At 58.0% G+C, this 60,948-nt stretch overlaps 1 protein-coding gene and 2 long non-coding RNA genes across 3 annotated transcripts; all 3 read right to left on the reverse strand.

Moving 5' to 3' along the window:
- Positions 1–595: 595 nt before the first annotated feature.
- LOC309845252 lies at positions 596–5,828 on the reverse strand. Its single transcript, XR_014301166.1, has 3 exons — positions 5,621–5,828; positions 1,562–1,785; positions 596–1,018 (listed from the first exon to the last, which is right to left on the reverse strand). It is a non-coding gene; the product is annotated as an uncharacterized lncRNA (long non-coding RNA).
- An 8,783-nt stretch (positions 5,829–14,611) lies between these two features.
- On the reverse strand, positions 14,612–24,951 carry INSIG1 (insulin induced gene 1). Its single transcript, XM_082693665.1, has 6 exons — positions 24,824–24,951; positions 23,892–24,320; positions 21,589–21,713; positions 20,204–20,370; positions 19,920–20,019; positions 14,612–16,557 (listed from the first exon to the last, which is right to left on the reverse strand). The coding sequence occupies exons 2-6, from the start codon at positions 24,292–24,294 to the stop codon at positions 16,528–16,530; spliced, it is 825 nt and encodes a 274-aa protein (XP_082549791.1). The 5' UTR covers positions 24,295–24,320; positions 24,824–24,951; the 3' UTR covers positions 14,612–16,527.
- A 17,910-nt stretch (positions 24,952–42,861) lies between these two features.
- LOC309845246 lies at positions 42,862–51,807 on the reverse strand. The gene is made up of 2 exons (XR_014301158.1): positions 46,265–51,807; positions 42,862–43,421 (listed from the first exon to the last, which is right to left on the reverse strand). It is a non-coding gene; the product is annotated as an uncharacterized lncRNA (long non-coding RNA).
- Positions 51,808–60,948: the final 9,141 nt, after the last annotated feature.

The following is a 60,948-nucleotide window of genomic DNA, read 5'->3' on the forward strand; positions in this document are numbered from 1 at the left end:
TCCAGTGATGTTAGTTCAGGTAAACGGAGCTGGGATGGTGGTCGGGATGGGGGTCCTGGGGCCGGTGGGGGCAGGACAACTGGCCACATGGAGGACACCTGTGGTTGGCTCTCCTCGTGGCTGAGTAGCGGTGAGCGCCTCGCGGAGTCATTATACACAGGGAATGAATTTTAAAAATTCATGCTTCCCCGTGTTCTTCTCTTCATCACATGGTTCTTTAAAAATATCATCCTCAAAAGGCGATCTTAAATATTTAACAGGATCATTCTTGATTAAAATCTAATAAAAGGTGGGGGTTGCCTTCCCCATTAAACACACACATTCAGCCTAAGGGGCCCCTCCAGGGGAGTCCACGCGCTCCCGGGCCGGGTCCTGCTCCTGCGCGAGTTCCCTGCATGTCCCGCCTCTGCTTCCATCCCAGGAGTGCAGGACACCTGGTGTCTCCCTTCACCTGGGAGGTCTACACCCAGCTCCAAGGATGGGGGGTCCCACTCCTGGGGACCCGCAGTTTCTGCCCCTTGTCCCCCGTGAGCAGCTAATGAGATGGAATTTCACCCAATGGTTCAGTTAGGACAAGGGGTGCAAACAGTCATCGTCTGAGGTTTTATTGTGCAGCCCTGAGCTGGCCCAGTGCCTAGCCGGCCAAGCAGAGACCCTGCAGGGGTGTCCTGGGGGATGAGACTGGGGGACGAGCATGCTGCCTGACTCCTGGTCACTTCCAAAGGCGAGGACTCATTTACACCTGAACATCTTCTGTGCGTCTCTGGGCAAGACTGCATTTGCCCTGGAGAAAATCCTTCTCAGAGCAGCGTTCTTTTGAGACCGAATCTGCGTTTGAGGGTAGAGGAGGCACCATCGAAGTGACGTTCCGTGATGTCCCGTCCCGTGGGGGGAACATGTGCCTGTGTTAGCGGGGGAGTGTTTCTGCTAGTTTCGTCGCCTTTAAACTGTTAAAACCATGGAAGCTACTGGTCGCCCAGATGCTTGAAACCAGTTCCTCTCAGGGCCCAGGAGCATCCTTGCAATCTGAAAAATGGAGGAGAGGAAAATTAAATGATAATATCGCACCTGCTCTGATCTGTAATTTAGACTCTTGTAAAAACAGTGCACGGCTGGGGCGCCTGGGTGGCTCAGTGGGTTAAAGCCTCTGCCTTCGGCTCAGGTCATGATCTCAGGGTCCTGGGATCGAGCCCCGCATCGGGCTCTCGGCTCCGTGGGGAGCCTGCTTCCTCCTCTCTCTCTGCCTGCCTCTCTGTCTACTTGTGATCTCTGTCTGTCAGATAAATAAATAAAATCTTTAAAACAACAACAACAACAGTGCACGGCTTTGCCTTTCTGCTGCAAGCTTTCGTCACAGTTGTTCAGGTTACAAATAAAGAGCCGCCGGCACCATCCCCACAAGCAGAGAATGTCCTCCTTCCCCCAGGGCCGCCAGGGCTGGACACGGGATGCACTTTCCGAGCCGGAAGCCCCCGTTCTCCCCGGCAAGTTCGAAGGGCTCCCGCTTCCCTTCGAGAGGCTCCGTCCACGGTTCAGGATGGCAATGTTGTCTCGTGCTCACCGGGGTCTGGCCTGCACGGAGAGCCCCCCCATCACGTCTGTGTCCCTGCAGAGGGCAGGGCGCCCAAGGCTGGAGGACTTCCCATAAACAAGCTGGTCCGGACGCTTCGCCTGTCACCCTGCGGGCCCACGTTCGTGCTCAGGGCTCCACCTGCTGCAGGGGAGGCTGGGAAGTGAGGTCTTCCGCAGGGTGTCCTGGGGGCAGCTCAGGTGTTCTGGAAGGGTCTGAAAGTAAAAGCAGTGTCTGGGGCCAAAGAGTGCTCACTGACATAGCCACTGAGGCACTGGGCAGCTGCACGGAGCCAAGCTGTTTGTCCACTAGTCACGCGTGGCCACACCTAAGGGGCTTAAACCACACAGGTGCGCGGCCTCTCACCCAGGACTCACCACGGGCCCACCACACCGGCACCCGGCACCCGGCAGGTGCCCGGGAAGGGCATGTTCTTGGCCTCTCCCTCTGTGTCGGGGGTCCCCGAGCAGGACTCCAGTCCGTCCACAGCGTCCCCCGCCCGCCCCTGCACCTGCCAGCGTCCACACTCCCCCCTTCGCGACAACACCCGTCCCACTGGATTAGGGCTGCCCTGCCCCGTGCGACCTTGTCTGCATCCAACTAGGGGGACACAATTCAGCGCATAGGAAAGGTTCTGTCCAAGTTGAGGGGAGGGGGGAGGGTGAGCAGCGGGGTCCACGGCCGGGGGTCACTGTGCTATGAGGCTCTATCCCTTTGAAGAGTGGGGACAATGTGTGACGTCTTAGCCTTCTTCATAATTCTCATCTGTGCCCATGAGGCCCACAGTAGAAGAGACACAGACGCACAAGGACAGGACAGAAGGGGACATGGCCATCGAGCTGGGTACCCCAGAGCCGCTGGGAGTGCAGGCACTCAGATCAGTGCTTGGCCCGGGCGCGGCGGGCGGCGAGGAGGGCACAGCCCGGGATGGGGGCGGTACCCAGAGGAGAAACCACCCTGGGCTGGTTCGGGGGGTCCGTGCCGTGGAGGCGAACGAGTGAGGGGCCCAGGTGGAAGGTCAGTTTGGGCAGAAAGGTGACCATGAACATCAGGAAAGGCAAAAAGCTGCACAAGAAAATAAGCATCTCACCACGTAAGGCGGGGAGCTGTGAGCGGTATTTACAGCACCGAACTGCTGCACACGCCCGACGCTAGTTAGGAAACATGATTGTGGAAGGAAGGGGCAGAGCACCAGTGTGGGGGGAGGAACCACTGCTCCCCACGGGAGGAAGCAACCGGGCAGCTCTTCACGGTACTTATGCACGTGAGGAAGGTTCTAGAAACAACAGGTAGGACAGGAGAATGGCTGCCCTGAACGGGGGGTACCCCCTGCTGGGGGGTGCTGTTCTGCGTCATCGATTGGCCAAATCCTGTTCCTTTTCAAACATATTATCTTGATGAACTAGAGGACTAAGGTCCTTGACTGCTTTGGCAGCTTTAAAAAGGTGTGTGGGGCACGTAGGTGGCTCAGAGGGTGAAGCCGGTGCCTGGTCTCAGGGTCCTGGGATCGAGCCCCCTGTCGGGCTCTCTCTCAGCGGGGAGCCTGCTTCCCCCCCACCCCCGCCTGCTTGTCTGCCTACTTGTGATCTCTGTCAAATAAATACATAAAATCTTAAAAAAAATACAAAATGTGTAGGTCAGACCCCGGTGGATGGCTCAGCGTGGAAGCCCTGGGGACGCAGGTGCAGAGGGCAGGAGCAGCTCCCCACCTCCTGGTAGCGACAGCTGGGGACGATCCGATGCCGGTGGCCTCAAGGCGGGGGCAGATCCTGTGCCTCCAGATGCCAGCAGCACATCCCCAGGCAGGACAGTCGGGGACAGCTGTCCAAGGCGCCACACCCGAGACCCTGGCTGGATGCTGGGCTCGGCAGGCAGCGAGATCCCGATGGAAGAAGACGGGGTCGGTGGCCCGGCGGGGCTGGGTGGGGACATGTCGCAACGGGGGGTGGCCTGAAAACACACCCTGGGGTCATCTTTCCCCTCTTCTGCGTCTGCACTCCGGTGCTCACTCCGCCCCACACCGTGGGGCTCTGGGCCTTGAGGGGCGGCCCTCACCGCCGTACCTCTGGCTGGGAACCCACTCTGGACACTTGAAGATGAACGTCTAGAGCTCTGGTCTCTCTGGTGCCCAGTGATGCCTGCGGCAAGGGACACAGGGGACAGCAGGGCCGGCCCGAGGTGATGTGGCTTGCCCAGACCTCAGCCTGCCTCTGTGGCAGGGGGGCCTGGGGGCAGCCTTTGGGGACACTTGTTCCTCCCATCAGAGAGGACTTTCTGTCCTCGGCCATCGCTGTGGTCCCCAAACGGCTCCGAGCCTCCCTTCTGAGTGGGGCTGGGCTGGGCGCGGTCAGGCTCTCCAGCCCACCGGTCTGCCCTTGGCTACGAAGGACAAGGCTGTGAAGTGACACGCCAGCCTCTTGTCTGCAGGGGCTGAGCAGTGTCTCCGTGTCCCTCAGGTGCTGACGGATGCCCACCCTCCGCCCCCAGCCCCCGGCGGTTTATGTGGAAAGAATTCTCTGGCTTTTCTCTGTGATTTCCTCCTTCCTAACAGGACTTCCAGCGGCTGGCCCCCACGAGTGAGGGAAAAGGAGTGTGTTTTTCTTCCTGAACGTGCTTGCTACCTAAAGTGACTCATTTGAAAATTCATTTTGGCAGAGGCCACGGCATCTGTTACGGTTTTCCGGGGCCCCCAGGGCCCAGGAGCTCCCCTTGCCGCCTCAGCCGGCCCGTGCCAGCATCTTCGCCGCCTTCCCAGGTTTTGACAGCCGCGGGGGTCAGCTGGGAGGGCACGGCCCCGCTTCCCCGGCGGGACAGACAGACGGGTTTGACAGCCAGACCCCAGCAGGCAGGTGTGCGCGGCTGGCCGCCCTTCCTCTCGCGCCCGAGCCCGAAGGATGCCCCGCGGGGAGGCCTCCCGGTCGACCCCTCCGGGCGGCAGAGGCCGGAATCCACTGTCCTCCTGGAGCGCTGCGAGGCGGCTGAGGGCTGTTGTCACAGGGGTCCCTGGAAACCCGCGGCAAGAGAGCCCCTTGATGAAGCAGGCGTGAGCCGCAGCCTGAGCACCCCCGACGGTGAGGGGCTGGGCTGGGGTCTGGGTGGACCCAGCGCGGCTTCTCCCGCGCCGTGGATCGGACCTTCTGTCCTTCCCAAACCGTGGTTTGCTGCAATCTGGAGACCCAGCCCCGTGACCTCCACGAATAAACTGCCTAACACTCCGGCCCGTTTGTCTGCTTAGGAAGAGGACAGATCATCTGCACCGGGATCCCCACCGGCTCCCCGTGTGAGGACGCGGCGGCTGCAGTGGCCACCAGGGGGCGCGGGCGCCACTTGGAGAAAGGGACAAAACGCCCGCTCCCCTGCGGGGTGGGAAGGGGAAGGACTGCGGCACACGGCGGGGGAGGGGGCACCGGGGGAGGGGAGGGGGCTCCCTCCGGCCCAGCTCCAGCGGGAACCCGTGCCCCGCACGGCCGGGGAGCCTGTGTCCCTGGCAGATGTGGGCCTGGGTGGCAGCGGCTCGTTCTAGAAGCCTGAGGCGGGCAGTGAGGCAGAGCTCCAGGACCGCGGCCGCCCTGTCCTCCAGCGCCGCCGCAGCTCCTGTCCCGGGAAGCACACTGGCCACGGCCCACATCTGGGGGAGCTTCCGGCCACCACGGGAGTGTGTGAGAGCCACGATGGGGGTCTCCTCGGGTGGGGGTCCCCACAGCAGTGAGAAGTGGTGTCCAGAAGGCTGATGCGATTCCAGGGTGGCCCTGAACCGTCCCAGACGGAGCAGGACAGGCTCCCGTGGGGTGGATCTTTCTGGAACGCTGGGTCTGAGGACCTTTTGGTCAGCAGGCTCCCCTCCCCGTCCCCAGGTGTGTGGGTGGGGGGCGGGCAGCCAAGGCCCAGGGCTAGGCTTGCCTGACAGAAGCTGGCGCTCTGTGCTCCCAGGCCTACGCCCCCCATGTCTGAGGACATTTTTGGGACTGGGGAGAGGAGATGCTGCCAGCGGTGAGTGAGGAGGTGCCTCTGTGTCCAGTTTCACCATCTTGCGATGGCAATAATCCGTACCTTGTCAGTCAGTAGGGTTAGGGGAGGTATTCCAGACGGAGCGCTGGAACAGCGGCCTCATGCACCAGGCTGCGGGGGAGGGCGGCTGGCCGGCCCACCAGCACCTTCTGGGCCGCAAGAAGAGTTGTAGGAACACCTGGGCGGCCCTGGGTGGCTCCGTCACCTGCTAAGCCGCTGAGGGCCTGCTGGCTGAGCGGTCATCACCAGGCCCTTCAGAATGTATCTGTTGGGTTCTAGAGTGCTGGGCTCACTGTGGGGCCCTGGCGACCCAGTCCCAGACCCTTCCCTTCCTCCGTGACATCTTCCCTCTCTGGGATTGCGGATTCTGCCGCGGAGCACGTGGCAGAGGTCACACAGCACAGCACATGGCATCGGGTCCTGTCTTTCAGAGCGCTGGGGAGAAGGGGCACCGGGAGAGCTATGAGGCACCCTGTGCCGGTTGATTCCAGGCTCTTGGCCCAGATCTCATTTTTCTTTAGTCGGTTTCCACCATTTTGCCTTCGACAAAAAGGTTAATCCAACAGAAGCATCTGACTGACTGCTTCTTCCACTCATGGGAGCATTGATTCAGTAAATAGTCGCTGATCTCTATGCTGGGTGTTGTATCTGTAGGGCTGAAGGGTCCGTCCAAGTGATTCTTTAAAAACTAAGCCCAGTCTCCTCCAGTGGACAATGGAAACGCTCACCTCCAGACACAGGCAGTTTCATGCAAATTGCAGATAATCAGTTCTGGGTTATCTTTACTGTACCTGGCCTTTGTAAGATGCGGGAACCCAGCGCGAGCCCTCTGTAACCGGGTGCTACACGGGATTACCCCCATAGCTCCAACCCAGTCCTGCGGAGTGAAGGGGGCCATTGCCGATGACGCTGACAGGCATGAACGGCACAGGAAAGACCAAGACCTAACTTTCCTGATACACAAATTGGGCCCCAGAAGTGAGAAAACAGCAACAGTTAGAAAACAAACCACCTTGCAGGAACTGATCAGAAAACTCACAAGAGAAATACAGACAGCTGATCAGTGCAGTAAAAACCACCAGTCTCACCAGCGATCCGAGAAGCGCCAGGTAAAAATGAGCGAGCATTTCCACTTGCAGAGCCGCAAAACGCGTGAGACTCAGTGCGAGAGTGGGAATGGGCACAGCAGAGCCAAAGGGAACGTCACGGGACCGATCTGAAGGCTAGATCCACGTGTGCCGGAAGTCCAAGAGTTTCGTTGTTAGAGCTCTGGCAGTAGACATACTCAGGCAGAGTCACCAGGACAAACGGACAAGTGTGTCTGCCTGACTGTGTGGTCATGACGATGAAAAGTTGGAGATGACCTTACATTGCACAGGCGGCAGAACTTACGTAGCTGGAAATCTGTTCTTTCTCCTTCTTTTTTCTTTAAGACTTTATTTATTTATTTTAAAGATTTATTTCTTCATTTTAGAGAGAGAGCATGGAGCTCCAGGTCAAGTGTTCTCCAGAAAATATTTTCAAATTATATATCTAATCACGGGGTGATACTGAGACTATATGATGAACTTCCACAGTTCAACAATAAAAATAAACCCGATTAAAGAACAGGCAAAGGAACCAAGGCCACATTTCTCCAAATGTGGACTACAAATGGCCCAACGAGCAGGTGAGAGACGCTTAGCACCACTAAAATCAGAGAAATGCACATCAGAGCCATAGCGAGGTGTCACTTCACGTCTGTTCAGGATCACGTCCACCAAACAAACAGAAAATAACAAGCGTTGGCAAGGATATGAGAAGTTGGAACGTGGTGTGGCATTGGTAGGGTGGAAACACGGTCCAGCTGCGATGGAAAACAGTGTGGAAGTGCCACAAAATAAGAAGTAGAACTACCTTGTGATCCGGCAATCCTACTTCTGGGTATAGACCCAAAAGAAGGGAAAGCCTGGCCTCATTGAGATATTTACATGCCACGCCCACAGCAGCATCGTTCTCCATAGCCAAGAGTTGGAAGCAACCCAAACGTCCATCGGTGGGTGAATGGATACACAAAATGTGGTCTGGACAAACGATGCTATTTAGCCTTAAAAAGGAAGGAAATCCCGACACGTGCTACGACACGGATGGACCTTGAGGACAGTATGCTGAGTGAAACACAAGCCAACCACAGGGCAAATACTGTGTGATTACCCTTATATGAGGACCCTAGTGGAATCAGATTTAAGAGACAAAGTAGGATGGTGGGCGCCAGGGTCTGGGGGGGTGTTGAGAGTTAGTTAATGGGGACAGAGTTACAGTTGGGAAGATGGAAAAGCTCTGGAGATGGACAGTGGCAATCGTGCATGTTTCTATCACATTACTTTATGTTTTATTCTTACTATTTGTAGGTACTAAAATAGACCTAGAAGTATACAGATCACATTGTATTTACTCCTGGAAGTAAAAGTTGGAGGAGAGACTTCTTTGACTTCTCCATTTCTACACCGTTTGGCACTTTCAGAAGGAAAGGATATTACTAGTACAGTTTTTTAAACCAGAAAAATCAGTTTTAATATTGTTATAGCTTAGACGGGTAGTTAGGGAGAGAGATGATAAGTTGGTTACGTAACTACTTAAGTGCTTGCTTATGAATGCTGAAACTCAGTCCTCTACTCTATCTAAGAATGATTATTATTTTTACTTCTCCAGGTAGAATTTGTTCTTTTTACTTTTGTGCACTTACACTTCAGGATTGTAATCCTGGAAACCAAGGTAAGGTCCTGTAAAGTGGGTTGTAAAATTCTCCTGGTGGGCTCCTCCGTAGAGTGCCATCGTAGCAACCCAAAGTGGTTTAGAGCAAATAAAAGAGTAAAGACATCATTATGATGGTGACAATGATGGTGGTGATGATGATGGTGGTGGTAATGGTGATGGTGATGATGGTGGTGATGGTGGTGATGGTAATGATGGTGGTGTAGGTAGAGTGATGGTGATGATGGTTATAGTGATGGTGATGGTGGTGGTGATGGTTGTGATAGTGGTGATGATGATGGTGGTGTTGGTGATGATGATGGTTGTGATGGTGATGGTGGTAATGGTGGTGATGGTAGTGATGGTGGTAATGGTAGTGGTGGTGATGATTGTAATAGTGATGATGATGGTACTGATGATGATGATGGTGTTGGTAGTGATGATGATGATGGTAATAGTGACGATGACGATGATGCTGATGATGATGGTGGTGATGGTGGTGATGGTGTTGATGGTCATGGTGGTGGTTGTGATGGTGGTGGTAATGGTAGTGATGATGGTCATGGTGATGGTGATGTTAGTGATGATGGTGATGATGATGATGGTGATGGTGGTGATGGTAATGATGGTGGTGTAGGTAGAGTGATGGTGATGATGGTAATAGTGATGATGATGATGGTGGTGGTGGTGATGGTGGTGATGGTCATGGTGGTGGTTGTGATGGTGGTGGTAATGGTAGTGATGATGGTCATGGTGACGGTGATGTTAGTGATGATGGTGATGATGATGATGGTGATGGTGATGATGGTGGTGATGGTAATGATGGTGGTGTAGGAAGAGTGATAGTGATGATGGTAATAGTGACGATGAGGATGATGATGGTGGTGATGGTGGTGATGGTCATAGTGGTGATGGTGATAGTGGTGGTGATGGTAGTGATGGTGATGATGATGTTGATGGTTGTGATAGTGGTGATGATGGTGGTCATAGTGATGATGATGGTGATGCTGATGATGGTGGTCATGGTGATGACAGCATTCATTGAGCTCATATGCTTCCAAGGGTATCACAACCCCATGAGACAGGTACTGTTACTGTGCCCCTTCTACAGATAAGGAGAAGGAGATACCAAAAGTCATCAGCCAAGCATGTGTAGCTAGGAATGGGTGAGGCCCTGGACTTGAGCCTGATTTGGGAACCACTGTCCTGTTCTGCCTTTCCTCATCTCCACTGCAGAAGAGGGCAGAAGTCATCTGGGCACAGCAGAGTAGAGACCATGGGACAGGGATGCCTTCGGGAAGAGGGCGCAGATCCCATGGTCTGTACAAAGGGATGGGCTCAGGCTCACTGCACCAGGAAGCTCCAGGAGGGTGGTGGGAAGACCATGAACCTCCCTGTAATCCCAGGTTTCTGCCATCAGTGAGGCAGAGCTTCCGCTCCTGGGGTGGGGGACAGGCCTGGGGAGAGGAGCAGGGCTCCACTCCAGGAGGCCATGGGCTGCTCGTGGGGCGGGCGGTGATGTAAGGGGATCACGTGGTGTTCACAACGGGAGCGCAAGTGTAGCCCACACCCCACGGTTTTTATGACAACAGGGGAAGGAAAACAACGGGGAGTCCTGGGGACAGTGCAGCCCTGCGTGTTTGGTCACATCGGCGGCTGGCTGTCACCGGGAGCAGTGCCCGGCCCAGAGGTCAGCACAGGGGCTCACCAGCGGGAGGAAGAGCTTGGGCACCTGGAGCGTCTTGGGCTGGACAGAGGAGCTGGGAGGGGCCAGAGGGGAGGACCTGAGGCCGCCGTGGCCGCGGGTGTGGACACAGTGTGCTCAGTGTCCTCCTGGGCGTTCAGCTCCTCACCCGTGAAGTGGACGTGGGCGGGAGGCAGGTGCACACGATTCCGCAGGCGTTGCCCGGCTCTCCTGCAGTTGCATTCCCAGTAACAGAAGAGGAGTCCAGCCGGCGGCTCATTTTCATGGCCCAGCAGCTTCGGGCTCCCTGGGGAGGGGAAGCTGCAGCTGTAGGACTGAGGGTCTGGCTCTGATCCGGGGCTGAGCTGTGGTGAGTTTGCCCCAGGGGAGGGCGTCCTGCCTAGGCTCTCACGATTTAGTTTTCTGGAGTCAGTTGCCCCAGGGGCCAGCCGCTGAGAGGGAAGACTGACTCATCTCAGCGGGAGAATTTGACCTGGGGATTAGAAACTCTACCTGGTTAGTGCTGACTTCCGTCTGGGCCAGTTACGTTTGCCCAGACCCGCAAACTTCCTTGTTGACTAATAGAGCCTTTCAGGGTTTGGCTTCCAGGTCCTGGCTCCTAGTTTCCCACTCAGTTTGCAGTTTCTCTGCCCATTTCTCCCTCTCACCGCCTGGGAAATGGAGTGGTTCCACTTAAGAGGGTTTTCCAAATGACAGAAATCTGGAGAAATGAATTCTCTGGCAAATGTTCCCTGTCATTTCCAACTACAACACAGTATGAATGAATACCCCACCTCGGGATGGTGTGGGTGATTTGGAAGAGGTTTCAATATACTTGTACTGGGGAATAAAGGAGTTTGGGCAAAGCTCTAGAAACTCCCGGAATTCTGGGGACAGCAGGCCAGGCAACAGGGACCTGCCGGTGTTTTGCTGTGCTTCTGGAAAAGCAAACACTGTAGGAAACAAAAAGCCGACAGAGATGTCGGCATCTGCCAGATCTTCAGGCAAGAGTCTAGGCCAAGGTGTCATGGGACAGGGTCCCCCCGAAGGCAGGAGGGCGGGCGATCCTTGGGCACTGCTTGGGGCGTTCCTTGGCTCTGCAGTCCCAGGCTTCACCAGGGCCTCCCTGGGTCTTCCCGTCCGTTTCCTCTTGACAAGAACCCAGCCCTGCTGCACCAGAGCCACCCCAGTGACCGAGTCTTTGTCTGGTTAAGACTGCAATGACCCTCTTTCCAAACAAGGTCACATTCTGAGGTGTCCTGGCTGGGCTTCCTCCTATCTTGGGGTGGGGAGCGTAGGTGAGCCCGTCACCCACAGGTTAAAGACCAGGGAGAGATCCAGAGAGAAGGTTCCACGCGGAAGGACTGGGAAAGGCAGTGGTCGCCAACTTGTCTTCGCTGTGACCTCGAGGGGAGCCAGGGTGCCCGGACAGCAGACGACCAGGTACCAAGTTCACGTGCTGGATTTAAAATGAGAGGCTAGGGGCGTCTGGGGGGCTCAGTGGGTTAAGCCTCTGCTTCCAGCTCAGGTCATGATCTCAGGGTCCTGGGATCGAGTCCCGCATCGGGCTCTCTGCTCGGCAGGGAGCCTGCTTCCCTCTCTCTCTGCCTGCCTCTGCCTACTTGTGATCTCTGTCCGTCAAATAAATAAATAAAATCTTAAAAAATAATAAAACAAGAGGTTATTTTACGTTAAACATTGGCTCATGACAGCGGGTACCGGGGGGTTCACGGCTGCCCTCCGGCCTTCCCTCAGTCTTTCATTTCTGCTGAACTCCTACTAGAATTCTTGTTCCCAGTGGTTTTAAGTGACCAACTGTACAACTGCAAATTCCTCTATGTGCATCTTAGGAAATGCAACAATTTCATTTATGAGAATCCTTCGAGCGGGGGCTTCTCTGGGTGCCCAGATTTCTAAAAGGACTCGGAGCTCGTTGCAAGTCCTATAATGTAAAATAAAGTGCAGACTCCCTCCTCCCAGACCTGTGAAACTTTGGAATGATCTTTCCAGTGACTTGTTGGCGTCGTGACCTTTCACTGGCCAGCTTGGCTGGCTGGCGGGGTGTCCGGGGGAGACGCGGATAGTGATGTGTGGTGGGGCGGGGGCAGGGAAGCCCCAGACCTGGCTGGGCAGGCCGCTCCTGTGGAGGCCTACTGACTCCCGCAATGTGAGAGCGCCGGCTCGCACCCCTCCCTAGGGCCTGTGACGGGAACTGGAGTCCGGAGGCGGCTCACCAGGGGCATGGCCACTCTCCTCAGCCCGCCATCCTGCTCAGAGCTTAGCCGTGCACCTGCCCTGCCCTCGTTGGGTCTTTGCAACTAAGGTGATTAACAGGAAGCGAGGGGTCGGGGGATGCCAGCTGCTCGGACTGGTGGGGGGCAGTAGGCCCTGAGCGGGGGAGAATGAGGACAGGTATGGAAGCAGGCAGGAGGCCAGCGAGGTCCAAGGTGAAGGGTGGTGCAGGGCACCCAGCACTGTGCCTCGAAAAGGCGGGTTCTGAGGGCATCCGTGTGGGGCAGCAGCTCCAGGATCTTGGGACTTTCCGAGTCAGCAGCCAGTGTCCCTCCAGGGTGGGTCCCCACAGCCCCGCTGGCCTCGGCTGGTGGAGGCTGGCACCGGAGGCAGGAGGTGTGGATGGCCCAGTGAAGCCCAGCCCGACGTCATGGTGCCACGATGCTCGCTGACACTGTGCATGGGGGACAGGACGACCCAGGGCAGTCAGTATCTCGCTGGGGGGCAGGGGGCCCAATAAGGAGCCAACCGCCTCTCGTTGGTAAGAAGCCTGCGCGAACAGGTGACTTCACTTCGAGGCCCCGCTGATGAGAGACCCTAACAACCGTGCGTGGGTTCTCGTTCGCAGACTGGAGCGGACGCGGGGCAGAGGGCCGCAGATACGCCGGCCGACGGTGGCGGGCAGCGCTAAGCCCGACCGAGGCGGGGCAGCGAGCGGGGCGCTCACAGCCGGAGGAGGAGGAGGGCGCGCAGCCACAGCTCCAGGGGCCTTGGGGACAGGGCCCTGTGGCCTGGGGAGCTCTGGGGAGACGGATGTGCCGTGGAAAGGGAGAGGGACGCTGGCTGAGGTCTGAAGGACGAGAACTGAGCAGCACAGCTGTGACTGGGACAACTTGCCAGAGACGGGACCCAAGGAGGAACTCCAGCGGCCTGAGCTGTCTTGTCTTCCTGAGCTTGAGAAGGCGCGTCCCAGCAACAACAGAGCCGTAGCGAACTCGTCACGCATGTGCCCCACGCCAAAATCCAGTGTCTGAGAAATGGAAGAGTGTGGTGTGGGGCCAAGGTTTGATCTGGGCTGGCCTGGCCCCCACGGTCCTGCCACAGCGCCCCCCGGCTCCCCAGCCCCCTGGCACACGGCGGTTTCTATAAATGCCCGGGTGAGGAACTCCTCAGGTGTGAACCTGATGAAGAAACCATCAGAGCACCAAGGGCGGGTGTCGGCTGTGGGTAGACTTCATCCTGACCATATTCAGGGCCTGACGCGAATTACTCCTCAACAGCCCACAACCCGTCGAGAGCAGGCCTGACGGCAGATGAGCGGAGCATGGGCGAGAACCTTACCACACGGCATGTGCTGAAGCAGACTTGTAGCGTCTGTACTAATCTTTTACAATATAATGCTTTTCAGAGTAGACCCCAACTCTCGGTCTCTACCTGCCGGCCACATTATTACAGAGACCGCGGAAACTCTCACCAAGTGAGCATTGCTAGCAAACCTGAGTTTGAACCTTTAATAAAAGAAATGAATGCCAAAGGTCTCTTTCAACACATGAAATAGAAAGACAAGGTTTTTTTTTTTTGTTATTATATTTCAGAGAGAGGGAGAGCGAATCTCAAGCAGGTTTCATACTCTGTGCCAAGCCCGACGTGGGGCTCGATCCCACGACCCTGAGATCCTGACTTGAGCCGCCCCAGCGCCCCAGGAAAGGCAGGTTCCCTCCCTCATCTTGTCACCAGCATGGAGGGAAAGCCTGTAATGCGAGGGTGGGACGTCCCTGGAGCAGCGGCTGACCAGCAGGCCGACCGGCACCAGTGTGTCTCTCATCTCCAGAAGCTCTGCTGCTGAGGTGGGGGGTACTCAGGACCCGCGGAGTCCCTGCGCTCAGCCCGGCCACCAACAGAGGGACAAGGAGGAACCTCTGAGTGGTGAGTCTCGCCCCTGAGGCAGCCGGATCCCTGTCCCACCTACCCGCCGCAGGCCAGGAAGCGCAGGCCTCGCGGATTTACTCTCAGACCCGGGCTGGGAGGGTCTGAGCCCCTGGGCTGGACACACAGGGGACCCCTCTGACAGGACTTGTTCCTGGGCTCTTTGCGGGGAGACACCTATCTGGGATGGGGAGAAGGGGCCTTCACCTGGACAGAGCACAGAACTCCTGGGGGGCGGGGCCAGGCTCAGGCAGAGGCCCCGCCCCCGGCGCAGGGAGGGGTACCCTGCCGCCCCACTTCCCACCCGAAGTAAAAATACTCTCCGGCAGCGTTTCCCCAAGAGGTTCTCTCAACATTTAGTCACGTTTGAAGAGCTGTGACGCCGTTTCCCATTCCGAACCCTAACATCCCAGAGAACCCCCTCCATCCCCTTAAAGAAAACCTCGTAAACACAAGCGTTGGTTTTGAACCTTTAATAAAAGTAAAAAATGAATGCAAAAAGAACACAGTGCTGAAAACTTAGTATGACTGTGAATCTCACTAGATGTCTGTATCCGGTATAGTGCAAATTTTGTTCGTAATATTTTACATTTTTACAAACGCAAATCACTTTGGTTCATATACTTGCTATAAAGTATTGGCAAAAAAATTCTTCAGATTCACATTTTTTGGCTACATTATTTCTAAGAGATAGAGATTTACTTCCAGTTTCAGAGAAAAAAATACTTACTGTTTGTACATGATCAAGTATACTTTAAAGATTCAATTACTGCTTTCACCTAATAACTTCTGGTTTTTCATAAAATGCTGACCTCTTCCTTGAAAAATCTTTTCACACGGCTAATCATCCAACTGCACTTTCAGAAAACGTGCAGGGGTCAGTGCCAAGTTCGAAACGATCCTGTTTTCTTTTACACAAAGTTCCTCTAAGACAGATCAGCTACACAGTCACCTACAATTTGCTCCGAGGTGTTTTTCTTGGAACAAAACTGAACAACCATATCAAGATCGTTGCACCAGCGGAGCCGAGGGGGCACGTTCCCAGCCGCGGGCGCCCGGCCCTCCGACCCCCCGTCCTGCCCACTGCCCGTTTCTTGTCAAAAGGAGTCTCGTAATGAAGTCACTTTCACAGAATTTGAAACAAAAACATTTAAACTGCAAAGTACAAAAAGGTAAATTTGTAAGTAAAAATGCCAGGTCTATCTACCCATCCCACACGTCTGGAGTATTTGGAAAGGACCGGGGCTCAGTGGAGGGCACAACAGAGTAACTTCCTAACTGAAAGAAATTATTGCTGAGTTCCGCCTCCGCGCAGCACTGAAATGAATGGAGAACCCTCTTCAACCTCTCATACGTTAAAAAAAAATAAATATTTAAGAGAATACAAGGCTCAGATTGGTTTCATATACATTGCACTTAATGTTTGAGACCCAGTCCTTGCGAAGCGGGTCCGGGATGGTCTATGCCAGTCCGTGAAGACGTTGTGCTCACCGATATCTCCGAGTGTTTAGAGACGCGCGGCGCTCCAGGCGGCGGCGTGCGCACGCGGCGCTCACGAGGCAATCACGGATTGCAGATTCCAGAGGGCCGTGGGCGCATCGCTGTGTCCGTTCCGGTGCACGGAGGGAACCGCACGCGACTCCGGGTCCCTAAGCCCGACGGGGACGCCCTCTCAGATTACGGATCTGGGATGAAACTCCCCAGGTGTCGCGGTGAGGCCCTCAGACGACCGCAGTGTGGACCCGCGGCCTTCCTTGCCCTCTGCGCTCGGGGAGATTGTCTGCACAAAGCTCCGCGGCAGGGAGGAGCGCGGCTGTGCGCTGCGGGGCACACGCGTGTGAGGCGTGGGGGCGTGAGCATCTCAGCACTGGGGCCTCCCCATGCAGCCTCCCTGCGCTCACCGCCACTTCTCTTCTTACCAACCCTATTTTTTAAAACTTTTGGATAAATATTCCTATTTTTCCACACCTCACCTTTGTTAAGCACCATCGGGCTCTATCCCCTGTGGGCAGCGATACAAAACCAACAGCTGGTAATTAGGCTTCAGTTCAAGGCTTTGAAATATGGCAACCTGCTTTTAATAACGTAAGGAGATCAAATACTCGGGAAGCCGTGCCTGCCAGCACTCCCTTGCCCGCCTGGGGGCGCGTCTCCGGAGCGGACTCGGGCACGGGCGCATCAAGCAAGTGCCCTTTCGAGAGAAGCAGCTCTTCTCCGCGTGCTACTCTAGGACAGGTGAGTTATTTTTCCGGGAGTCAGGGGACAGTCAGCCCCATCTAAATGGATCACTGAGGAAAAAAGACAAATCTTTGTCACAATCCAATGTCACAGACTTTCTTCCCAAATCGCGCTCTTCTCCGGTGGGTCTGAAGACTCAGTCGCTATGCGGCTTTTCGGGAACCCCCTGCACGGAAAGAGAGCGAGAAGGTGAGGCCTGCGTGCGTGCGAAGGAGAAGCTCTTCGGCTAGAGGGGCCGGGGCAGGAGGGGAGCCACCCGCGCAGCAGACAGCCCCCCCCCCCAACAACCTCCGTGCTGCCCTCGGCCGGGAGGCTCCGCCCTGCCAGGTCACGCGCCTGCACGACAGGGTAAGCTCTCCCAGTCTGTCCGGTGGGCGGCCTCAGGGCTGCTCCAAGACAGGGCCTGGGCCTCACTCCCCAGCCCTGCCTCCCAGGGCCCTTAGGGCCTGCTCGCAGCCCCCCCAGGGCTGGGCCGTGGGCACCTGCAGACCCTCCCGCTCTCCAGCCCCTCATGGCCCTCTGCCACCTTGGGGTCAGCAGCACTTAGGCCGTACCAGCAGGGAGGCAGGGAACCTTCATCAGGCCTGCGTATTTCATTCTTGGGTCCTGGCGTAGTCAGAGACAAGTGTCATTTCCCACACCCCCACCTTATCGGCAGGCGCCCCGCTCTGCTGGCCGCTGCAGGGCACAGAGGACTCTCTCGGGGCGCAGGCGGCCCGCGCCGCACTGGGTGTGCCGTCACGGAGCGAGAGGGCTGCCCTCCTGAGACTGGCGTGCGCAGGTGCGGGGGTGGGAGCCGGGACAGTCAGAGAGGCGGGCACCAGCTGCCCACTGCGGTCGTGGCGGGAGGACGGGGTCTAAGGCCGGGGTTGCGCCCAGGAAGGCGGCGGCGCTCAGAAGCTCAGTTGGGGTCTTGGCTGCAAGTGGAGGCAGGCGTGGGCAGCCACCCGCAGGGACCCCACATGCACGGGCTCCGAGAGGGCCCAGCAAGCCTCCCTCCTCCCCCATCCACACCCTCCACCGACTACGAGTCCCTACGCACATCACTTCTGGTTTCTGATCCTAAAAGTAATGCTTTTGCTATAACTTTTTAAAAGATTTTTAAAAATTTACTTATTTGATAGAAAGAGATCCCAAGTAGGCAGCGAGGCAGGCAGAGAGAGGGGGAAGCAGGCTCCCCGCTGAGCAGAGAGCCCAATGCGGGGCTCGATCCCAGGACCCTGGGATCATGTCCTGAGCGGAAGGCAGAGGTTCTAAAGCACAGAGCCCCTTGCTGTAACTTTTTAAATGAAGACTAAAAAAATCTAACGTACACTAAACCATGCAGCAGCTTTCTACTTTCCGGAAGCAGCAGCTTCTAACCTGTTCCAGATCCCACCTCCCTGCCGCCTCCCCAAGAGGCTGGTCTCCTCGAGTGCTGCCCGCCAAGTCCGAGGGTCCGTGCTGTGGAACAGGAATTCAAGCTGGCTCCCGCCCACAGGCATCCGTAGCTCCCTGAAGCCATGGCGCCAGAAGCTGCCGGAAACCGCGCTCCACCGCGGAGCCCTCTCCAGCATCAACACAGCCAGGAGCACAACTGAACACCGCTTCCCACATGCTCACCCGTCCTGGCTCTCCAGCCAGACAATGGGGACCTTGCCGTGTCCCTTGCCTGGAGCCACCAGGAGTGGCCACCTGCCACCAGCAGCTCCCCTCCTGGCCCACAGCTCCGCGGGCGGACGGCCCAGAGGAAGAAGCCCCCGCTTCTGACTCTGCTAACTGTCCCTGCGGCTGGGACCCGGGGGAGGACCCGCACCCTCTCACGGATGGAAACAGAGGCGGGTGGGCACAGAGCCTTGACAAGTCCCTCGTTCTCACCACCTGGGCGGGAGGGGGATGGTCACACCCCGCATTTCAAGACACGATAGGAACATCCTTAGGGAAGTTCCCCGCTTCTAAACACTAAAGAGGAAGAACGAGCTTCAGTAAGGAGGATCACAGCCCTGCAGTTAGCTAGTTTTATCTCTACAACTTAGCGGTTCAATTTTTAATTTTAAGCTTTCTACCATAATGACCTACGGGGCACAGCAAGGATCATTCACGAACACAATCTTCAAGCGGTATTTTCGAAGGTACAATTTGCATGACTTTTAGAAGATGTTTCCTCCCACCATTTCTAGACGCTTACAACTCGTGCCCGTGGGAGGCCCGTCACGACCGGAAGACACGTGTACGGGCTGAGCCTGGGTCGAACCTTCTCCGAGAACACAGAGCAGCACCCCCAGCAGCCCGAAGCCACCACCTCTGACGTGCCGAATGTCATACAAATGTTCGTCTTATGAAGTCACCCTGGCTGACGACAGCTTTATCCCGAAAGCTGTATTAGGAGTTCTCCACTGAAGTTACTGAAACAGGAGCGTGACAGCAGCCAAGCACTGGCGGACGGACGGCGGAGAGACGGTGGGTCTGCCAGGTTCTACTCAGAAAACCAGTCAGTGGGCTGGCTGGGGGCAGGAAGCCAGCCTGAGGGGCATCCCCCGTGAGGCTGCGTGGGCCTACAGAAGTCAGCCAAGTCCTCTGACCCTCATCAGGGCTGCGAGAAACCGTATTTTCACCAACCCCCCATCGAGGCACTGGCTGCACAGAACTCTAAGGGCTGTGGGGGTCGATGGGGGACGAGCAACTCCAGAACCAATGGGACAAGCTACACGTTCTGTCTTTCTGAAATCAGCTCTATTTCTGGGAACCAGCCCAAAGCAGCCTTCAAATTCGACCCCCACCAGCGAGTATCAGCTGGCACACACGAACTCTGTAAGTAGCCGGAGGGACCGAGATAAGTTTTCTGACTCAGCCCCTGGCTGCTCTTTGAGGGCAGCGGCCTCCTAGGGCCTCAGTTCTCTTCAGTTCACTTTTCTGAAGGCCTAGAGTCCAAGTCAACTCGAGAAGAAGTTTAATGTCCACGTCCACTAAAGTGTTTAGACATGAGTGTTTACTTCTGACCAGAACCACCGAAGCGACCCCGACTTCCTCTGCCTTCCGGCTTTCGGAAAATGGCTCTGCGCCCCGGAAGCCGGGCTCCCTGACCACGGCGGGGTTTCCAGCGCTGCTGAGCCAGGCCCATGGGTCCCGGGAAGGGCAGGGCCGGCCTCCCCAGGCCCGGACCCTGGCGCAGGGTCTCCTGGCACCTGCTGCCCCGCAGGATGGGGGGGCCCGTGACCCCCCATCAGCCACTCTGGCCACTGCGCTCTGCTGGTTCCTGGAGCAGCAGAGAGCGCAGAAAAGTCACCACTTGCGTCTGTTCCGTGACGGGTGGCCCTACTACTCTGCTTGTTTCCTAGCTCCCCATGTGTTTACAGATCCCTGAATCTTTACAGTTTAGCAAAGAGCTGCCTTGGTGTTGTTACTCTTTTTTTTAAAAGTCTGCTTTTCTCAATAATCGTTCTTGGGTCTCAACTAGACATCGAGCAGCACACGTCACAGCGACTCTCGTCAAGCGCTTCTACGGGGCTAAGCCCCGCCGTACCAGGAGCTGCCCGCGTCAGGACGTACCATGGCCAGCTGCCGCCCGATGTTGCCCACGGTGACACCTCCGGAGAAGAAGATACACGGCAGCCAGGAGCGAATGTACAGAAAGTCTGGGGACGTGTACCTGCGGAGACAACAGAGCAAACTGTGCCGTCAATCCACGACCAGCAGCACTTCTGAGACTTTCCTGCCTAAATTGACCTCATGTTTATGTAAGTAAAACAGGGCATCTCAGCTTCGTGGGTATTTCTAACAAAAGTGGAGGAATGGCTGGCAGACGCAGTCGCTGCCTGGGGGCGCAGACTTACTGATAGACACCATTGTACACCAGCAGCTGGGTGATCAGCGTGGCCAGGAAGGCGATGGTGATCCCAAGACCAAGGCCACTTCTTGAACGGTCGAATGTCCACCAGAGGCCCAAAGACAGGGCCGCTAATGTCAGGGAGAGCTGGACATTATTGGCAAAATCCAACTTCTAGTGATGCAAGGTTAAAGAAAAGTTCAGTAATTTTCAAGATGATCAAAACAAGCCAAGGAAAAAACCAACCAGACAAGCAAACAAAATGCCCCAGAGCCTACACGTGTGCTTTCATTATTCCACAGCCCATAATTCTCCATCCAAAGAACCCGCCCAGACTGCAGCAAAAAAGGTCTGCTGGGTACAAGGCTGCCATGACCCCGAGGACTCCGCTGGGTCACTCGGTGAGACACGATCTACAAGGAAACGCTCCAGAAACCTCCAGCTGCTGGTATCTGACCACGGAACAGCACATTTTGTTGCTGAGTCATCCGCAGTCCCCGTCCTATTTCTTGTTTTGACTATTAACTTGAGCCGAGGAAACACACTTCTCTCCCCATGTCTCCTCGGGTGCCTCATCCGTTGTCATTCGACAGTACGCGCTCCCACAGTCCGTGGACACACGCCTGCCTCTCATCACAGCGCTACCGACTGGCAGGTGAAAACACAAATGTTGTCAGAGCTAAGGTATACTATCCCGTCTTGACGCTTCCTGTTAAGATACAGGTAGAGTAGGACATAGTAACTCTAAAAAGACCTTCCCCTAAGATTTTGAAATAGAATCTAGTTGTGTTAAAGAAACCCCAAGTCTTTTGAGACCTGGGAAACTACGACCCGTTTTCCTGACAAACGCACTGACGTACAGCGCGGATGTACTCTGTGCAATACCTTCCACCCGAGGGCTCAGGAAGTTTAGGGACCTTTGGTTAAGAACCCCCTGCAGAGGACACCACCTTTGCTGGCCCTGAGACTTCACAGCTGGCACAGCCAGGGAGGGGCAGAGAAGCAGAGACCTGTCTCTCTTCAACCTCTAGAAGCAGCGGCCCATGAACAGGGACCCCCCCAGCCGCTGCTCCCCAGGCCAGAGCAACCAAGTCCTCACAGCAGAGGAGGTGGGAAGGTGGGAAGGTGAGAGGGAATTCACAAAACCCACTCCAAGGGGCCGGAAGACTATCGCACAACAGAGAAAGTCCTCTCCACTTCTGGGATTACTTTAAGTTTCCTGAACCACTTTGAAAACTCTTGCCAAGTAGACACCAAGCCAAGGTCTTTAAAGGTCTGGAAGAAGGCCATTCAACTGACCTAGGAGACAATACATACTGATTAAAAGGCACAGAACACTTCAACATGTAAGCTAAGGAAATGCTCTGGACCGAGCACATCTGCGAAGGATACGGCGCTGGCGTGGTTGATGCCAACGAAGACGGCCACGCAGCGCATCACGCTGGCCCACTCCCGCTTGAACTTGTGCGGCTCGCCGAGGTGACTGTCAATGCAGGGGTACAGCAAGCCCACGACAGCTAGGAAAACAACACAGTGTTAGAGTATGCTGGCTCACAAGGAAAGGATCTCAATGCGCCAATCATTAACACATTACTCAAATCAGTTCTTGTCCTAGAAAAACGTACAAGCTATAATATGACAGCCGAAGACGGATTTTGTATTTCTGTTTTCCTTGAGTACAAACAAAAGGATCACACTGTTTTGAGAAACTGAAAATAAAATGGCTGTTCTTCAGTCCAGGTGAGCACAGACTTGAGTCGGGCAGGGGTAATTATCCATATAACGCTATGACGAGTCAACCATGCTGAGCCTGCCCCGACTCCAGGTCCTGACCTGTGGGAACAGCCTGGGACCAGGCTCAGAGAACCAGGTCCCTGTTCCCCGCGGGCTCTGATGGGACCTGGAGCTTCATGTCTGTTCCCTCATGTGTAAAATGACGAGGGTTATGTAACTAGAAGGCGGAGTAGGAAGAGCTTACTGTTGGGGGAGAGTTAAGGCATTTTCACAGGCACAGAATTTTAAAACAAGAGGACAGAGATTTTAGACAGGGGAGGGTGTGGCGTTCCAGGACAGAAGCAAAGCAGACAAAGCCAAGGCAGGACCAGGGCACATGGGGACTGGTGGCGGTCCTGGCCCCGGGACCAACTGTGGGACACAAGGCTCAGAACCTAAAGTCACCGAGGGTGGAGGCTTGAAAGCCACGGGGCAGTTCCACCTGGTGTCCCATGAAAGAGGAAACTATTTCAGGTTCCTGAACAGAGAAACAAGAGACACAGTCCTGATAAAACATCCGATGGGAGAGTTTCAGTTTCTATTTCGTATTACATTTTACCAAGTTCTAATTTTAGAGTTTTGAAAACCAGAACCCAAACAATTCTAGAACTTATTTTGCTATAACTTAACCTTATCTTATAGGGTTAAAGGCTAAAGAGATACAAATGTACTATTGGATCTTGCCATAGCTTATCTGATAATTTTTTTTTTTTTAAATGAGGCAGGAGACACTGTGTTTCAGATAGTCCTAGAGTCCCCTGAAGCTTCAACTGCAAATAAAGCCTAACCTAAAATACCTCATTTTTAAGATCATATCTTTGATTCGGAGAAAGAACTGCTTTACCATATGTGCATGAAAAAAGGAATCTGCATCTAGGTAAAAATCTCAAAGAGGATTTTTAATAGGATAGCCATATGCTTAAAGGATTTACAAAGGCCAAGTAGGACCCTATCTTCCTAAGAACAGAGACGAAAGCAGTCTACACACTGAGCAGCTGCAGTATCCCCTATGATGCGTCCTGGCTAGAACACAGCACCCGGCTCTGAGCCCTGTGTCCTCCAGCTGTGGTCAGTGAGTCTGCTGCCAACAGGATGTGTCTCCACAGTCCAGGAGACACACCCAGACTCCACGGAGGCAGTCTGCAGTGTGATGCACAGTGGCCCCGCCGTCCACTGTGTTCCCCTAAGACAGGGATGCTTAAGGCCTCTGTGACTCAGTTTCCATATCTGTGAAATGGAGCCATCAGAGCCCGCTGTTGTCAGACGTGCACAAAGCAGAGCACATCAAACACAAAGCAAGCAGTCCGTAAACGCTGGCTACACAGCCGACAGCGGGGCACACCTGCCCCGACCCGGTCCCACATGGAAGACCGCTGCTCCTTCCGGCAGAGCTGGCGCCCTGAGGGCAGGGGCCTGAGTGCCCTCTCCCGCTCCGCACCTGGCGCCCGTGGGGGCTGCGGGGAACAATGAGTGCCGGCCCGGCACGGAAGCGCTCCGTGGTCTGCGAGCCGAGACCAAGCGTGCACTCTCAGGTAACCCAGAAAGTCCCCAAGAGGGTGGCGCGCCCGATCCCAGGCACTCGCCGGGCGGCACCCCGCGGCACCCCGGCGGCGGGATGGGCGTCCCCTCCGCGCGCCGCCCCCGCCCGGCGGCCCACGTGACAGTTTGTTTTCGGTGGCCGGCGGGTAGCGTGTTGGCGCGCCCGGCCAATGGCAGCGAGGCCGCGCCGCTCACCAGTTCGCCGGCCGCCAATCCCGGGCCCGCTCGGCCAGGGGACAGCGGCGGGCTCTGCGCGCGGCCCCGGGGCCAGGTCGGCGGGAGGCTGCCCCGGCGCCCCCGCGCCCCCCCCCCCGCGACACCCCCCAGCGCGCCCTCCCCACCACGCCCGCGCCCTCCCCCAGCGCGCACCCCGCCGCACTCACCGGCCGCCGTCCCGCAGCACGGGGGCACCCACCAGGCCGACGAGAAGATGGTGGCGATGACCTCCTCGGGGAACAGGGTGACGTTCCGCTGCACCTGCAGCAGGTTGAGCACCAGGGCCAGCACGACCCCCACCGAGAACAGCACCAGGCTCCGCTGCACCAGGTGGTGGTGCCAGCTGCCGGGGGGGCCGCCACCGGCGCCGCGACCCCCCGTCCCGGGGCTGCGAGGCCCGCGGGCGGGCGCGGGGTCCGGGTCCGGGCCCCTGCGGGCCGCCAGCGCGGCGGGGCTCAGCATGTCACCCACTTTGGCCGCCAGCCCTCCGGCCCCGGCTCCCGGGCGGCCTCGGTGCCTGGCGCCCTGGGCGCAGGAACAGCTCCAGCAGTGGTCGTCCAGCCTGGGCATCGGTCACCGCGGGCGGGCCGGCGCTCCTGCGGGCAGACGGAGCGGGGGGCGGGACCCGTCAAGTTCGCGGGCCAGGGGCGCGCGGGCCCGGGGCGACCGTGGGGCGGACCGCGACGCCCACCCATAGCGGCTCGTGCGGGAGAGCCCGGGCCTCTGGGGCGCCCGCAGATGCGCGGCCCGCGCCGCAGGTCCCGCGGGGAGGTCCCCCTGGGCGGCGCGCGGGCTGGCGGCGGCCGGGTGTCCGCGGGCCCGCGAGTGCCCTCCGCACGCCCCTCCGGTGCTGGCCCGTCCGGCCCCAAAGTTTCCCGCATGCCGTCCGCGCGCGGCGCAAGGTACCGGGGCCCGGACGGAGGGGACGCAGAGCCGGCTCGTCGGGGTCAGGGGGTGCAGCCCCGCCCCGGGGCCGGGCCGGGGTCCGTCCCGCTCCCGGGAGGGGGTGGGGGCGCCCGGACCTCCCCATCCACGCCCCCGGCCCGAGCTCGGCCCCAGCCCGCGCCCGCCTCCGAGCCCCCCAATGCGCCCGGCGTACCTGTCCGAGGGGCGCCCGCGCGCGGGCTCACGGAGGAAGGAGGTCAAGGCCCGGACCTCCTGGAGTTGGGCCCGTGGCGCGGGGCGCGCGGCGCAGCTTATAAGGCGGGCGGAGGGGCGCCGGGTCACGTGATCCTGCCCGGCCCGCCGCTTGGGGGCGTGGCCTGCGCGCGCCCCGCCCCGCCCGCGCGCCCGTCCGCTCGCGGTCTGGTGAGGCGGCCGCGGCCAATCCGGGGCGGGCGGCCCATATGACGTCAGCACACGCCACCGCCGCCTCGCGCCGCGCTGGCTCGGGAGCGCGGACGGTCGGCGGGCGGACGGCGGCGGGAGCCGCGGGGACCGGCCCGGCGGGCCTGGGAGGGCAGAGCGGGGCGGCGGGAGCGGGGGGTGGCGCCCGTCGGTCGCGCGGCCCGGCCTCCCGGTCCTCGCCCGGTCGTGGCGCGCGGGTGGCCCTGCCCTGCCGACCCGGCCGCTCCAGCGCCTGCCGCGTCCCCTGACGTGTGCGGCCCGCGGCCCGCGCCTTCGGGGCCCCGCCGGTGCCCCCTGCAGAGCTGGCGCGGAGCCGGGGCGCGGAGGGGGCGTGAGTGCGTGCGCGCGCGTGAGAGTGCGCGCCCCGGCCGCTCGGCGGGTGCGGGAGCCGTCCCGTGACACGGATCGCCACGGCCGCGCCCGCGCAGCGCTTGCCCCCGCGGCCACGTCGTCCTTCCTGGCGCGCGGGAGGCGGCCCCGCGGTGCTCCGGCCACGGGCGACTCTCCGCGCTGCGCTCCCCGCGGGCGGCTCTTGTCGTCCCCGCGTGCCCCGCGCCGGCCGGAGGTCCGCGTCGCGCCGAGCCAGAGCGGCTCCTGGGGATGCGGAGCCGCGGCCGGTCTTCGGCCCCGTCCGCGCGAGCGCACGTGCGGGGAGGCCCGGCCCAGAGCAGATCCCCGGCGGCCCCTCCCCGGCGGAGGTTGCACCGCGCGGGCCTGGTCGGGATCGGCCTGTGGCTCCACCCGAGCGGCTTTCAACCCGCGGGAAACGTGGTCCGGAGCCGCTCCCGCCGCTGCAGCATCCTTCCGGCGGGGCAGGGAGCGGGGCAGGGGCGCACACGAGGCTTTGGTGGTAAAACAGGGAAGTTAAGGAACGGGGCTGCCTGCGGGGCTGCGCCGACCCTCCCGGGCGCGAGGGCGCTGCGTGGGCCACCGCGGCCGTTTCCCGGCTCGGAACTGTCGCCGGGGTCCTGGCCGCTCCGTCCTGCTCGCGCGGGCCGCCCACGGCCGGCTGCGGGGCGGGCGCCTCCGCCTCCGCCCGGAGCCTCGTGCCGGGCCGCGTGTGCGCCGCCCCGCGTGTGCGCTGCCCCTGCGCTCTCCCGCTCGCGAGGCGGCGGCGCCGTCGCGGACGCCGTTGGCTTCAGACCCGCTCGCGGTCCCCGCGCGCCGCTAATAACGTGACTTGCTTGCTTTCCCGCGCGGCCCCAAAGCGGGGGTGGCCGGCAGGGCGGGTCGGGCGTCGCCCCGTCTGCGGCGCGGGCGGACGCGCTGGTCGCCGTGATCACCTTCACACGCAGACGTTCAGAGCGTTCTCGACCTCGTGGCCTTTTGTCATCGGGGTCGTGGCCATTTTCTCCCGGCGCCTGACGGAAGCGCGGGCCGGCGGAGCCATGCTGCGATTTTGTAAAAGCAAAACATTTTTAAAAAAGCAAACAAATTGGAAGCTGCGCCACCGTTCACCGGCAGGAAATCGCCGGCGTGGCGGACGGCTCGCCTCGCCAGGCTGCTGCAGGGTTGAGTCGTTGCTGGGTCGCCACCAGCCGCCTGGGCCGCCTCCCCCACGCTGCCATCGGGGTTCGCCGTGCACACGGGCTGTGGGTCGAGGTGTGGACCTCGTGTCGAGAATCTACACCACCGTCTTGGCCCTGAAATGGAAGCCTGTCACAGACTCGGGACACACCGGCGAATGGAGGAAGCTTCTCACCAGCTTTCAGGAAACCGGTTCATTCAGATATTTCACACCCAGGAAGCGGAGCTCACGGCTCTCCACTCACCTGTGGAATTCTCACAGCCCTGAAATCAGGGTATCTGTCTTCGGGGACCTGAGGCATGGCGGGTGTTCCTTGTTTGTTCTCTCGCCAGCCTGTCTGGCCACGCAGACCAGCCCAGTGTCACTTTCCGTTACGTACGAGGACAAACCCTAGGAAGCTACGCTTTTTTCAAGACTTAGTTATGGGAGAGGGGGAGGGAGAGAGAACCCCAAGCGGACTCTATCCTCGGTGCAGAGCCCAGGGTGGGGCTCGATCTCAGGACCCTGAGATCATGACCGGAAGTGAAACCAAGAGTTGGAGGCGTAACTGACAGAACCTCCAAGGCGCCCCTTAGGAAAATATTTCGTGGGTTCCTGTGTTGTCTGTCTCCTGTGTGGAGAGGGACTCTCCATCGCATGGGTTCCTGTGGGTTGAGGTCTGTTCTTGTGGCTACATTTTTCCCCACCGGAGGGGCTGTCCACATAGCCCGGCCTCTGACTCTGCATTCCCTCACATGTGGACCAGGACTGTGTGAATCAGGGCCTCCTGGAGCAACCCCGAGGCCCAGCAGTCCTGTGGGAAGGTGGGAGGGCTCCTGCCAAGGCTGCCGGCGGCCTCCGTATCCGTAGGCCTTATCCCTGCACCGCCAGGGTCTGTGCTTTGCCCCGGTGCTGGTAGAGTGTGGTCCCACGAAGGAAGTCGGTCCAGGCGAACCGCACCGGAGGAAGGTCAATGCACAGCCTTGCAAACCACAGGCATGGATCCGGGAGCCCTGTTGAAATATTCTGAGAATTTACAAGTCCGTTCCCTCGGTGACGGCGTTCTTGCTGCTGTCTCGGTAGCACACGGGGGCTCTGCATTGAGCATGATGGGGTCAACTCTCCCCAACCCGCCAGTTACTCTGAGTTAAGTATTTGGGGAAACGTGTTCGGGACAGCACCATCCAGTTCTTAATCACATCACTCTATGTTAATCATTGTAGACGTGCCGTCAAGCGAGGAAAGTTTCCCGTTGCTTACGGACTAAACACAGCCCCATAGTTTCTCCCCAAATAACTCACTCAGGAAACGAGACCTCTGTAGCTCCTGTACACAGAAGACAAAGGGCACAAAGGGAAGTGCGGGGTCTGGGATATCTGAGAGGTCAGGCAGTGGGGGATATGCCGCCCATACTCAATATTCCTGTTTTGCTTTTTTTTTTTTTAAACTTTAATAACAATTTATAACACATATCTTTTCAGTGTAGGGTAAATAGCTAAGTATATTATATTTAATAGAAAAATACCACATGGTTGTAAAACATTCAGAAAATATGAAAACATATTTTTATTTTTTTAATTAAAAGATTTTAAAATTTATTTAAATATATAATTATTTAAATATACAGAGCAAGAGAGGAGGAGGAGAGAGAGAGGGACAGGTGGACTCCCACTGAGCACGCTGGCCCGACGTGGAGCCCAACACAGGGCTTGTAGGGCCCGATCCCACGACCCTGAGATCATGACCTGAGCTGACATCAAGAGTCAGAGGACAACCGACTCAGCTCCCCAGGTGCCCCGGGAATATAAGTTTAAAAAACCCCATAATCCCAGTGTCACTCCCCAGCCCTGGGCAGCTAGCGGTCTCCTGTCCCTATAGGTTTTCCTGTTCTGGAGGTTTATATGATTGGTATTACATCATATGTGTTCTTTGGTTTCTTTCTTTCTTCCTTTCTTCTTTCTTTTTTAAGATTTTATTTACTTAGGGGCACCTGGGTGGCTCAGAGGGTTAAAGCCTCTGCCTTCGGCTCAGGTCGTGATCTCAGGGTCCTGGGATCGAGCCCCACATTGGGCTCTCTGCTTGGCGGGGAGCCTGCTTCCTCCTCTCTCTCTCTGCCTGCCTCTCTGCCTGCTTGTGTTCTCTGTCAAATAAATAAATAAAATCTTTTAAAAAAAATTTATTTACTTATATGGGAGGTAGAGCGTGAGAGAAAGCAGAGGGAGAAGCAGACTCCACAGTGGGCAGGGAGGCCGGTGCGGGGTTCCATTCTGGAAATCCAGGACCACGACCTGAGCCCCCGAGGCGCCCCTGGTTTCCTCCACTAAGGGGAATATTTCAAGGGTCACCTGTGTTGTGTCCTGCCATCAGTACTTCACTTTTTGTGGCTGAATAATGTCCCATTATACGTTCTATTACCCACTCGCCAACTGTTGGATAGTTGCATCGTCCTCACTTTGGGGCTCGGATGAACAATGCGTCTGGGGACCTTGGAGTGCGCGTCTCTGTGGGGCAGGTTTTGCTTCTCTCGGATGGGGCTGCTGGGCGTGCCGGGGCTGGGTCATGTGGTGGCTCTGGTCTTCCGTCCTTAGTGGACCTGTTAGCCGCTTCTGCAAAGCAGCTGCCCCACAGCACCTTCCCACCAGCGAGGAATGAGGGTTCCGATGTCTGCACGTCCTTGTCAGCACCTGTTACTACGAAGACTTCAGGATTCTCATGAGCCCGTGGGCCCGAGGCAGTCAGGTCACAATTCTGGTGGCGAGATGGCATTTTTGTAGGCCAAGGAGCATCTCGACTCCTTTGCTAAGACTTTCTTGGCCGGCATCATCCCAACAAGAGTGAGGGAAAGAGGTGAGTGGGCGGCCAAGGAGGAAAAGCAAAGAGAAGGCCGTGCGCTGCCGAGCCAGCCGCGCCGGGCCCGCAAGGTATCTTCCGCTTTGCGGCTACCACAGTCCTTTGGGGGAAGGATGCGTCTCAGTCAGCTCTCTCCGCTCCTGTCCCCGCGGGGCCCGGGTTTGCCCCAAGGCTGTTAACCCCTCTGCTCTCCCGTCCCAATACTCAGCCGTTCCTGGCAGGAAGAGCCCAGACTGCTTCTGCAGGTCTGGTTAGGTCACATTTTCCTTCAGTCACTGGAAAGGGGGGTCCAAGAGACATGATTAGGGTGTCCCCAAAGGTGCCACTTTGGCATACTGATTATTTAAAATATAAGTTACTAAAGAGACAGCTTGGGGGCACCTGGGTGGCTCGTGAGTTGAGTTTCTGCCTTCGGCTCAGGTCATGATCTCAGGGTCCTGGGATCGAGTCCCACATCGGGCTCTCTGCTCAGCGGGGAGCCTGCTTTCCCCCCGCCCGCCTGCCTCTCTGCCTGCTTGTGATGTCTGTCTCTGTCAAATAAATAAAATCTCTAAAAAAAGAGAGAGAGACAACCTGTGCAAAAGGACACCCAGAGCCTCCTCTGTCTCCTAAAAGCAGGAAACAAATCTAGCACGTGAACGTTCCCTCCTGTACCAGGCAGGGAAGAGACATCCTGATGACCGGAGGTGGGAGATTTGCAGCCGAGAAGGCTGTGCCGACAGCTCTTGTTACTTCTTACTCATTTACTACCATAGCCCCTGTTCTGTTTAGAATTCCTTACTAATTGAAGCTTCCAGAGTGAATGCCTTTATGTCTCAATTTCATTATGGGACCGCGGTGAGCACGTAATACATCTTTGTTTTTCTCTCCTGTGAGTTGTCTCCCGGACACTTCATTCCTACTCCAGAAGGAAGATCTTGGAAGACTGAGAAGAGTTTGTCCTTTCCTTCCAGGCCGACCCTTAGATGTGCAAGGTCGTCGGTCCGTCTGTCAGGGACCATTGTAAATGGCGGCCAAAGCCGCTGGAGGATGGGCCAAGGCAGAGCGTGTCGGGGGAGAAATCTGTGCGCCTCTGACTGCCGTGGGAATGGCGAGGAGGAAAAGAGGCCGCAGGGTGCAGGGCTGGGGAGCCCAGCAGGGCTGGAAGGAGGGGAGACGCCCGCAAGTCCCAGGAGGAGGCGGGAAGTGGCGAGACAAACACCAGCCCTGCCTCCCTCTGCGGGCGTGGGGCGTGCGGTGCCTGTGGGGCGCCGCCGGGGGAGAGGTGGAGACAGGGAAAGCGTGGGGCCCAGTGTGGACCCAGGGCAGAGGGAGTTTTCTTTTCTTTTACAAACGAGGAAGACCTGAGTCAATTTAATGCCGCGGGAAGATTCTGGTAGCGAGACGAGACTGATAAAGGGGAAGGACGTGCGTGGCGTGATTCCCTGCGGAGTCCTGGAATTTACTGGAATCACCTGGAAGCCGGTGTGAGAGGAGACGGGACTTGAGATGGGCGGGCCGTGGGGGCGTGGGTGGGCGCCAGGGCCTAGCCCGGGGCAGTTCCAGGCCTTTGCTGAAGGTCGAGGACTTAACTAAGTGGGGAGGAGCCGAGGAGAAGTGCCCCCCGCCTGCTGAGGTTTCTGCCGGGATCCCACAGAGTCCTCAGGGTGGTGCGACTCTTCCTCGGGCCGTGCCCAGGACAGGCCGGGGCAGGCTGGGGCAGGCTGGGGCAGGCCGGGGCAGGAAGGCCTGCCCTCTGGGGCATTCAGGACCGAGTTTTTCTGGGATGATGGAGCAAGGAAGCCCAGGAATTTGACTAGTGGGTAAGGGGGCCATGGAGTCCAAGGAGGGCAGAAGCGGGGGGATGCCGCAGGGTTGGGGAGCCGGCCTCGCCCGGAGGCCCCCCGGGAGGAAGGAGCACCGTGTGAGCTCTGGAGTCGGCTCTGCCACGAGCGGACCGAAACCCAGCACCGACACGTCTGTGACTGGATTTGGCGTCTGGAGAGGAGAGGTTGCAGGAGGTGTTAGGAGTGCGTCGTCCGGAGCGAGGCCGCAGCTGTGCGTGAGGACAGGGTCCGAGGAGTGGCGCTCGGACTGGGGCGGAAGTGGTGTGGAATGAGTCGCCAGCCCCGGGGAGGTCGGGCAGACAGCCTGGGGCTTGGACGGGCTGTGCCCGTGGAGGACAAAGTTGCTTCGGCTGATGTCACATTCAGGATGTGGGGGCGGGCCGTGGGCCAGAGCCCGAGTTCCTGGGGAGGCGAAGGTGCTGTCCAGGAGTGTGGGACACGGGCGTGGCAAAAAGGGTGCACGGACTGCACTGGCCAGCGTTCCCCCAAATCATGTCCTTCCTGGGACCTCAGGAGACAACCTTATTTGGAAATCTGGTCCTTGTGGACGTGCTGGGTCAAGATGAGGTCATAGAGGAGGAGGTTTGGCGCGAATCCAGTACGCCTGACGTCCTTACGAGAAGAGGGGAGACACAGGAGACGTGGAGAAGGCGGCTGAGATCACAGCAGCTCCGCTGGCAGCCCAGAGGCCCAGGACAGCCAGGTGCCGCCAGGAGTGGAAGGGGCTCGTCTTGCAGGACTCTTCTCTGTCCTTGTCCAGGTTCTCGGTCATGCGGCTCTGAAGACCTCGGAGGGAGACCAGACAGACTGGAGGGCCACAGAGTGACATTTACTGAGCAAAGCAAAGTGCCAGCACAAGTCTCCCAAGGAGGGAGGGGACCTGACCGCGGCTGCCACCAGAGTTTCTGCGTCCAGGGGGTTTTCGGGGCTTGCGCGCGGGCTGTTTTAATCTGATTAACCCTCCCTGTGCTGGTCCTCCCATTGGATTCTTGTCACCTCCCCTGTCACATCCTGTGGGGTTTCTGTCACCTCCCCTGTCAGGTGGGGAAGGGTGGAGGCTCCTTGCAGGGCATTTCCTCTGAGGGCGGGTCCCGGGTCCCTGCCTGCGCTCCTTCTAACTCTCCCTCATCCCTGCGACGGCTCTGCCCCCGAGGCACCTCCGAGCCAGGAGAGGATAAAATGCCAGGTGAAGGCCCCGGGCACGGAGGTGAGGCACCCGCACAGTGGACGGCTACGGGGCAGGGGGTCCCAGAGAGCTGGTCACCGCAGCCGGGGCTCCAGGGGAGGGTGAAGGCAGGCTCACGTGGGTGTGGTGAGGGGAGTGGTGTGCCCGGAGGACGCCCAGACATCTGGGACACGAGGAGCCAGGTGGGGGGTGGGGGTAGGCAAGGTCCACAGAGCATCCCGGCCCCCCCCACCCAGCGAGGGCCTCGAGCTTCAGGGCCTTGATCTCCTTGGTTATCGCCCAGAACACAAAGGGCCAATATCACATCTTACTTAATCCTTGCAAACACCTGAAGCAGGTGTCACGTGTTCTGTCGGGCGAGGAAACCGAGTCCCGGATTCGGGAATCTGCTCACACGACGAAAGTCCGAGCAGGGACTCAAATCCAGTCTGTCGGCGTCTGAGGCCGCTACCCTCCCCCAGCCCCACCCCAGGTTCCACTCACAAACCATCCTTGAGCACCGGCTGTGTACACTGCGCAGGACACGCAGGCAGCTCGGGCCTCAGCACACGACAGGGAGCCCTGGGCTCGCGGAGAAGGGCGCCGGGTGCGTGGCCTAGGGCTGCGGGAGCAGGCTGTCGCGAACCTAGAGGCGTACACCAGCAGAAATTTATCATCTTCGAGTTCAGGGGGTCAGACGTCGGAAATGGTTTCAGAGAGCGGAATGCACTCTGTCAGCGGGCCTTGCTTGGCTGGGGCTCCGTGGGGAGACCCACTTCTCTGCCTAACCCGCTTCTCGAGACCAGCCCCGCTCCTTGGCTCAAGGCCCCTTGCGAGTGCCAGTCTGCCCACCGCCTCTCGTCCTTAGACCTCCTTCTCCAATTCTGCGGTGTCCGCATTCACTTCTCAGGCCCCTGATGCTCACACGGGACCTCCGGACAATGGGGCTGTCTCAGGACCCTCCGTCACATGTGCAAAGGCCCCCGCCATGGTGGGCGACACGTCCACAGGTCGCAGCGGTTGGCATGCGCACATAAGGGCCGAGTCTGTTGCTCTGCCTGCTAGAGAGGGGGGGACACCATTTCCACGCACTGTGGCTGGTTTCCTCTGGTTTCCTCCAGGGGCTCGCAGAATGCTGGGGAACAGAAGTCCAACGGTTAGAAGTTAGAAAACACTCCCCCGAGGGTGGCACATTTGCCTAGGGCTTGAGGGGCCGGCCGGTGTGCGGTGAGGAGAAGGGGGAGTGTGGAAGGAGGGGACTGTGGGAGGAAGGCACTGAGGGGCAAGTTGGCCCGAGGTCTCCAAGCATGGCTGGGCATGTTGGGATGAAGCCTGCAGAAGCGGCAGAAAGTAGCTGGGTCAGACTCTGAAGAAGGATTTGCTAAGAAGCTTAGCCTTGATCCTGTGGGTTCGTGTCTCCAGACCTTCTTTGGCCATGTGTTCCCTGGGGTTACAACAAGCTTAGCTTGCATCCCGAATATGTTCGTGTGTTTACAAAGTATGCGGGCACCGCTGTAGCTAAGATACACAAGGAAGGGGAATTTACTAACAGGCCACCAGGTAGAGACCACAATTCCCAGGCTCCTTTGCAGTCGGGCGTGGTCCTACGTGACTCTCCCCGCGGCTGGGGTGGTTGCAGGTGCACCGTGAAGAGTTCCGGGGCCACCTGGTTGCGCACAAGGTGGTTTCCTGGAGTGTGTTTGTTCTCCAGCCGCGAGCGTGGACGAGAAGTGAGCCGGCTGCTGCGACGCAGGCAAGACGGTGCAGAGCCGGAGGGTCCTGGGGGGCGTGGGGAGGGGCGTGAAGCACCAAGCCCGGGGGCCGCGGGCGAGAGGGCCGACTCCCGTCTGCGTCGCCTGGTTCCCGCTGTCCTGTTGCAGCCGCGGTGCTTATACCCTGATAAATGTACGGGGTTCGTGGGCTAAGCTCAAGCCATTTTGTTTCTTGGCTTTTTAAAGTCCTTCGCCAGGAATAGACAGCAAAGCTGTGCGTGCAGGAAAAGGTTTTCCGGTCACTTCCCATCTCTTTATAGAGAATTATAAAGATTTTATTATAATGACGCACAGTGTAAGAGCTCGGGAGACGAGAAAGCGGCGCTTCCGCGGAGATGCCGGGCGGGCTCCAGGTGTGCACCTGACGGCCGGGCCGAGCCAGGTGTCGCCGTCAAGCTGGACGCCGAATGCCCGCAGAGCCGTGTCCGTCCTCCGGAAGCGTGCCCCACCCCGCCGGCCGCCGCTCCTCGGGGGAGGCCTCTCGTGAATGCACGGGCTGCGGGCGTCCTGTGAGCTCCGGCTCCCGCTCACGCTGTTGGCTCTGGAAGACGACTGACCACAGACTGGACACCTGCAGGGGCAGACGGGGAGGCATCACTTATGTCGCAGGGAAGCAGGCCATGGAGTGACAGTGACTGGGGTGGGTGGGGTCAGAGGGGGCTTTGATTGGGGGGCTCTGGGGTGGGCGCGGTGGCTGGCCATGCCACCTCTCCCCTCGGCCCCAGACAGGGGTGCCTGCTGCTGGGCGCTGTGCCTGTCGGGATGGGCCCCTTGGCCCGGAGAGTCCCAGGGAGCCTAGAGCCCAGGCTGCATGTCCCTTCAGACCCGGGCCTGGGAGGGAGAAATGGGTCATCAGCTCATCGTGTGTCGTAGGTGCCTGAGCCCAGAGGATGTGGGTGGGACAGAGCATCCCCTTCTCAGAACTGAAGGTGGGAAGACCTTGCTCCCCGTGCCTCCTCTGCCTTAGAAGTGAGCCTAGGGCTGTAGGCGGGGGACAGTGACTCCCGCAGGGCGGTGGGAGGTTTGGGACTTCCCTGTGTTTGCTGTTGTTAATCCCTCGTGCATCCCTGTGCTTGCTGAGAACCAGCGCTCTGCGCGAGCAGGCGGCGTGCACGGCCTGCCCTTGCTGGGGACCCGGAGAGCCCCGCGGGGAAAGCACGTGCTGTTCATGCAGCCAGGTCTGGGCTGGAGTGGGGGGGCCTGGGGACAGGACCCTAAGGGACAACGTGCGTGACGGCAGCAATGCTAAGAGAGGCCGCCGGGATGCCAGGCGGGCGGCCCGCTGTTCCCACATGCAGGAGGGATTGAGACGCGGTGGTGTGGACACGTGGGGGACTATTACCGTGGAAAAGAGTGAGAGGCCGCCGCTGGGACCGTGTGGCCGACCTTGAGGGCTTTCTGCCTCGAGAAATAAGCCGGTCCCTGAAGCACTAACGCCTTGTGGCTCAGTCAGTAAGGGGCCCCTGGACGAGCCAAATCTGCAGGGACAGAAAGCAGAAGGGCAGGTGCCAGGGGCTGGGGGAGGGGGACGCATGTTCAGTGGGGACCGAGTTATAGCTGCGGGTGATGGAAAGTTCTGGGGACGGACAGTGGTGGCGGCTGCGTAACACCGTAACACCGTGAACGTACTCGGCCCCACAGAACGAGACACACATGGCGAAGACGGTCAGTCGTCCACTGCGTGGATCTCGCCGTAACACAGACAGGTGTGAGAACAAGTTGGAAGGAGGCAGGGACGGGTGGCCTGGCGCTTCCTTGTGCGTGTGACTGCACCGGGGCCTGAATTCTGCAGCCCCTCGGCTGGCGAGACACAGCGGAGGGAGCCACACGGGAGGGGAAGGGCCCGGCGCCCTGTGCGATGCTGTCGGCGACCTCGTGGCCAGGGACCAGAGCAGCGTCAAGGGCGGTAGAAGCCTTGGTCAGGCTCCCTTCTCTCTTTGCACCCTGCTTCCTTCCCCTCTGCCGTGCGCGCCCGACTCTTGATGTCCCGTGTTGGTCACCTCTACGCGCAGAGCACTCGCGTTTGCTAGAATGCCGCCTGCATGGCAGGAAGGCTCTGGGGTCTGTACAGCTTCCTCAGCTTCTCCCCTGGGCAGGGTTCAGTAAGGACCATTCCTCCAAGGTTACTGCCACCTGCGCCGGCTACTGCCCATTTGCTCTCCCCCCGGCTCCGTCTCTGCCCTGCCCGGCCCCTGCAGACGGCCGCCTGCCGGCTGCGTCTCCCCACACTCCTGCTGGCTGATGGCACGTGGGCTCTGGCTTGGGTGACCGCTGTGGGGGGGAGGCCCCTCCAGCTGCCCCCCCAGCTCCATCAGCCCCCGGGGGTCAGAGGGGGGTGACTTTCCCTTTCGTTGGTCTTTGGATGCCTGGCTGCCCTGTTTCTCCCTTCACCCAGGCTCCTCCTGGGAGTCCTCGTCGGATCTTTCCCCGACGATGCAGGGGTGGTTTCCTCCCTGGGCCTGGTGGAATCACCACCACCTCTTCTGGTCCTCCTCCCAGCAACAGGCTTCCAGAAATTTCTGAGGACAGCAAGACCGGATGGGGAGACAGGGACGCCTCTGACAGTGCCCCAAGGCCTGGTGGTGGCTGCTGTGGGCGTGCAGACTCTTCCGGGGAAGCATGCAAAGTGTTGTTGGCAGGCCACTACCGTGAGTTGGGGGTACGGATACACAGACACTGAGCCACCCAGAATACTGGCAACGCTCTAGGTCCCATGAGAACTGCCGTGTCTTGGTGCTGTGCCCGGATTCGTAGGTAGGGGATTATGGAAAGTAGATTAGTGGGAATCAAGCTGTCAGCAGGTCACGCTCCTCTACAGTTTTTCCTGGAGAATCCTTCCTTGCACCTCTGGCTTCTAGCAACGGCCAGCAGCCACCTCTCTCCCATCTCTGCCCGTCCGTGTCCCCACATGGCCGTCTCCTGCTCGGGGGTGTCCTCTCCGTGCTCCCCCCCTTCTTAGGAACACACCGGTCCACTGCGGGGGGCCGCGTCTTTGCGAATTCCCCCTGCGACAACCCTGTTTCCATAAGGTGACCTTCACAGGTGCGGGGAGACACAGTTGAACCCTGGACGGTACCCACTCTGCTGAGAGCGGGGACCTCAGAGGGAAGTGACTGGGCTTGACTTGACCTAGTTTAGAGAAAATATTTACTAATAGTCTGAAACACTATGGAGATTTCATTGGAACAAAGAATTTAAGGACCTTAGAAGTAGGAAATGCCCTGGTGTGTTGATTAAAATTTTGTGTGTATGTCGGGGCTCCTGGGTGGCTTAGTTGGTGAAGCGTCTGACTCTTAGTTTCGGCTCAGGTCACGATCTTAGGGTCGTGAGATCGAGCCCCTTGTTGGGGCTCTGTGCTGGGTGTCGAATCTGCCTCGGAGTCTTTTTCTATCTCCCTCTCCCTCTGCTCCCCCTAAAAAAAAATCTGCATGTATGTCGTTACATAAATAACTCATGTGCACATAGGAAAGTCAGAAGAAGTAAAAACAAGAAAATAATGGCTTATAATCCTCAAACTCAGAGATGATTTCGGTGAGTACTCTGCTATAGGCGAATGACCAGATCTTTAACACGTATAATTACACTTGTGAACTTACGGGGGAGTTTTTACAGTTAGCATTATACTATGCATAGTATCTTGTTATCTTGTTTCTGTTTACTCCTGCCTCGAACAGTCTGATAGCCCGGGGTCAACATCATCCCGGTCGTATCGGTCACATCGATGTTTACTGGTCACATGGGGTGTGGGTGTGTGTGACAAATTTCTCAGCCTGTCCAATCACTGGGCATTCACAGACAGCCTCCTGTTTTTCGTGATCATAAACAGAGGTTTGAGAAATAACCTCACAGCTGTATACGTAGGCATATCCTTCTTCTTCTTCCTTAGGATAATAAAGATTTACCCATTTATCTGAGAGAGAGGAGCATGTATGTGAGCGAGAGGGAGTAGGGGAGGAGGTGCAGGGAGAGAATCCAGCAGACTCCCCGCTGAGCACGGAGTCGATCTGGGGCTCGGTCTCAGGCTCGATCTCAAGCTCCATGAGATCATGACCTAAGCTGAAACCAAGAGTCAGATGCTCAGCCTGCTGAGCCCCCCAGGCACCCCGGCATTGTCTTTTGAGAAAGCAATCGAGTTGCACACTCAGCTAAGTACGTGTGCCATTCTTGATCGCAAGCGCTCAGTCTGGTTTCGGACGCTGGAATTGATATTCCTTCTCAGCTGTGTCTCGGGTGCAGTTGTGAGCCACGCGTCCCAGTGACCATGTCACCACTGACGCTAGCTTCGTCACTCTCTCCTGGGACCCTTGGCTCTCCTTCTGCTTTCCATCCGTAATCATTTCTTGTTTCCCTATTTTTTTAAGCCATCAGAGCTGAGCTTAAATCTGTGGTTGAACAAGAAACCCTTAAATTGCTTATAATCTTAAATATTCAGGGGCTTTATGAAAACAAAACAGTGTATAAAGCTCATTAACGAACGGGGTCGTTATGCTTCGTTGGTGTGAGATTAGTTGTTGCTGCTCTGTGTGTAATCTGGCTGAGTAACAGACTGTTGAATCTTGCTCATGGGATTCTTTTTCCTTTTTGCAATAAGGAAACTTTTGTGAGTTGTAATTTATTAATTATAGTTAAGTATTGGACTGCTTGCCTCCTCAGTAGGGGAGATGCTGGGATATGCAATTTCTGTACGTTTAAGAGTTGATAAAAGAGATAAACCTCCTCATCCCACTCAGGGTCACACCCAACGAGGACAGAGCCACTAGGTGTTTGGGTGTTTGGGTGACTTGTGACCTCCCCACACATGACCCCTATCTCTAAGGGAGACTGGAATGCCTTCAGAGCGACCTGTGCTGTGCCTGGGGTCAAAGTCAGCTTCTCTTCCCAGACCCATTCAGCAGCAAAAAACACTAAACCTTTGCAACCAGACGTGGAGGACGCAGCTCCCTGCGAGGTGTCACTGCCAGCACAAACAGAGTGGGATGGAAAGCTTTGTCTGATTTTCTGAGTCGACCAGATCTACTCGGGAGCTCCAGTTTTCCTCCTGATCTGTCCATGGTTCAGTCGAGAATGCGTGTCTGCACACCACCCGCAGGCGTGCGGCGCCAGTGCAAATTCCTGGTCCCTGCCACGTGTATTTTGAAGCCCTGTTATTGGGTGCATACACATTTATGATCGTTAGGGCTTGGTGCTGTGTGGACCCTTTTGCTGTTACAAAATGCTCCCCTGTTTCCGGTGACCCCCTGCTCCCTCCCCGTCTGCCTTCAGCACCGTGACGGGGTGACGGGTCCCGCTCGGTGTGGCGGGGGGCCCTCTCCCCGTCTGCTTTCAGCCTCCGCCGTGTTCGCACTTAGAACGCAGCTCTTGTACCCAGACTCCCTTTGTAAAATCCACTTTCTGTGCTGCGTTTTCTTTGGTGAGTTTAATCCTCTGTGTTTATTGTAATTTATTGTAGTTATTGGTGCAGTTTGAGGTCTGTCCTCCTCCTCCTCCTCCGTGGCCTTGTTCCTCTCTTCTTCCTTTCTTTTCTTTAGAGTTGCTTGATTTTCAGAATTCCATTTTAGTTTATCGTTGTCTTTTGAAGCTATATATTTTTATTTGTTGTTTGTTTGTTTTTTCAGTCGTTGCTGTAGGGATTGCAATATCCATCCTTCCCCGTCTCTTTCGAGTTAGCACATCATCTCACTTGAAGGTAAAATCTTTGCCAATGTAAAAGTTCTGTCCTCCACGCCCCACTCTTGCCACACGCGTCATCCACCGGTCTGAGCCCTGTCATGTTACAGTTTTTCAACGTAAGCAGCCATCGTGTTACAAAGAAGAGAGGCAGGCGACCCACGAGCGTGCACAGAGACCTTTCCTGGGTCCTGCCTCGCCGCCTTGCCGGTGGCCTCTCATTCCCTCTCACCCGCAGTCGGCTGCAGCACTTTCTGGCGGTGCCCTGAGGGCTGCAGTCGGGGCTGGTGGGTCCCCTGCGGTGCCCGTGATGGCCACACGGTCCCCAGCACCTGCAAACCGGCCTGGGCTTCCCCAGCTCAGCGTCTGGGAAGCTTGTCTCAAAGTGAGGTGGTCGACCCAAGCTCGTTCCGGAATACGTGTGCCGCAGGAAAAGCATTTGAAACGGGACACTTGTGGTGAAGATGAAGAGCGATCATAGGTTCTTGTCGTCGATGAATCTTATTCTTTTACTTGCGTTCCCGTTAGCTCACGGGCAGCGTGAGGAGAGCGTCAGGTGTGCGGCGTGGGGCTTCCGCCCTGTGTGCCTCCCCTCACCGGGACCAGGGCCCTCCCTAATTCTCGCCCCCCCCTCCCCACTGACCGTCAGGTCTCTGTAGTTCAGTCTCTGGCCTTTTGTTGGTCTCTTTCCCCCTTTGCTCATTTGTTTTGTTTCTTACTGCACGCGCGAGTGACATCATACGGTACCTGTCTCTCCGGCTAATCTCACTCCGCACAATACTCTCCGGCACCGGCTCCTCCTGGCAAATGTCAAGACCTCCTTCTTTGTGACGGCGGAGTAACAGCCCGTCCTAGCTCTGTGTCTCTGTCTGGATCTGGGCATCTCCCCCACATCTTCTTTATCCATTCAGCAGTGATGGGCATTTCGGGTGTCTCCGTAACTTAGCTATTGTGGACGACGCTGCAAAACATCGAGGTGTCGGTCTCCCTTTGAATTAGTGTTTTTGTATCCTTTGGGTAACAATTCATACTCCCCAGTGGCAGGTTTGTTATTATTAACAAAGAAACCAGGGAAATACATTAATTTTGGTATCATGACATAGAAAAGAGGTATTTAAAATCATGGGAAAGAGGTTTTTATCGATTTCTTCACAATGACACTCAAGTGCGTGAGGCAGGTGACGGTTTGGGGCACGAAAGGCGTTCAGGTAATGAAATTGGAGAGCAGGGATTGCGCTTTTGAGAATCGGTGTTGACCCGATAATTTTTGTTTTCCACCGCAGAAACACATGTTTGTGAATACTGATAGGGATAGATTTTATTCTCAAGCCAGGGAGAGGCGTGGGTAGGGCTGCTATTGTAGGAGTTACGCCAGAAACGGAAGCCAGCCCCCATGAGCCAATGAAAAGACCAAAGTATTAAGGCGTCAAAATGATAGGCTAGTCCCTGGGAAAGCGACTAGCAAGGCAACACATGGTGAGGGCGTTTTTCTCAGGAAGACGGGGTCGCAGACATGCTTCCTGTGAGTAGGCACGACCCCTCCCAGCAGAGAACACAGGGCCGCTCGGCACAACTGGTTTGAGTCCTGGGGAGGTGCGGCCACATGAAGGGTTTTCTCCCGACTCCCATGCTGGGGACGGCCCAGCCCCCACCGCAGGGCGACCCCCCCACCGCCTTGCACCCCCGCCTCCTCCCCCAGTCACGGCGTCTGCAGAAGTAACCACAGTGGTTGGCTTCCCACGTCCCAGGCAAAGACTCTGCTGTCACTGGCTGTCATTGGCCAAGCAACATCATCTTCATTTTCCTACTTCCTCGCTCAGCCTTTCTGCGCACGCAGGGTCGGGGTGGGGGTGGGGAGTGGCTGCGGTGATGGTTCCACCTCTCCTGAGATGCCCTAGTTCTCCAATACCCCTTTCCTCATACCTTCAAAATCTCCTTTTCTGCTGTTTCCTAAAGTTCAAATTCCCTTTAATATAAATAAATTTGCTGAAGGCTTCTTCAAGAAACTTTTCAACATCTCCTTCCTGGGTGTAGACAAGTGGCCCCTTTGTCACTTAATTTAGATTTTTTTTTTTTTAAGGTTTTATTTTTCTATTTGAGAGAGTGAGGGGGGAGAGCATGGGAGGCTGTCAGGGGGGCAGAGGGAGAAGTGGCCCCTGCTGGGCAGGGGGCCCGATGCAGGACTCCATCCTGGGACTCCAGGATCAGGACCTGAGCTGAAGGCAGTCGCCCAACTAGCTGAGTCATCCAGGCGCCCTGTTAGTTAATTTAAATCAGACTGTTTACGAAGGATAAAATGAGTTCCTCTTAAAAAAAAAAAAAAAAAAAAAAAGCCGGGGCTTCAGCTACTGGGGAACCCTGAGAACCTTCCAAGTGCCCCTGATTATTAGAGCCTTGGTTTTCAACTCTCAGTACCGAGTGAGGCATGTTTTGTAACGACATTTGTCACAGCCTTACTTGGCTTCACAGTACACAACACTGGTGATAATAAACCACGTTTGTGGGACGTTGTTGGTTTTGTTACTAACAGTTCTGTCACTGCCCCGCACAAGCGTCCTTTCATAGAGGAGCCTGTGGTTTTCATGGGGTGGAAACGGTTGCCCGTCAAAGCCAGGGGGGCTGGACGGCATAGCCCACAGGCGCGTGACAAGAGGTTGGACGGGAGCAGTGTTTAGCTCAGACTCGCTGCAGACGGAAAGCCAGACGCCTCGTTTGTATCGGGCAGGTCTGTGTACAAGAGGAGGGGGCAAGACAGGCCCTGCCAAGGCCCCACTCCCCGGGCTGTTCTGCTGGGGCGGTCTGTGCTGGGCCCCCACCTCTGTGCTCCTGAAAAGTCCCAGAAGACTCAGACAGGCTCGGGACCTGTCCCCGCTCGGGACCCCAGCCGGAGAGCCGCTGTCTCAGACCCTTCCTCCCGGGGCGTCGTGGGGCAGCGTGGGCGTCTTCTGTAGCCTCCCATGCCGACGCTGTAGGCACCGTTTTGGATGGTGAACATATGATGGCTTACATAGCATGCTACTTTATTTAAAATATGCCTGTTTCCGTAGCATTGCTCCTAATCTTTTTATTAATGGGTTTCAGACACGAGATCCTTGCGGAGGAAATGGGATGAAAGGTTCAATTTGGAATACAGCTCAGTTCGCTCCTTTCACAGAGCAAGACACAGGAAGAGCCAGACGTATCTGCTCCCTGAGCCCCTGGTTACGTCCAAGAGTCACCTTTACCGTGTTACTGTTCTTACTGGAACGTTCTGTGCGTCCGCAACGAAGGACTGCGCGCGCGCGCGTGTGTGTATGTGTGTGTGCGCGCATGCACATTACTGCGGAAGGCAGGGTGCTGTCGGGTCAGTTCCGCCTCTGAGTCAGAGAGGCCCGGTTCTGACTCAGCCCCTCATCCTGGGAGCTGGAGGCCTAAACTTCTCCTTGGTACCCAGCTTTCCTCACGCATCAGGAGGTGATCCAGAAACCCCGAGGCGAGGTCGCAGACCACTCCCCGCTCCAGGAGTCCGGTTCCCTCCTCCCATTCTCGGTTCCCGCTGTTTGAAGCAGTTTTTGCATAAACCCCTGGAAGAAAGAAGGTAAAGACATCATAATGAGAAAAAGATCTGTATGACTCTCTGTAAAACTAAACTATGGGAAAATCCTAAATAAGGTGAGAAGCGTGTTCGAGCCTGGCTGCAGTCCCGGCCGTCTCTCCGCGGGAAGGTTGAAGCTCGGTAGACACAGATGGAGGCTTCTGCGCTCTCGGCCGCGCGCCCAGGCAGCCTCCGAGCCCCCGTGAGAACCTGCCTCTGTCTCAGGTTGGGACCGTGCAGAACGTGTGGACAGCCCCTGGGCGCCCGAGGGCAAGCTTGCTGCTCCCCAGCCCCGGGGGCTCCTCCCCGCCCGCCGCGGCCCCCACCTCCCCCCAGGGAAACGTTAGTGGTGCAAGCAGTGGCTTCGCTATCACGAGGACATGGGTTTACTCCACCCAGTGTGAGTGTTTTGTGGGCTCTCGGTGGCCCAGCTCAGGGCTGGAGGCCAGGGGTGTGTGTGTGTGTGTGTGTCCCCAATGCCTCACCTTCCCTGCCCGCCCTGGTCATGACCTTGTCTCCTGCGTCAGCAGGTTAGGCTCCGTGTTACTGACTGATCCGGTGCCTCTGCTAAGCTGGGAGACCTTTGACACATCAAAGCAGAGAGAGGACAGCTTCCAGGAACTTGGCCCCAGAAGCCCTCTTCTCGGTGACCCCAGCATGCTGCTGAGAGGTGGTCACACCATCAACCTTTGGAGGACGGCGGGGGCACTTAATTTGGGGGGGGATGTGTACCCCCAGCTTCTCTGTTTTCGTACAGATAAGGTGGCCAGTGTCTTAGTTGAAGTTCTTTAAAGTGGGGCTGTTCAAACTTCAGTGTCCCTTCCCGTCACCTGGGGAGCTCAGCTCGCCTCGACGCCCATCAGGCAGGCCTGGGAGGCCCGGGTCTGCTCCAGCCCGTCCTCAGGCTGAGCTGGTCCTGCTGGTCTGGGGAACTTGTAATCCTTGGCCTTTTCGGTTGTCTTCGGCCGTGTGAACTTGAGCACTAGTTCGGAAAGCGGAAACGGTTGCATGAACGCTTTCGTCGGCGCGCCTGGCTGGCTCCGTCAGTCGAGCGTCTGACTCTTGGTTTCGGCTCAGGTCATGATCTCAGGGCCGCGGGTCGAGCCTCACCTCCGGACCCATCTTCAGTGGGGAGTCCGCTCGAGATCCTCTCTCTGCTTACCCCCGCCCCCTGCTCTCAAATAAATCTTTAAAATAAATAAAAATAAAAATGTTCATCCAAAATATACATTACGCTGCCAGCTCTCAGCCTAGTCTTTTCCTGGATTTCTTTTCCCTGAGACGCTGGCAGCCGGCTGGAGAGGGATAGAAAGTCTCTAGCTGCAACTTACTTCCTGGGAAGGAGCCGGTGCGGAGAGCCCGTGGCCATATACTGTAGGTAACCAAGTGTCCGGGGCACCCGGGTCAGGCGGGACCCTGTGTTAGGTGTCTAGGGATGCGGGTACCTCTCAGCTCCCGCTCTCAGTGAGCCCCCGTAGTGGAAGCATACTAAGAATCAAAAAGTCATCACAAGGTGTTAAATCTGGCCCGTTTGCCCAGTGCTGAAATGGATTACGAGGCAAAAGTGAAGCATTATTTGTGTGGATGAGAGGTAAGTTTCTAGAGCCGAGGCAAGGGGGTTGGCCCCACTCTTCCAGGCTGGGCTCCGAGGTCTCCTGGGATGCTCTCAGGGGGAGAGGCTCTGGTCCTCTCCTGATGTCTTGCACGTCTTGCCCTCATTGATGGGCACCTGCAAACTGGAAACCCTTTGAAAGTGGGGCGTGTGTTGCAACCCTCGGTGGCTTCCCCCCAATACTTGGCACAAATAGGTGCTCAGGATGTCCGGCTGCACGTGGCCTCTGTGTCCTGGAGCCGGGAGTGTGTTGCTTTCCAGCGGCGTCAGGTGGGCCCGGCTAGGCCACAAAACAGGGAGAGAGTGCCCCTCCTCCCTCTCCCCAAGGTCTGCAGACCCACGGCTCAAGACCCAGCGACGTATTAGTGAATAGACAGCTCCAACTTCCACGCCGCCTGGGTGGCAGGGGCTTGGACTCGGGCCGACGTGGGGGGGCTGCTGGGTGTCCGCAGGGGTCAGTGACCGAGTTGCAACACCCATGTGTCGAAGAGGCACACTCTCTTCTTGACCGAGAGAAACGGGATGCTAACTGATTTTGAAAGCTCCGGCTGTTCCAGAACGTGTGTGTGTCAGCATTGATCGACTGTGTCGTCTCCATCCTCACTGACGTCCGTGATTTCAAGTCTGGTCCGGCTTCGAGGAGAGGAGGGGGAACCCGCGGAAGACGCCGTTGAACTTGAGGCCGTCTGTTTGGGAGGGAAAGAGGACAGAGTTTCTCAGACTTCTGGGGCTCCCTCACGGGTTTTGGTCCATTCACGTCCTTTAAGAAATACCTTAGTTGAGGATTGACACCTTTTCCAGTAAATTTAGGCAAACTTTCTTCCCTGAAATACCACAGCAAAGTGTGTCATCTAAGTGACCCAAATATCCAGGCCCTTCCAGCGGGCACCGCTGTTTTCAGTTGGCAGACGACCTGTGCCGGAAGCCCCAAGAAGCCAGCAGGTGCGGAGGACAAGAGGTCGCACCTGTGCTGGGATCCCCGCCAGCCGGGCGTGTCCCCGTGTCCTGGAGAGAGGGCTCTCCACCGGCCGCCCCTCTGCTGCTGTGCTCCCCAGTACCCCCGCCACCCTGAGCACTAGCGACCGAGGGCGTTTTTTCTGAAGGGTTACGGGAAGCCCGCCTGCCCGCTGCTGGGGCTCCGCGTGTCCTCCCGTGTCCCCCGCCGTGTCCTCCCACGGCTCCCTCCCTGCCTGCCCTGATGGCCCCCTGCGCGGACCTACCCCGAGCCGCTGTCTCTGCCACGGCACTTCTCTCCTGGGCTCCCTCGTTGACTCGGAGGCACATTTCTTGTCAGTATCTCCCTGTCCCCGCGCCCCGGCGGGGGTGTCCTTGACGACGGGAATTCCATTCTACTCACGTGCGGACGGCTCCGTGCGGACTGAGTCCAGGCCACGGCGCGAGCAAACCGCACGCCAGAGGTGGAATTGCTACAGCCTGTTCCTGATCACCGGACGGGCGGTCCCTGGGGAGGCGGCCTGGGATCGGTCTGGACGCTCGACACCCCCCTGGGGCCGCAGCTCCTTCTTGCGGAGCTGCTCCCGGCACCCCGGGAGGGAAGGGCGGCGTGGGGAACGATCCCGGGCTGGGGCGGGGGAAGCGTCTCTGAGCTCTCCCAGCCGGACCTCGGGGGGCAAGGTGAGGGGCTGTTAGCAGACCTGGAAGAGAGCTGCAGCTGTTGGGGCCCCAGAGAGGGGCTGCGGCTTTCAGAGGAGGAACACAGCTGCCGCCAGGGCGGACGGGGACACTAGAGGCTGACGTCATCTCCCCGCCCCCTCCACTCTCCCACTGGGGCCTCCGACCTTGCTCTTGGAGGGAACCTAACTGGAAGCCGGAGGGTAAGGAAGGCCGGACCCGGTCCATAGGGCCAGCATCTTGGGGCCTGGGGCTGAGTGCAGGTAAGTGAAGCCTGGCAGCCCCCAGGAAAGCCCCCAGAGAGCGGCCGAACTGCAGGGGTCTGAGAACGGGGAAGTGTAGCAAGCCTGCTTGAAGGAAATAAGCGCAGGAAATCGCGTTTGTGTTCACGGTTACCACGTGGGACAAGAGTTGCAAAATGAAAAGCAGTAACAGTGTCCGGTCTGAAAATAACACTGAGGCTGGAGCTTACCAAGAGGAAGTTGTACTGTATCATCCGGTCCCTGCAGTCGTTTCATCGGGCGGGGACCGTTGGCCTTCAGACCTACCAAAGGACAGTTTTTTAAAAGCAGCTCTCCGTGCAGCACAACAGAGGTTTTACTCTACTACAGAACGGCTTGGAGCAGAGACCTGTGCGCCACCCTTTGCTTTTCTTCATTAATTAACTTCGCAAGGGTTTGCCGTGTGCTCCTTGGGCCCCACGCCACGGGGGAGATGCACACGGGACAAGCTGCGCCGTGGCCTGCAGGGAGCTCACAACCTGTTCACACCGATGGCTGAGTTGGCTTCCACGACTAAGTGTGAAGAGCAGCAGGATGGAGTGTGTGTGGTGGGGCGGGGCTGGGGGCAGGCCCTGGGAGCTGACCAAGAGCTGTGGCTGGAGGGTCCTGTGCAGAACTTGGGGTCAGTGGAGAGCAGAGGGCGTGGGGTCGGGCAGGAAGCCAGGACATTAAACTGGCTGGGCCCAGGCTGCCTTGCACTTACTTGGACGAGGACTTGCGAGCAACGGGCCCGAGTGCTGGGTGAATTGGGGAGTAGGGAAGACAGGCCACCTCCATCATTACCAGTTCTTTGCCAGATCTGGAAATACCTTCTCCGGGCAACCACTGACTCCAGGCCGGGCAGGGGGCCCGTGACTCATTTTCTCTGCCCCACTGGTATGCACGGTGTCACTCCCCAAATTAGCAACATCTCTCATCAGATCGGCAATCTCTCAGCGGGTCCTAAAGCACGTGTCTGTGCACACAGTATGCATGTGTGTGTCTGCACGGTACATTTCTGCATGTGTACACATGCATGTTGCATGTGTACAATGCCCATGCATACACGTGTGTATCTGTCCACACATGTGGATGCAAACACGTGCACACAAGTATGACCACCTCACCCATATGTGTGCATGTATGTGCACGTACGTGTGTGTGTGAGCACACATCACACATGTGACGGTACGTGTTCCCGGACTGAGGCTCCCTGGCTTAGGCAAGAACTGTGCCTGCCCGTAGAGTGACTTGCGGTGGGAGGTCTCTGGGATCTCTCTGGCAGCCTGATGTTCCCACCATGCAGATGCTGATCTGCTCTCTCCCGGGGAGCCCAGCAGGCCGGTCCCCACGCTCCCCGCTCCACTGCCGGCCACTGCCGGGTCCTCCCAGCCTCGCACACACTCTCGTTCCTACCCTGGCCACCGCTGCCCCCTGCCCGGCTCGTCTAGACTGCACCCGTGGCGCCGCTCGCGTTGGTGCGAGGCCCGGGGAGAAGGTCCCATTCTTGGCTTTACGCTCGGCCCCTGTATCCCTCTCACCTAAACCACACGCCGACCCAGGAAACAGGCAGATAGAGCTGAAGGCCCAGGGATTGGCCCAAACCACGTAGCAGGGCTTGAGTCCAGATTTTCCAGCTCTGCTTTGGGGCTCGCTCCATCACACTCGGCTGGTGTTGCTGGCCGTGATGCCGAGCAGAGCTCTGGGAGAGCTTGGTTGCCCTCCATGGTGTTGACCCCAGAAGTTTGGGGTGACCCGCAGGTGCACACAGCTTCTCGGATGACTCCTCGGGATCCACGAGCCGGGAGTGGCGGCGGCTCCCTCGGTTCCCGTAGTCAGTGCTCTGCTGCTTGGAGCCGCACCTGCCCTAGTCACGGGTGTCAGCATTTTACAGGCTTTGCGTCTTCCACAGCTGCTGTGTTTTTAGAGAGAAGCACTTTCCTCTTGTTTTTGAACCACTCCTGGCAGTGGCTGGCTTTCGGGCGGGAGGGCCCTGCGTTTGGTTGGTGCTGTGTGTCCTGTTGGCACGGGGGGCTGGGGAGGGAGTGGGGAGCACCCTTGCCTCCTGTGGCTGCATTTGGGGGTGGTCTCCCAAGTCGGGAGATTTCCCAGGCACTGAGGAGGGTTTCAAGTATGGGGTGGGCAGGTCAAGAATGAGCGGTTTTCTGTGTGTTCCTGGAAGTAACATGGAGTGTGCAGCCGGGGGACAGTCTGAGCAGAGCAAGGGTCTGGTGAGGCCCTCCCCAGTGGCTTCCCCATGGCCGTGCACTGGTGAAGGGAAGCTCTGTGCCTTGAAGAGCTGTCCCGCACACAGCCCCCTCGTGGGCGTCCATCTTTGATGGCTCTGGGGACAAACTGCACAGACCTCACAGTTTAGGACAACAGAAACGTATCCCCTCGAAGGTCTGGTCTGGTGGGTGCAGAGGGAGGGTCTGTGCCATCTTTCCAGGGCTCCGGGCTCTCCCCGGCCAGCAGCAACCCCTCACTTTCTGCCCTGTCGGGCCAGGTCCCTGTGTGTGCGTGTTCCCGGGACGTTCTCCTCTCCCTGCGGAAAATAGGTTCTTCTCTTCCAAACTACAACAGTGGATGGGCCTGGGAGACGCAGCTCCATTCCAAAAGGGAGACGGTGAGGAAGCGGAGCGGGCACAGGTCCTAAGCAAGTCTGAAGCCACGGGGCACGTTCCAGGAGGCTTCAGCAGAGAAGGGCTGAGGCTCCACCGCTCTGTCTCCTGCGCCTTCCGGGCTGTCCTTGGAGCCCTCTGGGTTTGTAGCCTGTCTCCTGCCTATGGAGTCCCAGAAGTGAGGCATCCCGGTTCTGAGACCCCGCGTTTAGAGTGTCGTCCAACAGATGGGGCCGTGACCAGCCCTCGCTGGCCTAGCAGGTGTGTTGGAAGAGGGTCCGTCAGGCATTGGCACCGTCTGAGCCCAGCGATGCTGCTCCGAGCACGTGGGTCCCGCCAGACGGCGCCGCGAGCCATCCCTTCGTCCCTCCTGCTGTCCGCTGCGTGAGCTCACACACTGCTCCTGGTGGGTCCAGAACCAAACGCCGGATCTGGGTCCAATGCGCATGAGCAGATGCAAAGTCAAGCTTTGTCTGACCTGATATCCGGGAGCTTCATCTCTCCCGGGCCGGGAGCAGCGGAGAGCGCTCGGCACCAGCATGTTCTACGGGCAACACCCTGAGGTCCCTGGCCCGCGAGCAAGGTGTGTACGCGCCTGCCCAGGACAGAGAGACGCTTGCTTGGTGAGAAGGAAGTTGGGGAAGCAAGGTCCCATCACAAGGACGTCTGATCCTTCACACCCAAACCTCCTGCTAGCTGGGGGGACCTTGGTCATCCTTGGACAAAGATGACAGTCGCGTCTGGCAGAGAGGGCACTGTCCTTGTGGTTTATGTTCTGCAGACACACCTTTGAGATTTAGGACGGGGGCCGGAGGGGAGGGCGGAGGGACAACAGACAGACAGCCATCCTGAGTGTGCAGTGCTGGCTGGGGGAAAAGCCAAGTTGCTGAACACAGAGCATGGTGGCTCTTCTGCCTCTGGTGACCATGTCTGGGGTGCGCCCAGGCCAGGGAGAAAGCTTCGTCCCAGGCCGTTGGTCTGCCCCCTCAGTGCCCCGTGTCCTGTGCGCACCCAGCAGGAAGTGGGAGCAGACCCTGATGCCTCCGTGTTGCTGGTCCTACAGTGCACGATGGCTCCTGAGCCCAAACAGAGTAAATGCCGCCCCCCTGCGCTGGCCTTTGTGCCATCCTCGCAGGTGGCCACCTCTGCCCGATTGACTCTTTTCTTTTGTTGGGGGGGAGGGACAGAGAGGGAGAGAGAAAGAGCAGACTCCCCACTGAGCCCAGAGCCCAAAGCAGGGCTCCATCCCACCAGCCCGAAATCATGACCTGACCTGAAATCAGGAGCCAGACGCTTCACCGCGGTGCCCCCCAGGTCCCCCCGATTCACACTCTTAAGGAAGGAGTCATTCCACTGAAGGACTCAGACGCTCCCGTGACCTTGGTGGAGATAGTCGGCGGTCAGCGGCTTCCCCCCATGAGGCTTGCCCCGCTGTGCCCCGGAGTGCGAGGCTGGAGTGGGAAGCACGGGGGCGAGGACACAGGGGACTGGGAATGGGTGTGGACATGGTCCCTGGGAGTCCCACTGACCCTAAACACAACTTAGTGCCATGTCCGTTAGATCTAAGAAGGGTCCGTGTGACCAGGAAGTCTTTACGGAAAACTCCCGAGCCCATGAGTATGTATTCAAACTTGGGGAGATGCTTTTGGCACAAGGAAACCAAGGTTCTGGGTGGACAGAGGCTGCAGGGCCTCTCTTCCCAGGCTGACAGGTGCTGGTTGAGCTCGCCCCCTTGAATGAGATTAACGGCCCAGGAGCAGAGGCCACACGTCCCGAGAAAGGGAGTTACTGTTCCCATAAGACACAGGCCCCCATGTTTCACCGCGGGACTGACCTCTCCAGCACCTGCTGGGCCCTGGGCCCCTGGGCCATAGGACATCTGTCTCTCCCTGTCCCCGTCTGTCCCCCGCCTCTGCCCCAAGTGTGATGCCCTCTATTAGCATCGACACAGGGAGGGAAAACCAAACCGCAACCGAGAAGATTGGGCCTTGGGATAGTTTCCTTTTAGAACTTGTGTGTAGACCGTCTCTCTCTCTTGATGTGTGCGTGTGTATGCGAACACGCACAACCATGCACACGGAAGTTCTAGCAGAGTGTTAACATGACTGTGTGCAGCATTTCTCAGACGTGAATTTCAAGCACACCTGAACAAAAACTTTATGTAACAGGTGTTTCAATTCTTCACAACACAATTGCATTACTTTTTTGATCAGAAAAAAAATAATTATGGCATAAATAAAAGCTGAAGACAAACTATTCCTACAGTCGAGGGGAGTGTTTCTTGGCCCAAACTCTCCCCCTTCCTCCGACTGCTGTGTCTGCAGGGCCCTCCTTACGCTGTGACTCACAGGAGCCCCAGGAACCCATGGCTTTTTTTTTTTTTTTAAAGATTTTATTTATTTGACAAAGAGAGACAGAGATAGAGGGAACACGAGCAGGGGGAGGGGGAGAGGGAGAGGGAGAAGCAGGCTTCCTGCTGAGCAGGGAGCCCAATCCGGGACTCAACCCCGGGACCCTGAGATCATGGCCTGAGCTGAAGACAGACACTTAACGACTGAGCCCCCCAGGAGCCCAGGAAACCGTGTCTTTTAGAACAGTTTCCGCGTGTGACGGGTATCGAGAGGACGTGGGTCTCGAGCACCAAGGAGCAGATGACATTGCTGAATTACACTCGTGGGACACTGCATTAACTGTACAGAGTAGGACTAAAAATAAGCATGAACAAGATTTTTAGCAGTGAGGGCCAAGGTCTGGATTAAGGCTCCACGTCTCTAAACGATCCTATGGGAAAGCGCAGTGGTTGCCCCCCCAGGAGGGCAGCTCCCAGGGAAGCTGGGAGTTGGGACACAGACCAGTTGGTGGGATGACGTCTGTGCAGGGGTGCACCCCGGGCCAGCAGGGACAGGCGGGTGGAAGGTGCGAGGACCCGGCAGGGGACAGGCAGGAATGCACCTGATGGCCACGGTCCTTGGGCAGCAAGGCGGCACAACACAGGACACGATCCCCGCCGCCCGCAAGCAGGTGGCCCGCCCCTCGGCCACCAGCCGGGCCCTGGAGCGGGACCCCAGAGGCCCGCAGGCTGTCTGCGTGGGCAGTTGCTGGGGACGTGTGGGAAAGGTGGCCGGGGCTTGGTGTGGACAGCACAGCTGGCATTTTCTGGGACTGTGCCGTCCCTGGCCCCCCCGGCTTGTCCTCGCAGCCTCCTGGCCCCTGCCGGATCAGCTCTCCGCGCTCAGCCTCTTGGCCTGTGCTCCCGGCTGGTTTCTCGTGCACAGTTCCATTCCTCCCTCGAACTTGGCTGCGTCTCCAGGTGACCTTTTGCACAATTTATGATATTATGCCTCCTCTCAACTTACGCTTGTGTCGGTGCTCAGACTGGCTTAGGCCTGCTTCTCGGCCGTGTCAGGAACGCCTTCCAGTCCCGTCAGGGTGTTAGGGGTTAGGCGGGCTGTGCTCTGTGTCACTCCGCTGCCGCTCCCTGGGGGTGCGGGTTCTGGCCTCTGTCGTGCCCGCCAACAAAAACACGGACACGGGATACCAGATATTTCGGATTCTGTTCAGATGAATCCCAGGGTCCTGTTTTTTTACTCAAGGACTTTTCCTGATGCCTTGACCTTGCCAGGCATTTCTAATTATTTTGGTTAATCATTTTCTTATATTTTTATGACTCCAAAAGCATGGGAGTCCCTTGATGTGACTCAACCTGGTCTGTAGGGCCCCCTGCTATGATGACTGTTGATGATAATTGAAGGCAAATATTTTCTAAATTCTCCAGGTTTCCTATTCACACTGAAAATCCTGACCTTGAGGAAGTTTGGGACTTTTCTGTCTCATAGGTCAAAACTGAGCAATTAAATTCTTGATGGTTGCAGGGCCTTGCGTCTTTATTGTTTTCTTTAATTATTTTATGTCTTATTTGGGGGGGGCATGGTACCGGAAGACATAGGGGAGGATTTTTCTGTGGCTCAGGGACAGCCTGGAACAGTGGTGTAGGTCATCAGTCAGACAGCGTCCGACACCGGGAATGACCTGTGACCATGCACAAGTCTTGGGTGTGTTGGGAAACCTTTCCAAAGGCCATAGCCACATGCGACCTCCTAGGTCGCCGACAGTGGGGGAGAGAAGCCCTGGGCTCCTTCAGCTGGGTCCCTGGATCATTCCATTTCCATTGGGATCCAGTGCCCGCGGCCGTCTCTGTGACTCACAGGGTCCGTGGTGGACCTCTGGCCACTTTTCACCAAACCACAGGGGGTAAACCAGCAAAACAAGATGTGAAGGAGACTTACCATCCATCTCCTCCCGAAACGGTGAGCCTCAGGCATGACAGAAACCAGAATGTTGTTCTCTGCCCACAATGTTGTACATGCAGGAACTCACCCAGGAGCACTGTGAGATGTGGTGATGGGCGGTGTGTCCCCGTGGTCTCTGTGCTCCCCTGTGGTCCCCGTGGTCCCCCGTGGTCTCCGTGGTCTCCGTGGTCCCCCGTGGTCTCTGTGGTCCCCCGTGGTCTCCGTGGTCTCCGTGGTCCCCCGTGGTCTCTGTGGTCCCCCGTGGTCTCTGTGGTCTCTGTGGTCCCCCGTGGTCTCCGTGGTTCCCCGTGGTCCCTGTTCTTGCTGCTCTTGGCTCGGTCCCTGTGGAGAGCTCTGTTTTGCTCATCATCTCCGGACTGGGGGCTCCGGTCCTGCCGATGCCACGTCGTGGTCAGCTCAGGCTGCCCTCCCAGAACACCACCGATGGGGCTGCTTACAGGACAGACATTTGTTCCTCCCGGTTCTGGAGGCGGGAGGCCCGAGATTAGGGTGCCACTCATCGGGGGTTCTGGTGAGGGCTCTCTCCTGGCTTGCAGACAGTCCCCTTCTCGCTGTGCCCTCGTGTGGAAGAGCGAGGGAGAGGGGGCGAGGGCAGAGTGGGAGGGCTCCCTGGTGGCTCTTGTCGTAAGGACACTGATGCCATCCTGGGAGCCTCGCCTTCACGACCCACCTAAACCCCGCGGCCTCCCGACGGCCCCGCCTCCTGATTGCATCCCACTGGGGTTAGGGCGTCAGCAAACGAGTTTGGCTGGGGGACACGAACGTTCAGTCCAGAACAACAAGTCGGATGGACTAGAGCTGTGGGTCCAATATCGCCGCCAAGAGCCCCCACGGCTCTGGGGCCCTTGAGATGGGGCCCGCCCGGTCCAGACGTGCTGAAGAGCCCAGAGCGCTCGGAACCTCAGAAACTTGGCCTGGAAAAATAATGGGAACTATCTGTAAGTAACCCAAATACTTGATTTCTTAGTATATGTTGAGGCGATGCTGTTTTGGAGTATACAGGGTTAAATAACACAGAACATTGCTGTTGACTTCACTTATTTCTTAAAAATCCTTGTGACACATTTCTGTGAGAGGACGGAAGCTCGTACGTGTGGCTGCAGACGTGTTTCTATGGGACGGAGCTGGGAGAAGGAAGAGCCAGGGGAGGGGGGAGACGGGGCTGGGCTGGGGCTGGGGTGGGCCGTGGGCGTCCCTGTGGCCGGGGCACTGAGCCCATGGCCAAATCGTGAAGGCAAGGAGAAGCTGCTGTCAGTGAGAAGTAAACCTAGCCTTTGACGGGTATGAAGAAAATACGAGAATTTTGTCTATGTTATGTTTTGCTTCTGGCCTTTGGGTGTTCGAAGGTAGCTTTAGGCAGAGACACGGCTGCCCGGTCCCTGCCCCCTCACCCCCCCCCCCGATCGCGGACTCCAGATCGCAGGCGCCGGGGGCGCAGACAGCGCCACAGTGAGACACGGCGTCCTGGGGAGACACACCGGGACGGACGTGCGGTCCTTCTGGGGGGGACTCCTCTCCCGAGTCGTCCGCGGAAGCGCCTGCACATCAGGTCCCAGAGACGAGGGAAAAGCGCTCCGAGTGGGACGCGACCGCTGTGGGGCGCAGCGCTGACGCTGCAGAGGGTCGGACCCCCGCGCCCGGTGTCTGACCCTGGCGGGGGCCGAGGCACATGAGAGAGGCGGAAATCACACCCTGCTGTGGAGCGGGGCTGGGGACGGGACTGGGGACCGCACTTGCCGCATCGCCGTCCGGTGGGTCTGGGCGCCGGTTCCAGCACGCCTCACCCCGTCTTCTCCTCCGCCTCCTCCGAGCCCTCCCCTGGGCAGGAGGCTGACAGGGTAGCCTGGGTGGGTAGGCAGAGGTCCTTCAACACAGAGCCCGGTTTGCGGTCACTAAATAAGGCGAAGATAAAGACCATTTGTGGTACCATGTCTTGTGGGTTCCCGCGCCCTTAAGTGGCAATGGTTTTCAGCATCTGCCTTGAGCTGTGGAGAGCAGAGGAATGCGACTGTCCTCGGGGGGGGGGGGGGGGAGGTGAACCAGAGATCCCTGGGGCTTGCAGATCTGCTGAGCCCCAGGCCATGCGAGCTCCAGCCCTGGCTTGGGTTGGGCTCCCGTGAATCCCAAGGGGAAGGTGTTGCTCCCCTCCTGTTCAGATGAGGAGCCCAGAGCGGGAGAGGTCCAGGAGCTTCCTGAGGCCCCACGTCTACTTGGCAGGGAGGTCGGGGGTCCCTGCCTCCGCCTCTCCTCGCTGCCTGAGGCCCTACTGTGCTGTCTCGCTGCCGCCGTGGTGCGGCAATACGACTGCGTATAGAGTATGGGGGGTCGATAAGCCAGGGTCACGGGCTGTGCCCAGAGGCTGAGCGAGGCCCACTCTGGGTTAGAGGAAGCCACGGGCTCCAACTCTAGGCAGGTCTCCCAGCAGGACCGGGGGGTGACACAGAACAGTGGGGCAGGGGGCACCAGTGTGGCCAGCATCTCTGGCGAACGCAGGGGGGGCGGGGGAACGAGAGGCAGGCTGTGAAGACCCCACGTCCAAAGGGGTGCATGTTTGGTAAGTCGCGGGGGCCTCTCCAAGGTTTTGAGTGATGCCAAATCATGCGCAGAGCCGTCGTCAGCTGTTCAGGTGAGGAGGCAGCACGCGGGTCCCTTGCGCCGGCGAAGCCCCGCCCCTTGTGCCACAGAAGGAGAAGGCCAGAGGTGAACCGCATCTCTCAAGGCCGCGACCGGGAAAGGGCTGCGGGACCTGGGCCGCCTGCCTTCCTGTGCTGGAGCGTCCTTCCGGCCCCGCGGGGAACGGCGGCCACCACCGCACGCGACTGTCCGGATCTGCCTTCATTAAAAGGGAAGGAAAGGGACGGTCCAGGCTGCAAGGGTCCTGAACCACCGACCACCGTTCGGGTGCGCAGGCCCTGTGCGCTGGCCCGTGGTGGGACACTGCAGATCTAGAACATTCCCCTCACTGCAGGAGGTTCTGCCGCACAGGCTGCTGCCCGCTCTGGCCGCTCCACCTCCCAGGCTCTCGGTCCGCCATCTGCACCCGGGACCCACGGAGGAGTTTCTCTCAAGCTCCCAGGATGGCGCCCGGCACCAGGCCGGTGTCCACGGAGGGTCTGGCCAATGCGTCTGAGGCCCTTTAGGGTCATTTCGGTCAGGTTCCCTTTCCCCTCCCTGCAGCCACTCCAGCCCTTGGCAACAGCCCTGCTCCCCAGTTCCGGCCAAAACTTGCTGAGGCTTGCCGCTGGAGGAAGATGTGGATCGGGCTGAGGGTGGCACCACTTTGGCCTGGAATGTTCTGCCCTATGGCCTGAGCCTGGCACAGGAAGCAGGGCAAGGTGGGGAAGGAGCCCAGGGAGTCAGCCTCGTCCCGTGGCGACCTGCCAGAGTCGGGAATAGCCTGCAGCTCACCCTTCCACGGAATCGTCCAGAATGATTGTCTCTGTGTTCCTCAACCAGTTCTCCCAATCGTGGTGACATCTCAAGCGTTGCGAGCATTGTTCTGGGGGAACCGCAGCGTCTCCCGCTCACTTAGCTGTGTCGACTCATGGATTTGTCTTATTCTTTGGGCTCAGCGGGTGGCATTTCTGTTCAGTGATTTTATTCGTAGCTGCCTGTGTTTATCGACCATGACATATTAATCATGCAAATTAGGATATTATTAATGAAGGAAAAATTAATTCTGCCACTGCTTCTGGGTTTGCTGTGACAGCTTTGTTAATGCCCATTCCTTGCTGATAGTGCCGGCGACTTCTGGCACCTGCTGCAAATTGACACATGACTTTCAGGGTCAAGGCTGGCGACCGGAGCACGGAGGCAGCTTTCCTCTTCAGGGCCGGTGTAGAGAGCAGGCATTTATCTGAGAGTGCGCCCTTTCAGACCATATTGCAAAGCCCCCTTTTCTTCCCGCTGTGGGCGTTTCTCCGTCTTCCGGAGAAGCCCACTGAAGGCAAATCCCAGCCCGGCAGGTGCGTGGCCTTGTGTGATTCCTGAGTCTCAGCCTTCCTGTTTTCCAAATGCTGTTTGCAGGGCCAGCCCCGTGAATCATTCTTCCCCAGCAAGTGCCCCTTCTCGTGACTCTGCTCACGAAGCAGGAGGCGGGTTCTGCAAGGCTGGGAGATGTGGGCGTCTGTCCTTGGGACACTGGACACCTGCGGGTAGTTTCGGAGCATGCCCAGGGCCCCCTGTCTCGGTCCTGCCCTCTTGTAGTCTTCGTTTGCACACAGCGACCCCTGTGCTCAGAGAGACCGGCTTGTTCTTATCTGCTTCCATTGTGCAATGCTCCCACTCTGGTGAGCCAAGTGTGGAAACAGAATGTTTTCGGAACATGGCGGTTACCCAGTACACAGCGGGAACACCCCCTCTGGAAGGTTGTGCCATTCTGGAAAGCCTGCTAAGTCACACCGCCTTTCGTCGTGAGACTTGGCTGACCCCGAGAGGAGGAACTGTCGGCTCTGCTCTCCCTGCCGTGGGAGTCGGCAGTGGGGGCAGGGGGCGTCGGGCTGCTGGGGGGCCTTCTTGCAACTGTTGGCTGTGAACTTGAAAGCTTTACCTTGGCGCTGCCACAAGGCCGTGGGAGGGCAGAGAATGAGACAGGTGCGGAGCTGGCCGAGACCCCGGCCTCCGCTCTCTGTGCTCTCCCGTACTTTCCACGACTTCTGCTGTCCTTCCCCCAAGGAGTCGGAGCCTCGCTCCTCCGCTGGCGGCGTCCACCTGGGCCCATACCCTCCCTCCTCTCCTGTGAGCATCCCACCGGCTCCTCCCAGACCTCTCTGTCCAGGGCTCTTTCCCTCCCGACACCCGGTGCAGCAGTGGGAGAGCTTCTCCCCAGCCTCTTAGACCCTATTGCGTGCGAGACCCCAGACCCCAGGCCTCGGAGGCTGGGCACGGGCACCGTCCGTCTGCCAGCGGCACCTGAACAAACTGCCACAGGCAGAGCCGCTCGGATCCCGTAAATGACAGTCTTCTGGTTGTGGAGGCCGGACGCTGGCGAGCGGGTGCGGCCGGCCTTGCTCCCAGCTCCCGGCGCTCCTGGTGTAGACCGTGTTCTCCCTGCCTCTGCAGGGCCTTCCTCCGCGTGGACCCTTCCTCTCCGCTCCACATTCTTTTCAGAAGCAACTAGTCCCTTGGCTTTAGGAAGCCCCCTACTCTGGTACGACCTCATGGTGACTAAAGACATCTTCAAGGGTCCCATTTCCAAATCAGGTCACACTCTGAGGTTCTGGGAGTTTGGACTTTGACATACACATTTGGGAGGGAGGGCAGAGGGACAGAGTCTAACCCTTAAACAGGAGCAGAGACCATACCCGGAGAAAGACACTGGTACCAGGATCCCCACCGCTTCTCTCCGTGACTGCTCACAGCCCAGCCCAGCGGGTAGCCTGAAACAAACCCCTGTTCATCTGCTCAGAACGTCATCGTCATTGGGGTCTGCACCTTCGATGGGTTCGTGGAAATGCAACTCTAAGAAAGGTAGGGGACACTTGTCTTCAGCGACAATGGAATACAGTCTAGGAGGGCAGGACCTCTCTCCCCACCGCGTCTACGCCTCCCCCCGTGCTCGGCCTGGCTCAGACTGCCTTCTCTACGCGGTGGCAGGAAAGGAGGCCACGGCCGCCCCAGCCCCTCCCACCTCCCTCCTTTGCCACAAGGGAGGAGTCCACACTGGCCTTGGCATGAGGAGTTTTCACATGGGGGAAAGGCTCCAGGGCTGGGGAAGGGCTCCCTTGGGTCCTGCTGGTGTCAGGCCAACTCCAGGCCAGGGACTCACTCCCAGCGGGGGAGGGGCAGCTGCTGGGGGTTGGGACAGACGTCCAGCTCTGGCCAAGCAGCTCTCATCTGAGGTGGACTGGGGCGCCGTGAGCTGTCTTGAGCCAAAAAGTTGGACTATTTCCCGAAGAAGAGGCGTGTCCTTCAGGACAGGGCCAAGAACGCTTCTGTGACTCCCGGACTGTTAGATCCACTCCCCAACGACGCTGGGAGTGCCCTGAGCGAAAGGGGCCATTCCCGGGTTTCACTGTATTTTCCTTCACGCCTTGCGAGGTGCGGAGCCCATGGTACTCCCAGAGCGGTTTACCCAGTGGGCTTTGGGGTTCTTCCGGGACGTGGCCTTCGGCAGCTCTGGCCTTGGAGGGAAAAGGTGTGTCTGGGAATCCCCGCTTGGCCACTCCTGGCTGTGAGAATTTGGGCCAGCTGCACCCCCTTTGAGCCCTGGGGAGTCCAACTTGAAGTTTCTGCAGGGTTTCCGGGCAGGTGAGAATGATACGGTTCTTGCTCTGGGCCGGAATCTGTCCCTCTAAAAGTGAACATGCGGACGTCCTACTGAACTGAGGACCCCAGAATGCGACGGTGTCGGGACAGCCCTTCAGGACGTGGGGAAGGTAAAAGGAGGTCAGGAGCATGGTCCTTGTCCGGTCTGACAAGTGCCCTTCTAAGAGGAGCACGTCGGGACACGGAGACGCAGGGGGCCAGCTGTCCACATGCCGGCGAGAGCGGCCCGGGGAGAAGCCGGTCTGGAATCCCTGACCCACCATGAGTGGAAAAGAAGGGACTCGGCCCTACACATGGGGTCAGTCCCCTAAATGTTATCGCTGGTGAAAGAGAGGAGGGAGGCTAGGATGGACTCGGAGCTGTTGACCCCAGTGTCCACCCGAGTCATCGCTGGGCCGCAGGGACTGTCCTCACCAGCCTCTCCTAGGGTCTGATGTGCGACAGCCCAGAACACACCATTTGGAAGAGGCACTTTGCAGATGCGGAGACAGGCCAGAGGGCAGAAACGGCGTTGGATGCGCAGGGACAGAAGCCAGGCCTTCCTGCTCACCCCCCGCCTGGGCTTGTCCCTCTGGCTGGGAAGCCTGGAGCCCAGAGGACACGGGATGTGCTTGGCCTTGGTTGGGAGGAAGTGTTCCAGTCAGCGGGGGCACGTCTGCCCAGGGAGGCTGGTCCCAGTCTGGCTGGGACGGACGCAGGGTCCCAGGAGGAAACTCGTCATTCTCCATCTTGAGTTGAGGAGGGAGAGAGGCAGAGAGAGCCCAGGACTCGGAAGCCAGCGGGAGGGACAGGGCTGCGAGGACCCTTCTGTTTC

Source organism: Mustela nivalis (genome assembly GCF_964662115.1).
Source record: "Mustela nivalis genome assembly, chromosome: 12".
Taxonomy (NCBI): Eukaryota; Metazoa; Chordata; class Mammalia; order Carnivora; family Mustelidae; genus Mustela; species Mustela nivalis.

Coding starts and splice junctions, on each gene's coding strand:
- INSIG1 (XM_082693665.1), bottom strand. CDS start 24,294: ATGCCCAGGCTGGACGACCACTGCTGGAGCTGTTCCTGCGCCCAGGGC. Junction 20,371..21,588: donor GCATCAACCACGCCAGCGCC/GTATCCTTCGCA, acceptor TTGCATCACTAG/AAGTTGGATTTTGCCAATAA. Junction 20,020..20,203: donor GTGTACAATGGTGTCTATCA/GTAAGTCTGCGC, acceptor TTGTCTCCGCAG/GTACACGTCCCCAGACTTTC.